The following is a 70404-nucleotide window of genomic DNA, read 5'->3' on the forward strand; positions in this document are numbered from 1 at the left end:
CATGGGACAGCATGGGAAGTCACACTACAGCCTAGAAACATAGATTTTGAACAGTGTGGAACCAAAAGACTAGTTTTACAAGGGGACTTGGGGATTATTTCAGAATAAGAAACTCAGCCTTAGGGTTAAAGAAGAGCAGTACAGTTTGCCCCAAGCTCCACTTGTACAGGCTGGACAAACCACCAACTCACAGGTCATTTATGAGGAAAGTTATGTGCACCAGAGCAAACTGCTGCCTTCTACTGCACTGGAGACTTCAAAAATGAGGGGGTACTACCTGTGATACCTGAGCAGCCAGACTTGTTTTGCTCATTGCAAGATGCAGAGATCCTGGGACTGAACAGAAACTCAGGGAAATAGTGCTGGTAGGAGAAGAAAAAAAAAAAAAAAAACAAAAAGGGAGGTTGCCTGTCATAACCAGTATAACTGAAACATCTAGAACAATTTAAACAAAGTTTAGGGAGTCAGTTTCCAAGGAAAAACAGCTGCCGCAAAGGAGGATAAAGATGAATTTCCAGTGGGAAGACTTTCATCTCTAAAGTACTGAGAAATTCAGCAGTTTGCAGCAGTGGGACACAGGCCAAACAAGCCTGTTATGTCTCCATGCATGGACAGAGAGGTTCCTATCAAAGCATGACTCTGCCATGGCCAAGGCAGAGCTGTGATGTAATCTAAATGCTGCTTTGCAAAAGGTTAATTCATTTAGCCAGTGAAGGTATAAATCTTTCAAGACTTGGGCAAGAGAGACCAAAGAATGGAAGTCAAGAACATGTCTGAAAGCTACTGCAGAACAGCTAGGGAAAGTGTAAGAATTAAATTCTCACTTCACTTTTGTCAAATTGATCACCACCAAATGGCGAGATGGTAATGAGCAGTTTCCTGCCTGGGCTGGCCAAATGAAATAGAACTGCATTGTACTGGTCTTCTACCAAGGGCCAGATGGAAAGAACAGGCAACCAACCAGCCCATCTGCAAAACAGGTCAGATCCCATAGGAGCAGCAGGAAGGTGTTCAGCTGCTCTGTCCACAGCGCTGCAGTACTCAGATAATGTTGCCAACCTCTCTAACACCAGGAAAGAAACATTGGTTCCTCCCTGAAGGTAAGATGACGAGACAAAGTTCCTGGTAGGCACAGAGACACTCACTACGTAAGAGGACAAGGTTGATATGATGCATAAGTTCAGGCTCATGTTCCTCAGGAACACATATTTGGGTAATTACCTGCCCTTACACTGATAGAATTTATATTGCTTTTGAACATCTGCTGCTGACATTGACTACAATGTGACAAAATAAAAGCTGAGCACAGCAGATGATGCTATAATCTGTAATAGACTCACTGATTGTCATAAACCTAACACACCAAATCACAGTTCTCAGCAGTAATTTTCCTAATTCTTTCATGCAGTTCAATGTCCTGCTGTGTACAGCTTTTCAGACATAAAGCCTAAAAGAGCTGCTGCACACATGCACAGTGATTTTTTGATACCCTCACAAGAACACACAGAGAAATCCATGCCAGGAGGAATGATACAACTTGCTGGCCTGAACAGGCCAAACTGAGGGTAAGCAGAGCTAAATGCTGTTCTGGGAAATTAAGTTCTCAGGCCAAATCTGCAGACTTGTTAGCTCAGGCTCATACACAACTGGGGATGGGGGTCAAACAACTCAAATACGAAACCCAGGTTTTAGCCATTTACCAATCATGAGTAACAGATTTAAATTTAACTTTTCACCATATGTCTTGGATACCATAGAATCACAGAATCATGGAACGGTTTGGGTTGGAAAGGATCTTAAAACTCATCTTGTTATACCTCCTGCCAGGTGTATATACTCACCTACAGGTGCCCCTGTAGAAGGGACACCTTCTTCTAGACCAGGTTGCTTCAAAAGCCCTGTCCAACCTGGCCTTGCACACTTTGAGGGATGGAGCAGCCACAGTTTCTCTGGGCACCCTCTGCCAGGGCCTCGCCACTCTCCCATGGAAGCTCTTCTCAGTATTCCAATAACCCTGCCCTCTGACAGTGGGAAGCTATTACCCCTTGTCCAAAGTCCCTCTCCAGCTCCCTTGGAGTCCCCCCAGGTATTGAAAGGCTGCAGTAAGGTCACCCTGGATGCTTCTCTTCCTCAGGCTGATTAATCCCAACTCCCATAGCCTTTTTTTTTTTCTCTAATGAATTAGATTCTATTGTTGGAAAATGATCGGATAAAATTAAAGTGCTTCTCTTTTTTTTTAACAAAACCATTACCTTTTCCCCTTAGTGCCCTATAAATAAAGTATCAAATAATGTTTATCCTTTTTAAATCTGCAGATCTGCAGTCTTACATGCTTCATTCTTGCTGGACATTCTTCAAGAAGAAATACATCACAATAATTTCTGCACAGACTGAATTCCTTCAGATTTTGGATATTAAGTTCAGATTCCTATTATCCAAGACACGGCCATGCTGTTTCAGTGTCCATTTCAGAAGAACGATTGGGAGTGTTTTTCCACCGGACAAGTTAGGTGCTCAGACAAGTATTCCTGGCCTTCACCTTCAGGGTTCCCACGTTCAGGCTGCATTTTGCAGGAGGATGGGGGAAATGATCGGTTCAGGACAAAGGTAAGACAGCCCCTGAGCTCAATCCTTTCACATTTCAAGATGAACCAAAAGCACAGAATCGAAGCAAGAATATTTATGAATTTATATACCCTTTACGTTGATGTTTTTTTTGTAAGTACGGGCACTTTCAGGAGTCACTCCTCGGTGACTTCGCAGAGCCTTCACCAGCGCAGCAGGACCGGCACGCGCCGAAATCCGCGCGGAGCCTCCGTAAGAATTCAGCGGCGGGATCCTTCCATCCAGATGGGTCCTGGAGCCGCTCCCGACGTTCGGGACCGGCGGGCCTCACCCACTCCGACCTGGCATCCAGAAGTCACCGGCACCGCGGCAATCGAGCCCCCCGGCTCCGGCGAGTTCGCCCAGGGTTGGAGGGGTCTCCCGCTCCCAGGCCACCTCACCGCGCAGCCCGGCCCCACTACAGCCGCTCCCCCGCCCTAGGAGGCCGCGGCGGCCGCTCCCGCGGCGCTGAGGCACTCGGCTGCCACCGGCACGGAGCGCGGGGGAAAAAGAGGATCCCGCGAAGGGCCCCGGAGCGGCCACGCGCACCGCACTCACCAACCTCTGCCGCTCCCACCCGGCCGCGCGCGCTCGTCACGCGGCGGCGCAGAGCCCACATTGGCCGCGCCGCGGCACGTGCATCACGTGCCTCTTCTTGGCCAATGGGGGGCAGCCGCGTGTCTCCGCCCCGCGGGGGCAGTTGCAGTGCCGGGTGCGAGCCCAGCGCGGCGGAGACAAAGCGGGCCCGCACCGCACCGCACCGCACCGCACCGCACCGCACCGCACCGCACCGCACCGCACCGCACCGCACCGCACCGCACCGCACCGCACCGCGCCGGCGGGGCGGGGCGCGGCATAACAAAGCGCAGCGCCGACTGCTCACCCGGCGGGGGCCGTGACCGGCAGGGGGCGGGGCGGGGCGGGGCGGGGCGGGGCGGGTTGGGTTTGAGGCGTACACGGCCGCCGGTGCATGCGGCGCGGGCGCAGGCCCGATGGCGGCCACTGCCGCCATGTCCCTGGGCAATTACAGCAGCCTGAACCGGGCCCAGCTTACCTTCGAATACCTGCACACCAACTCGTGAGTACCGGCTGGGGTGAGGCGGGCCCGCGGCACCTGGCCTGCTTGGGGCCCCAGCGCAGTGTGATAGGCCTGGCCGAAGCCACGCGGGCCGGTGGGCCCTGTCCCCGGCCCGGACGCTTCGTGGTCCTTCCGGGGACCGGCTGTTGTACCGCCGGCAGGTCCGCGGGTCACGGAGAGCCGTTGTGTGGGGACAAGAGGCCCCGGGAGGAACGGGGAGGCCCCTTGAGCAACCAAACCCGCATGGCTGGACCTCTGCAGAGCAGTGTATGCACTTTCATGCCGACCACCATCCATCCCTCTGCAGCATCTGGCTTTGTGTGTGACTGAGTGTTTTGCAGGTTTATTTTTAACAGGATTACGATACTCTTTTTCCAGTCAGGTTGTTGCATGTCGCCAATGAATCCCCCAAAATAACACCTCTTGAGAAGAGGCAAAGCCATTATTTAAGATGAGTTTCTTGTGGGCGCATGTCTAGAAAATGAGAAGCACCATCAGGGAGCAGCACTTAAGTGGGGTCAGGCGCCCATCAACACCTGCCTGCTGCTCCTAAGCCTTATAATAGCATGTATAGAAGAGATGGAAGAGCTCGTTCTGCCCAAACTGGAAGAACTCTGTGGAAACACTTGGCATTGCTTCATTTTGATCAGCTGATCATAGGCTTAAGGTTGTCTGGTGATGTTCTGTGGAAGAGTTGACTTACTGTTATCCATCAGTAGAAGAATAAATAAAGTGTAGGTTTATCTTTTTGTTTCCCTTTTCAACACGTGAAGGATCACAGTGGTCTACAGCAGTCTAAAGGAAGCACAGAAGCATGGGCAACTTGGTTTCAAAGGATTTTTGTCTCGTTTTGTTGGTAATGAGATACATCTGCAAAAGCAATGCAAGAGCAGTTAAGACTAATCTCATGTATGCGAAGACCATTACAATCCATTTATATTTAGAATCAGGAAAGTAATGGGCTTTGAACAGGGAAATAAACCTAGTACTGGCTCCAAGTCACATTTGAGTCTGCTCTTTAGTTTGGCTGGTAGCAGTTGTATATGGATTGAACAATCTGGTGCCTGAAGATGGACAATACTGAGCCATGTTGTGGTGCTGTTGTTGATTTGTGAAATTCTCATGTCCAGCTCCAGAAGACAATATTTTTTTATGGATAAGAAGACCATGCAGATGATGGCAGTGCTCTGTCAGCAGCTTGTGTTTGCCTGCAAAGCTCCAGAATTCTGTCCATCTTCATAAGAAGATAAAGCCTGTGCTAAAGACTGAGTTGTTGTTGCTGCTGCTCTCAAGTATATTAAAGCTACTCCATGTTGTCATTGTGCTTATGCTGCTGTCTGCTTGTGGTGTGCTGCATGTGTGCAGTAATACCTGCATTACTGAATTCTTGGAAAGAGCTGGAAGCCAATGCTTGGATAAGACAAAGCTGGAGCTCCTTGTCTGTCATGAGCAAAGAGCCTTTTGAGGTTATGGGAATCAGTGCATAAGTGAAATGCTTCCCGAAGAATGGCAATGGGAGTAATGGAAGTAACTATAAAAACAAAGAAAGTACCAAACTAACCCATAACAAACAACTTCTCCTGCTCCTCCAGTAAAAATAAGCAAAAAAGAAAAAGAGCCAATCTCCAAATCAACCCAAGGCCAGTATAGGGATTTTGATAGAGGAGACTGGTCTCCTGTCTCCTCTGGACTGCTCTCTTGCTGAGGAAGATCATCCCATCTTCAATAAATTCTAGTTCAATGCTGAGTGTGTTCTCATAGTCAAGGAGGTGGAAATTCTTTAAATTACAGTGAAAGACCAACCATCTGGCTGCTAGGGTGCAGAAGAAAACAATGCTTTTTTTCCTCCCCCCTTCCTTTTTAAGACCTTCTTTCAGAAAAGCTTCCATACATCTGACTCAGAGCACTCAGTCTGAAGTGCTTTACAGGAGACAGTTGATCAGGTCCCTGAGGTTGAGGACCTGCAGCAGTTCTTTCCAATAGCAGCTTAATGCTTACATATCTGATGGCACGTGGAGCCAGAGCATCTACAGCATCTACATGAATCGATTCAGTTGCAATATTTGTTAAAAGTAGAAATATCGCTGTGCTTTTCCAAATGCTTTACTTGATGAATAGCAGAGTGGAGACAGACTTTTTAGTAAGATCTATAGTGATGAGACAGAGGGCAATGGCTTTAACCTAAGAGTGTAGATTCACACTAGATAGAAGGAAGATGTTCTTCCCTGTGTGAGTGAGGGAGGCCCTAGCACAGGGTGCCCAGAGAAGCTGTGGCTGCCCCATCGCTCAGAGTGTCCAAGGCCAGGTTGGATGGGGCTTGGAGCAACCTGGCCTTGTGGAAGGTGTTCCTGCCCATGGTTGGAGGTGACCTTTAGATGACCTTTAAAGGTTTTTTTCCAACCCTTATGTTTCTATGCTGAAGTTCTTTTAAATCCTAGAATGAAAATCAGTGTGCATAAGCACATGAAAATTACATGTGTATTGTTTTATGACTTTCCAGCGTCACCTGCTTGCCTTTCCATTGGTTTTCCTTAACAATTAAATGCTGTTACATTAAGATACTTCCAAAGTTATTCATTGAGATGATGCCAAAAATGTAAGAGACCAGCCAATTTGTATTTGCATATTTTGAATATTTATAATAAAATAATTTAATGATTTTCTTAAAAGTTGAGGACCTGTAATTGTCTTCTAGCAGTAGATAGCCTTTAGCTTGCAACTTATGTGTTGTTGTGTAACTAGAATTGTCCTGGTGAATACAGTTGGAGTGGAAGAACATCACTCAAATAGACTTCAAGATGACTAAATGATGGACTTGAGGAAAACTAGTAATAACAGACCAACAATATTTCCCTACCCCCCTGAAATTCCCTCTTCTTCTTGTGCTTTTTGTCTGTTTTGGACCGAAACAGAGTGCATTACTTAGAGAATGGCTGTTGTTCCTGATGCATGTGCCAAAATAAAACATCTTCCCAGATGTGTCCTCCTTCAGAAGAAAAGTGAAGTCTTAAGTCTCTCATTAGTAATTAGGTACTTGTCTGCAGAGGGAAGACCAACTAGGTTCAAGCAAGAGATTCCTGTAGGAACTTCTCACAAAACAAGTTTTTCTTCCCTTGGGACATTACTCCAAGTGATTTTTTTAGAGGTGTTTGAAGTTGGTCGTGTTTTAGAGCCATCTAACTTGAGCTTTTGTCACCTATATATCAATAAATTGCCAGTGTTGGACTCCCCTTTTAGATTCCTTGTTAAGCCTCCAGTTCTGCATGGAGCTGGCTCAAATGGAAGATGCACATTGTGGGATGATCCAGGCCAGTCTTTGTCTACCCAGATGAGCTTTTGACATTATGGTTTTTGATATTACTTTCCTCCCTTCTATATGGTGTTTCACCCATTGTATGGCAGTAATAGTTGTATTTTGGATACTCTGATGCATGTTGTTGCCTCTGATGATGCCTATCTAAAATAAGCTCACCGTGTTTGCAGGTTACTTGCAAGCTCTGATAGGCTTCATTTTGCCAACAGTTTGTCTTGTTTTTTTAAAGTTGTGTTGCAAGTAAAATAATCCCAAACTTTTTTGAGGAGGTGGAGAAATGGTCACTGGTTGATCATGATGGATGTGAAATATTTCAGGCACTTTTGACTGTAAGGCAAGACCACCAATGGGTTTGTTTGAGATTAGCTGATTAAATCAGGCCAAAGCATTTCATCTGACTTAAGTTAGATATTGACAAGTGTGTTCAAATTCACAAATGGAATAGAAGACTTTTATAGTATATATTCATTTCTGTTAGTGATAAATAGCTGGAGTGAATTTCACTGGCTTGTAGCAAGGTTTCCAGCAAGGTTTCCCTTTGCTTGTGTCAGCACAAGAGGTTGCAGTTTTGGGAGATGGTCGAGATCAGTAGTGTTGAGATATGTGGAGATATTTTGTTTTGCCTTTCTTATCATCTGTAGCTATGCTATCAGTTATTTCGTTCCATCATCTTTATTTGGAAATCCTTATTTGTATCTTATTTGCATATTTTCTTTGAAGTATTCCTAAAATTGTGGAATAAAAGGTGCTCATAAAGCATAGTTACTAGTGCTAAAGCATCCATTTGCTTATGGGTTACTTCCTAAATAAACTTCTGTGATGTTGACCTGTGGAACTGAATAGACACTAGTAAACTCAAGAGAACACTTGAAATCTCCAATCATCTTATATATCTGCTCACTTACCTCACTGTGAGGTATTCACAATGGGGAGGTGAATGGTACAAGACTAATACCCATGGGCTGAGATAAGAACATTTCAAATACTGGAGTGAAGAAATATATGATTATAATAACAGGAAAAAGAGAGAGAGGAATAAACCCAAAAAGTCAATTGATGCTCAATACAATTGCTCAGCACCTACTGACCCATGCCCCACCTGTCCCCCAAGAGTGGGGGCCAGCTCCCCCGGTTTGTAGACTGAACAGAACATTCTGTGGTACAGAATATTCCCCTGACCATGCTCCCCTCCAGCTTCTTGTAGAGCTGACTAGCGCAGGACTCTGAAAAGTCCTTGACTTAGGTATGCGTGACTTGGCACCAGACATCGGTGTGTTATCAACATTATTCTCACACTAAATCCAATCACAACTCTAACACCTGCTGAGAAGAAAATTAACTCTATCCCTGCTGAAACCAGGACAACAGGAAATCTTGTTCAAAGGAAGGAACACCAAGATTGTATTTCTGTGGAAGCTTTCTGATTGGGTAGATAGTCTTCCACACACTGTTCCCATTGGTTTTGTCTCTACAGGAGAGTGGAGATATGGAAATCTCTGTTCCCATGGTTTTAGTGGTAACTATAAAGCCTGATGTGTTTTCTTCTAACTGGAGCTGTGTTGATGGGTTCAGTGTGATCACCCTGAAGATGAATATGAAAGCTTGTTTTATGGTTATTAACAATGTGGACAGCTATATATTTTATGTGTGGGAAGTACCTATGTGTCTGTTCTTGGAAGGCTGAAAATATGAAAAAATATCTTTTTGGTCACCCGTTGGCTGTATGTGAGGGTTTTGTGCAAACTGAAACATGTTGATAAAACTGGTTTCTGAGGTCTTGGTCTCTTCATTGAACAACCTAGAGGAGTAACAAATCCCATCAACTGTTTCTCCATGTCTTTGCTATTAACCTTATGGCGGATGTGGCTCATCTATGTTTGAAAAATTGTTAGATTTTGAAGTTAGGTTGCCAGCTTGGGCATGAAGTGGAGATACGGCATTTATGTCAACAGACAATGTATTATAATGATTTTTATTAGCTGCTTATGTTTTCCCCACTGTCTATATTCTTTCAATGTTGAGGCATATAACTAATGGCTTCCAAATGGGAACTGCTTAAAAGAGGTGGCAGTTAAGAGGCTGGAAACTAAACGTATCTCTTGAGATTGTGCTGAAGTCGTAGCTGGGTTCATTATTTTAGTGTTAAGTTGAGAAGGTGATATGGTACAGTGGTGTCAGAAGACTCTTTCTCTGGATTAGTAGCAGTTGTACCTGCTGGATGTTAACCAGGATCTGGAAGCATTTTTCTGTCACAAATAACTTCTGCAATGGGACTGTGTGCAGGGACTGTGCTTGTTCATAATGTTGTTCATGTCTTTTTGCCCAGAGCGGCTGTGGCTACCACATCCCTGGAAGTATTCAAGGCCAGATTGGACAGGGCTTGGAGCAAGGTGTCCCTACCCATGACAGGAGGATTGGAAATAAATTAGCTTTAAGGTCCCTTCCAACTCACACTGTTCTGTGATTCTATGACAATCCTCATCTGGCCATATTTACTTATAGGCAGTATTTAGTTGCTGTGAAAAGACCTGTCATTGTGCTGTATAAGGACTTCCATGAACTGTTGACTAGGTCATAGGCTGGTTCATTGGATCATCATGTTCTCTTACCATATCTGTGTAGCTGCGATATGTTTTAGACCATAGTGAGCTGCAATTTGGTGCAGACTGGCTGCTGCATGGCTGCCTCTGGCAGACAGTAAATAACTCGTTCTTAGTCTGCTGTCAGCCAAACCATAGTATTGTACCCGTTTGACTGGATTTGTTTAAAATATAGTTGAGATTCTCGTTTATTTAAAGGTCTCTCTTTTTTAAGTGTTGGTGTAACTCTGCTGATTTCTGTTTCATTGCAGAACTACCCATGAGTTCTTGTTTGGTGCCCTTGCTGAACTTGTAGATAATGCCAGGTATGTACCTGAGACTGTCTAATTCCCAAGATAACTTTGGTTAAGATTTAATTCACCTACGTATTAGTTGATCTTAAGCAATTTTCACTTCTAGTAGACTTTACAAGGAAATAGAAGACATTGCTGCAATATTAAGTATGAGTATTTCACTTGCTTCTCTTACATTGCCACATCAACCCCTTAAAAAAGTATTCCTGGAAAGACAGGTTTGAATAAATCCTGGAACAACTCGTATTGGAAAGGAAATTGATAGCAGACACAAGACAGATTTGAAGAAAAAACTGCCTTTTTGTGTAAAGAAATTGCTAAAATAAGTCTTACAGGAGCTGTGACTCTTCTGATATCTAAAAATCATAGTATCAAACATGACAATGAAAATCAAATCAGAAGCGGGATGCTGAAAAGTAGAGCAAGAACTGCTGAAGGAATTTTGACACTTCAGGAGATATGGTCTTTGGAAATTGCAGGTGTTGGGTCACCTGTCTCACCTCTGTGTGGGGGAATCCCTGCTATAGCAACCTCCCAAGTCTTGTGTGCTTTTGTCTTGAGCTAGAGGAAGTACTGTCATGAAGCACTATGGAAGTATTTTGGGATTGTTTTCTCTCAAATGTGATTTGTCACAGTGTGTATTTTGTGATGTAAGGAGCTGAAACTGGGGCATTTTTGAGTTGGAAAGCTTCTATTTAGGGAATCAGTTCTGTGTGTGTGTGTGTGCATGCATGTGAGCTGGTGCTGTGTTCAGGGTTGCAACAAGGTAAGGAAAAGTAGGGTCTTTGGGGGTGGTTTTTCCTTCACCTCTTGATTCCCCTCTGGCTGTGGAGAGGTTGTCTTCTGGGAAGAAGTAGCTAGGCTGGGCTGGAGGAACAAAATTGAAACAAAGTGGCTATGGCATTTGTTAAGTGGGGTTTTGTTACAGCTCTATAGCGCCACGTCTCTAGTCGGCAAAGGTTGGTTTGGGAAGAGGGCAGTAGTGCTGTACATGCTGTACTTTCAAATACAGAGGAGGATGCAGTGTGTGAAGGGCCTCACTTCAGTGATCTTGTAATCACAGTTTCCTGTAACAATCTTGAATGTATTGGAATGAAGCTTTATGTGGAGTTAATAAACCTTTTGTAGACAGCTCGACAGAAAAACTATAGGTGTTGTTTGTTTTGTACAGGAGGGAGCTCAGAAGTGTGTACTCATTTGATTCCCAGCCCCAGAATGACTTTTATTAGAATGCCAGTGGTACTTCCTGTCACCAGAACTGTTTGTGTGCTAGCAATGTCTTATGCTGGAGTTTAGGTTCAAATAGACAAAATGTAGGACAATGTTTTCTGTCATTGATGACTATGGGGCCTCTGTGGACTTGATCTGTACAGCCAGTTATTTTGGAAATGCTTATGTACGCCTGGATTTTTAGCTTCGTTTCTGTTTAACGTTTGGATATCAACTGTGGTTTTATTTCTTTGTAGAGATGCAGATGCCACGAGAATAGACATTTATACTGGTAAGTCACACATGCTGCTTCCTTGCATGTCAGCAATTAAGTTAGTAGTTAACTTAGATTTAGGCTGCAAATGTATGTTGTCCTGGATTGAATGAGAGCGAGAGTGCTTATGCCCAATCTTGGGGTCAGTACTGGGCCCTTCCAGACAAGAAAGACGAGAAAGATATTGAGTGGCTGGAGCATGTCCGGAGAAGGGTAAGGGAGCTAAAGGAAGGGCCTGAAGCACAAGTCTGATGAGAAGTGGCTAAGGAAGCTGAGGGGCTCAGCCTGGAGAAAAGGAGGTTTGTGGGGGGCCTTCTTGCTCCTACAACTCCCTGACAGGAGAGTGCAGCCAGGTAGGGGTTGGACTCTTCTCTTGCTGACAGGAACAAGAGAAAACAGCTACAAGTTGTGCCAGGAGAAGTTTAGATTGGATATTAGGGAAAATTTCTTCACTGAAAGTGTAGTCAGACACTGGAACAGGCTGCCCAGGGCAGTGGGGAAGTCACTAGCTACCCATATTAAAAAAATGTGTAGATCTGGTGTTTAGGTGCATGGTTTAGTGAACTCAGCTGTGTTACATTTGTGGTTGGACTTGGTGATCTTAAGGGTCTTTTCCAACCTGAATAATTCTATTGTTCTACCATTTCTTCTGTGCCATAGTGCCTGTTGTCTTTCAAAAAGGAATGCCTTTACAAATATCTTGGGGAAGCAATTAAGTCAACCTTCACCTGAGGTCAGGTGAAGTGAGTTGCTCTTCGTAGTGGATGCTAAAAAACTCCACTGACACAATACAGTTTTGTAGTGCAGTTTTGTAGTGAAGAAGTTCTTAGTCATCCTGTAACAACAATCTGGTGCTCTTTCTTACAGCTTAGCCATATTGCACGTTTAAAAGTCCTATTTGTTGTGTTACTTTTGTTGTTACCACCAATCCCATTTTATGGAACTTTTAACTTCAGCTTATGGGAGCAGTGACTTACTCTTCTCTTGCAGAGCGACGAGAGGACCTACGAGGTGGATTCATGCTATGTTTTTTGGATGATGGAACAGGAATGGATTCAAGTAAGTGACAGAAAGTTACACCTGCATTTGCAAGCTGAGGTTTCATGTTGTGGTTTAAGTTGAATTAACAGCTTAGTTCCATTGAAAAGGACATGTTCCATGCCTGTATACATGTTTCTGCCTCTCCACTTGCTCTTTCACACCATATATACATATCAAACCATTTACCTCTTCCATTGCAGAAAGCTAATCTGGTCAAAAGAAAATTGTTTTGCTGCATTATAGAGTTGGGTCAGCCTGGCTTGAAGTTTCCCTGTACACTGAAGTTGGCCTTGGGGCTGAAGGGAGAATAGTGGAGCAAGAAGGGGAAGAACAAGCACAAGGTTTGATAGCATAAGCCTTTTCCCCATGTGGCTGCCAGATGATCATTGTATCTCCGCTCTAACCAGGTGTGCCGTGGCAGAAGTTAAGGTTCTACTTTGAAAACAGTTTGCCATTGTTTCATCATGGACATTGTGTTTGAGATCAATACAGGACAATATAAAACCTCAGTAATATGAGAATATAGCAAATGTATTTCTGCCTTGTAAGTATTGCTGTAAATTAGTGTTGTATCTGGCAGGAGAAAGCTAAAAGCTTTTCTGCTTTACTTTAGCATCAATGAGCAGCACCGTCAACCCACCTTTGAGTCTTGAGGACTGGTAAGTCATCCTGTGAGGAGTTCCGTGCAAGGCAGAAAAATTAGGTGAAATTGGAAGATAAATTTGTAGAAGACAAAGGAAATGGGTAAATAAACCAACAACTAACATTTTTGCACTGATTCCTCAGTACTTTAAGTTCCTCTTGTGATATTTTCATAGTTCAATCCCAGCTGGCAACTCAGGCCTACACAGCTGCTTACTCCATCTCCACTGGGACGGTGGAGAGAATCAGAAGGGTAAAATGTGAAAACTTAATGGCTTGAAATAAAGACAGTTCAGTAGGGAAAACAAAAGCTATGTATGCAAGCACAGCAAACCAAGGAATTAATTCCCCACTTCCTATGGGCAGGCAAGTGTTCAGCCACCCCCAGGAGAGCAGGCCTCCATCATGTGGAACAGTGACTTGGGAAGGCGAATGCTGTAAGGCCACATGTGCCCCTCTTCCTCCTACTTCTCCCTACTTCCCCAGCTTGTCTGGTGAGCACTACACCAAGTTGCATGAAGCTTGGAGCAACCTGGTCTAGTGGAAGGCTTCCTTGCCCATGGCAGGGGGTGGAACCAGATGGTCTTCAAGGCCTGTTCTAATCCAAACCATTCTGGGATTTTATGATACTGTTTGGTATCCCTTGGGTCAGTTGGGATCAGCCATCCCAGACTTGTCCCCTCCCAACTTCTTGTGCAATCCAGCCTGCTTGCTGGTGGTGCAGTTTGAGAAGCAGAAAAGACATTGATGCTGTGTCAGCTGTGTTAAGCACTTATGAAAACCCTGTGTTAGCAACACTCTTCTCTAAAATACAGTCCCATGTAAGTTAGCATGGAGAGATTGAACTTTGTCCCAGCCCAAACCTATATAGATATGAGCATTTAATTCAATTTAATTTGTGCTTTGATACACAGATTTGTGACTTCTGTGGATATTCTCAACTCAGAGAGAAAGAGAAAGGTTTTTCTAACCAGGCGAGAGCCTGGGAAGCAGTTGGGAAAGAATGTAAATAATTCTCTAATCTATCTTGTTGTTCACATTGTTTATAGATATGTTCTGCCACCGTGCGTCATTCACTGCACACAAATGGTGTGAGATGTTTTTACTCTAAGACCAGTGAAATTAGTCCACACAATGTTCTCTATATATAGAGCGGTACATTTAAAATAAATCAGTTCATTCTCTTTGCCTTCTAACTTGGAGTCTTTTCGTTCCCGTCCTGCTCAACAGCGACAACTTCCATAAAGGAATTTGGTTTGAACTCTAGATACCTTCTGTATATTCTTTGGAATGCAATTAAGGATGCTAAATGGGTCTCCCAAGAGAACTTTTTTGCCACCAGTTTAACTGAAGGAAACAATAAAGCCCCATTGATAAAAAAAAGCTCTGAGATTGAAGTGTGGCCTTCTGATAATCCTTAGGATCAGGGAGAGGAAAATAGAACCTTCTCTGCCTGTGTTGAAAACTGCGTGTTTCTCTGGAAGGTGCCAGATGTTTGTTCTAATGCCACAGAATTTCATGGCAGCTTGTATACAGTTATTGCTTCTGTAGTGCTGGTATTGTGACAAAATGGGATTTAAGTATTGACTGTTGTCTTGGTTTAAAAAGACAATTTAAGGTGGATGCTCTGAAATGAGTTTTGTCCCCTTAGTTTTAACCAATCCCTTTCCACAGGAAATAAATGTGTAAAAATAAGTGAAAAAATGACAGTTTACTAACAAGCAAAACAGCAACAGGCACAAACTAACAGTAAATAGTGACTAGATACAAAACTCTTAAATGTCATGGACTCCCTGGGAACAAAGAGAAACTCAAAATGGCAGAGTGACATCTTTCCCCAAGATGACACTTGCCGTGGGCAACTGTGTGTGGGGAGACAAAGGCAAAATGGCGGCAGCCCTCCCTCTTATCTCTCTGGTGGCAGCAGCTCCATCAGTGTATACAGCTGACATGCTCTGGCAGCTGGTACTCCGTCAAGGACTAGAACCTGTGGAAGAACTTCACCTTCATCTTGGTGGAGGATGGCAGGGCAGCCAGCTCAGACTCTGTGACTTCTTGCATCAGCTTGATGCTGCTGGCAGCTGCAGCAGCTGCAGGGACTGGGGTCTCTTCACTCCTTCTAGTACTATGTACAGCTGCAGACAGATGTTGCAGAATTCACTCTGAAACAGTTTTTGATTGTGACATAGAGTGTCCCATTTTGTAGCAACAGTTGCTACTGTTGTGAGCACAGGAAACCTACCTGAAACAACCTCCTCTGGAGGTCAGAGAGAAACAGAGGAAAAAAAATCCCCACAGCAGAGCCTCTGCCTTGAGCAAAAGCTATGAGAAAAAGGTCTGCCTGAATGCCTCGACTTTAAAGAGCTTGACACTCACCTGCCCCCACCCCAAACCCTGTGGTTCTGATTCTGGCCACACCACTGAGTCTTAAAGAGACTTTCAATTTTGGGCATAGATGGGTATGAAATACAATATTTGGGTTACCCAGGACAGCTATTAAGTGGCTTCTTTTGACTAATCTTTCAGCTAAATGTTGAAAAATTTTATCCTGATAGCCTGAAATGCTCAGTAAAGAAGATTGGCAGATACTGTGTGTTGCAGGGGTTATTTCACAGCGCTATGCATTGTATATAGCAAGTACCATGTAATTCATTCCTTTGACTGTCTTGATGCTTGACCAAGGGCAGCCAGGTGAAAGCTCTGTGCTGCACCAGTTGCCTGTCAGCATGGATGGAAGCAGCTAAGGAGAGTCTTTCATTTAAACTCGCTGCATGGGGCTCTCTGGTTCTGTCCCTGGCTATAGGGATATGAGCTTTAATTTCTCATAATGCAGGGTCTACCAGTTTTAAAGATATCCTGAAGATCTCCTATCTGACTTTAAGAGATGTCAGCAGAAAACTTTTTATTGGACTTTTCTCCCTCCATACAGACTTTGCTTCAACAGAAATAATGGATCTTGGAAGTGTTTTATTTTTGTGCATGATAACTTTTATTAGAAATTGTTTTTATCGTACATAAAGCTGACATGTTAAAAAGAATACCTCCATGACTTGCTGTAGTGCTGTTGGAGCCCATGCTAGCATGGGATCTTCCCAAGTCAACTGGAAGGATGGCTTGGAAGGCTGCATATAGCGCCATCTGGGGATGGTGAGTGAATAAACACAGTTGCATTTGGGCACTTCTGAACTGAGGGAAGAGCTGAAGGGCTCAAGTTAACTTTTCCAGTAACACATTCTTTGTGTTACTCTGTCTTGTTGCTGTTCTCTTTGGTCTTGTTCTGTCTTGGGCAATTCTAGATTTGTCTGGCGGGCTCTGAAAATAGAAGGATATAGTGAGGCAGTTGGTCAGATTTGATTGCTCTGTCTGATGACTTCTGATTAGCAAGCCAAATGACAACTCCTCATTTCTAAAAATTAGGGGTGTTTGTCAAGTGATTCCTGCTACAGTTGCATTCAGTACTCACTGCATTGGCTCTCTTAATGATCACTCTGGGTTGTGTGGTCTCAAGATCAAAATACTCATGCTGAAAACATCTCATGAGTTACCATAAGGTCCAAGGATTCAGTGATGTTCCAGGACAGCTCTTTTCAAAGGAACCATCATGTCCTGCAGAGAGATATCAGAATTATAGAATCTTCTGAGTTGGAAGGGACCCAGAAGGATCATGAAGTCTGTCTCCTTGCCCTGCAGAGGACACCCCAAATTCCCACCCTGTGCCTGAGAGAGTTGTCCAAATGCTCCTGGGGTTCTGTCAGGCTTTGAGACCATGACCACTGCCCTGAGGAGCCTGTTCCAGTGCCGGACCACCCTTTTGGTGAAGAACCTTTTTCTAATTTCCAATATTAGTAAATATATTATTATCCAGTAAATACTCTCTGCCCCCAGTACAGACAATAATAGTACTGGTCCAAAACTTTGGCTCTTTTGTAAGGAACTACATAGGAGTCCATAGAAAACCAAACAATAGATCTCATGCAGCATATCAGATTTCTCATACTATCAGTGAAATCACTACTCAGGCTTGAAATTTTACCTAATGCCTGGCTCTGGAAGATCATTTGTTCCAGCCTTTCCTGAGAAAGGGAAGAGATGATTTAGCACCCTGTCTCCAGTGATGGGGAACTCCACCACATACCTGGGGAGGTTGTTCTAGTGATTGGTTAAATGACTGATTGATCTCTAAAAAATATCTTACTTATTTTAAGAAGAAACCTCTCCCAATGCAACTTTTTTTTATTGCCTCTTTTTCATGTGGCTCCTAGGGAAGGGTAGCCTTTGTAGCTACCCTTCAGGTACTGTAATACTATGATGAGATTCCCCCTGGGCCCCCTCTTCTCAAGGAAGGAAATCTACTTCTTCTCATAGGGCAGTTTCTGCAGCCTTCTGATCATCTCCTTTGCACCCTGTTCAGTCTGTCTGCATCTTTCCTGAATTGAGCAGACAGAACTGGGCACAGTACAGCATGTAGGGCCTGACAAACACAAAGTTGAGTGGGATAATCACATTTCCATCTCTTTGGCAATGTCCCTGTGGATACAGTCCAGGATCCTGGCTGTTGTGGGACACTGCTGGATCATACTCAACTTGTTGTCCACCAGGACCCTTCCAGCAAGGCTGCTTCTCCCAACCTGCAGATTCCAGTCTGTACTGGGCTCTTGGGTTATTTAATCCAGGTGCAGGACTTTACAGTTCCCTTGAACTTCAGACACAATGTTGCTTGCCCACTATTCCAGCTGGTCCAGGTGTCTTAAGAAAGCATTCTTTATGTGCCCAATCGACAAAGCTGGTGAGGATTCAAAAGCACCCCTCTGTCCAGATCCTGTCTGGAGATGTTGAGCAATGTGAGGCACTTCTTACTGACCCCAGTATCAGTCCCTGGGGTCTCTGCTTGTGACAGCCTGCCAGCCGGAGTAAGAACCATTGATGATCACTTCTGAGCATGACCCATGAGCCAGTTCCCTACTTGTTTGGTATACTACTTGCCTGGTCTGTTCCCAGTTTGTCCAGGAACAGGCTGTGTTAAACTGTGTTCAACACTTTCTTGAAGTCCAGCCAAACAACACCCACTACTCTCTCCATATGGACAGAAAGTGCTGCCTTGTAGAAGGTGACCAAATCAGTCAGGTGTGACTTGCCCTTGTAAACCTCTGAAGACTTAGCCCAGTCACCTGCCTTGTCTGGCTTTTGATACTTTTTAAGAGGGCTTATTCTGTTGCTTTTTGAGAGATTGAAGCAAATAGATCAGGTCTTGCTTTTTTTCAACTGAATTTTTGAAGTTTGGAAGCTCAAAACAGCTTTTGTTTTAATGGAAGCAGTTAATTAAGTAGTAGTGTCTTGGTTGTTTTATTAGTATTTTAGTATTTAGTATGTGGCATTTTAGTAGTTGCTTTATTTGTATTTTAAAAACACTGTTTATCCAAGGCTCACAATGGTGAGGAACACTGTTTAACTGGAACTCCAACTCCTACTTTTAGAGTGTGTACACACTTGTGTGTGTGGACAGTGACTCTTGGGGGCCACTTTCAGGAGAGCAGTCTACACAATTCTCAGGAGAAAAATGTCTCTTTAATCTTGTTTGAGGTTAAATCTTTAACCTAAACATTGATATTTCCTCTAAAGTTAACAGGTTTTAAAAATAAATTACAGGAACATATGTCAAAGTGATTTGTCAGTCACTGTCTGTTTCCAGTCATTGCCCCATGTGGGGTTGGTTTCCTGTGTTTGTTACAGTGACAAAGGACCTCACAGCATTTCCCTTGTTCCCCTCTCCTTGGGAAAGTTCAACCTGGCTTTAGGCTAATTTCCCCCAGGTAATGAATTAAATCCTGCCATTTTGAGTGAATTTCTTCAGCTTGTTTTTTCTCTTCTTTGTTTTTGCATAGATCTCCCTCACCTATTTTTCTTGCTGGGGAGTTTGGCTTTTTTAAATCCAGTAACTCTGAGATACAACAAAACAAAAGAGTGTGGCTAAAATAGCCTTAAGTGAAACACCCTCCAGAGCTTATAAAGAGCTGGGAAAAAAAACCTGTGTCTTGATTCTTGGGAGGCTATAAGTATTAAATCTCTCCTAAAGACAGCCCGGAGAGAGGGGCTACCTCACATTCCCCTCTGCTCAGCATCACCTTCATCCCTCTGACCTGAAAGAAGAGTCATAATAGGGTGGTTTCAGACATCCAACATTGAGTGATAAACCTTCTGGTCACCTTTCCTGAGAGGGGAAGTGCTTTGGATAATTACTCTTTATCCTTTTTAGGCTTCTAAAAGTTTCTTAAAAATAGTCACTGAAAAATGCTTGTAGAGCAAAAAGATTCCAATAGTCCTTCTCTTTTTAATATCCCCTATCTACTTTCCTTACCAGGCTTTAAAAATAACATAGTAATAGTAGTTAGAGTAATAATAATTGGATGATGATGATGATCATCATCATCACCGGCATCCTTACCCAGATCTCAAATACAAGACATTCCAGTGTTTTCTTTCTTTGGCTAGAAAATACTACAGTAAGCTGAAGGGAAGACAGAGGTACCCTTATCCAGTCCAAAGCTGTTTCTGGAATAGCTGTGGAGCTCCACTGAGAACAACTGCAGTTGAGGCAGCAAGGTGTTTGCACAGATGTTCTCCTGTATTTGTGTATTTGAATATAATTTCAACTGCAAATGGCATTCTGACACCAGCTCAGTGATGTCATGTCAGACCAATAGTGTTAGTACTGAATATTTTACTGTAAAACTGGTCAGTGCTGATAGGTCTGTGTGAGTCTCCCGCATGCTGAAATCTAGCTTGTCCATGGGCTCAGCCTCCCTGTAGTTGCCTTGTGGGGTGAGTGATGTCTTGTGCTCCCTTATAGCTTGTGTATGCATTTGTTTTTAGCCCTGACATTAAGGCACTTTGTGTTCCTTGTATCTGGAATTAAACTTGCTGGTGACATGATTACTATCTCTTGGGGGAAGGGAAAGGAATAATTCTGTCCTAGTGGTGATGTTAAAAGGCTTTATCCCTTGAACAATAGAAAGGCTGGAACTAAAAATGACAGACCCTCTCAGCTGTAAAGACATTGTGTCCTTTCATTTTGTCCTGTGCTAATGAAATCCTCTGCTAATTGCTGTAGGACCTGCTTATGTTGACTTTCTCCCCAGCTGTCCTGCTGCCAGGGCTCCAGCAATCTCCTGCCAAAGTTAGCTTGTGTCCTACTAGTGCTTTAATTAACCAGAGTGTTCAGTTCAGCACTGTGAAGAAATAGCAGTGTTTATTCTGGATTCCTGACCTTTTTAATAGTCCTGACATATGCTCTAGTGCTCTCAAGTGTGTTGTGTCAGTGGGACATGGGATACAACAGACCCACTGCATCTTAGGGTCTTAATTTATGAGAATTAACAACTGTGGTGGACACAGTAGATAATTTTTGTGGATTTTTTTCTTTTTCAAAAAGAAACATCTTCATGCAGTTCAGATGGGACAGTGAACTAGGCTGAAACCTAAAACTCTTTCTGTCAGCATCATGGCACCTGGACAAATCTTCTGGTAACATCAATGCCCTCAAGCAGCATGTATCTCACAGGGCTCTGTAGTACAGCTTCAGGATGCAGCTTCATCTTGGGCTTCTGGCCTCTTTTCTGGCCTATTTCCAGTGGTGAAGGAGTTATCTTCCTTCTCTATCTAAAAGATGTGTCTGTGTGTGTCTGTACACTGAAATAAGCCTTTTTTGTTCCCTGTCTCTTGTTGCAGATGAAGCTGCCAGTGTTATCCAGTTTGGTAAATCGGCCAAGCGATCACCTGAGTCCACTCAAATCGGGCAGTATGGGAACGGCTTGAAATCGTAGGTACAACAAGAGCCAGCCTCCTGAGGTTGGGGAGGTCATAGTCTAGGTGATCGATGTACTTTTTGCTCAGAGGTGTGTAGCTTTTTTCCCAGGAGAAAAAAAAAAAAAAACCAAACCAGGTGAACTCTAAGATCCTCTGGTTTGGTAGACAGGAGCTCTCTCAACATCTGCTGTAGTTTTCCAGCAGCCAAGAAGGATCTCTACAGCTGACAACAGTGATTTGGCACTATGTTTGCATAAGGCAGAGGGTACAGGTAAGAGCTTGGGGAAAATAATGGAAGAGCTTGGGGAAACAAAATGGTCATCTCCCTGTTACAGCCAGGTAGTAAAATTTGAGCAAAACAGTGCTGCAGCCTTCCAACAGGAAAGTTGTCTGGTGCAAAGCAGATGGACTTAAACCTTTTCTTTTTGTTCTTAAACCAAACCAATGCAGAGAGAAGGGGAATGATGGAAGCAATGTGAGGAAGAGTAGGATTAAGTGCAGAGGAGCACAGGTAGGAAAGGAATCCTACTGGTTGGAGTGGATTTGCTAGGAAAGATAAAGAAGTTTGCTGTGTTTTTGGGAAAGTTACAGGGCTTTGTGACTTATTCCAGCTGTTCTGCTTTGTGCTCACCCACGTGGCTTGATTATATGCATCCTATTGGGAAATCAGTGAGACTCTGTAACCTGGGGGGAAAAAATTAGGGGATCTTGAGACACTGTCGGTTCAGCTGCAGTGCAGGACAGATCCCAGATCCTGATTGTATGCTTCCAGGACAGATCTCTGTCCTTTCTTAACCTTGAGCAAGAGGTGTGCTTTATTACATCTGAGAAATGCTGCCTGAAGCCCCAGCATGCAAAAGGTAGGTTGTGGTATCGCTGTGGTATAGACTTAAGCCAGTCTGAAGAGAAATGCACTGACAAAACACCAATACTTCTTTCGATACAATGTTAATTGTTACCTGTTAAGGTGTTTTGAATCAGCTTGGTAACAGAAGACAGAGAAGAGGCAAAGACACAATTTGGGATAGGAGAGTGGGGAGGAAGAGGGGACTGTCCCTTTTTGTGACAACAAGCTGCTAAGCTGCCTTAGCTGAAGTGTCAGTAAGGCTTTAGTTAGGTTAGGAAATTAATTTTCTGTCTCCAGACTGCTGCACTTGATTCTGGGTACAGTGAAATGAGGAATGTGCTTGCTTTCTCACTGACATTTCTGCTCAGTTATTGCCACATCTCACCTCAGTTGTCTTTTAATTTTTTTTTTTTGTTTAAATTTTCTACATAGTATGAGTCCACAATGGTGTGCACCTTTTAATTGTGACTGGTGTTAAATGTTTTGAAACATTGTGAAAATGCCCAGATTGATATGCCTTCTGAAAGGAATGAGATGTTTAGAGAGAAATGGTAGTTGCTGTTTCAGCCCTTCTGCCTAATTCTGGTTTTGGCATCTCATAACTGAACATAATGAGAAGAAAGCTCAGTAATGTGGCCTGCATTCTGAACAGTGTGGTACATCAGGTGTAACACATAGTTTGACCTCTTCTACAGCGGTTCCATGCGGATTGGGAAGGATTTTATCCTGTTCACAAAGAAAGATAGCACCATGACTTGCCTCCTCTTATCACGGACATTCCATGAGGAAGAAGGCATCGACGAGGTTTGCGTGTACTTCTTGTAATGAACTAATATAGTGAATGCTGCCTCATCTGAACTTGCCCAGCTCTCACATAAAAGTCTGTGTCAGGGCTGGTTTTGACTCTGGTGGGATCAGTGTATGTTTTTCTTTTGGCATTATGCTGTAGGGCTTCTGCAAAGTCAACAATTTTTTTTTCCTTTTGGTTTTAATTCTAATTGAGAAATCTCTCTAGAGGAAAGCAAGTTTGAAGGGCTTGTTTCAGTCACTTAAAGGTGTGCTTATGCTAAGTTCAGGACATGCCCAGACATCTTGAATTTTCCTTTTCCCACAAAATTTGAGTTTGAGAAGTATTTAATTTTACTGCTCTAATTTGATTTTGTGTAGAGAATTAAAGGTGTTCGAAGTTGCTACCCACAGGTCATTAACTGCAGGTGTGTCTTCTTGCAGATATTTTTGATTTTTAATAAAAAGTCAGTGTAGTTCTACCTATGAAAAACTTGTATATTTTAATAGATAACTCAGGCATTGTTGTTCCAGGCAAGGTTGATAATTTAAATTTGTACTGGGATGGTATCTCAGAAAGCATCTTCTGGTATAAGGGAGGGATTGAAGGGAATTGTGCAGAGAAGCTGGGGAGGGGCAGTGCATGCTGGCAGCCAGCCTATGACTGAAGCAGGTTGGGAAGAGTAAAGTAAGTCTAATTCCCACAGCAGCTCTGCCTACTTTTTTTGGCTTGACCACAGTTCTGGAATGGGATTTGTGTCCTTGATGTGCAGCTGCAGTTTATAATTCTATCTATATTTTTACTCTAAATGGCAGAAACTTCCTTGCTAGCATCCTTTAAAAAAACAAAGACTGAGATCAGGATAAATATGAGTGAAGGATATCTGAGTTCAAGAGAGGAATTAAGCCAGAGTGGTTTTTTTTAGTATTATGAAAGTTGCTACATGGGAAGCAGAAAAAAAGCCATTGAGTGTGTGAGTAGCCAGTATTATACATGTGACTTGGGAATGGTTCACTCTGAGACTGGTATTTTAAGAAGGCAACTCAGAGGCTGGCAAAGAAGGTCTGTGAGCATTTGACAGATATGCAAACTACTGAATGAGCTGGAAAGGGCTCTCATGGTGACTTAGGGGGCTGTCAGGAGGAGTAAGTCACTGGACCTGCAGGAGGGGCTGACTGGAGTGGGAGAACCTGAGTCTCTCTCAATACAATGGGATTTGCAGGTCATCATTCCTCTACCCACCTGGAATGCACGGAGCCGTGAACCTGTGACGGACAACATGGAGAAATTTGCTATCGAGACGGAGCTCATTTACAAGTATTCCCCTTTCAAATCAGAACGGGAAGTCATGGACCAGTTCAATAAGATACGTGGTGAGAAAGGTACATGTGGATGGTGCACGTCACAAGTGAGGTATTTGGGGTTTGGTTGGGATTCACCTGGTTGACTTGTTACTTGCTCAGGCACCCTGGTGATCATCTTTAACCTCAAACTAATGGATAATGGAGAGCCAGAGCTGGATGTGACTTCTGACCCTCAAGATATTCAGATGGCAGAAACACCCCCAGAGGGAACGTAAGTGTGACTAGTATAACAGGCCCTGATCAAATTTGGTGTAGGGCTTGGCTATATACTGTGTGCATGGGTATTTTTTTAAGATTCTCTTTTTGTAGTGAATTAGAGAATTTAGAAGATCTGTAGTTTGTTCTTAAGCAGTTTGGGGTTCATATATGCGTCAGCCCCTGGGTGTTGTGGCTGTGTTTGGGGTGAATGCCTGCACTGCTGATCTCAGCTTAGCCAAAGCAGAAGACTCAGTGTCCTGTAGGCACCATAAAAAAAGGAGCCCTAAGCTTCATGTTTCATTTTCTACACCTATCAATGATGTTTTCATCAGAATGAGAGCTGGTTGTGAGTCAGTGCTGCTCCCAAATTGCTGTTCAGTTTTGTGGCAAAACATGAGGTGCTGTGCAGGTCAGCCTCTGTGGGTGGATGGTATGGAAAGCAGGTGGGGTGTATCATCACATCTGTCAGGGAGCAGGGAGCATTTCTCCCTGCAGAGGGGCAAGAAGGATGTGCTTAGAGAGCAGCTGGAAGAGCACAGGCCCCTGTTTAGAGAGAGCTGAGTGTTTGCTGAGTTGATCACCTGTAACCTGAAAACAAAAAACTGAGCTGAAATGAGCTAAATGCTTGATTAAGTCCCAGAGTTCCATGGGCACACCTAGCAAGCTTTACCTTTTTGATGAGATTACATGCTTCTTCCCTGCAGTGCTTGAATTTTCCATAGGCAGTTTCAGACCCTGTAAAGCAGCTCTGTTTATGTATTAGAGTGATGTCACTGAGCAAATTCTTGGGGCCCTCCAAGGGATATCAGCATCTTTAATGCCTGTTTGTAAGGCAGGCGTGATTACCACTGATCATTGCCTCTTCTTTCTGGTGTTGTGGTACCGTGTGTGTCAGTGAGTAGTGCAAGTTCTATGGCAGTGTACTGCTGACTCACTGAAGGGTGGAAATGCTCTGGTAGGTGGGCACACCTTTAGTCTTAAATAGTCCAGTTTATACCTTTGGCCATTATTATCCAGATGTATTCAAACTCCCTCTTCAGGTTGCAGTAACATCAGTATCAGTGTCTTGTAGCAGTAGTTATGATGTACAGCTCAACAAAGAGTCTGGAGAAGCCATAGGTAGAAGAAAAATTAAAGAAAAGCTTTACTTAATGTAGCTTCATGGTAATTAAAACAGAAAGACCTTTTCTTTCACCTGTCTGTTTTGCTAAGGGTATCTCTTGGGCATATTCTGAAGTACATGGCTCTCTTGTAGCAAGCCGGAGCGCCGCTCCTTCCGTGCCTATGCTGCTGTGCTTTATATTGATCCCAGGATGAGGATCTTCATCAATGGACACAAAGTACAAACCAAACGACTCTCATGCTGCCTCTACAAGCCAAGGTAAGTGTTGGATCCAAGATCTGCAGGTGTGTGGCACCATTTGGAGTTAGAGAAAAGGTGTAGTGTTTTGCTCTCCAGGTGTATCCTGCATAATTCCATTTCTAACCCTACTGCCACAGAATCAGACCATAAGAGAATGGCACGTGCTGTTGACATTACGGGAAGAGAGATACATAGTGGAAAATCTAATGCCTTTGAAAATTGCATGAGTCATTGGTGCAATTTGGCTCCCTTTCAGAGCAAACAAAGAAATAAAGATCATGGTTGTATGAAATGCCATATTCACACAAAACTGTTGGGTAACTGTGTTGATGTTTTTGAGCGGAAGAAGGAAATGCATACGGTGAGTGTTAGGATTATTTCCAAAAAGAAACTAGACTGAGTGCTTTGAAACAGTTGTTTTTATATGTAGCTAATCCAGGTTTGAATAGAGGTTGAGAAAAAGCTTTCCCTATATTCCTTTTAAATCTCCTTAAACAAAAAATGTGACAGTGAGCTGGGGTGTGCTGTCAGTTGGCTGAACAGAGACAGGAAAAGGTTACTGGGATGGGAGGGGAAAGGGAAACCTGTATTTCAGTCTGCTTGAGGCAGACTCTCTTTGGTAGCACACAGTCTGCATTCTAGATACCCTGGCATAATTTATTTGAATCAAATAGTAGTAATTTTGTAGAGTATTTGTAGATTTTTTTAGTATAGCATTTTGGGCTCACTCTCAGCATACTAGGCACTGTTAGCAGCCACAGGCCAGGTGTCACGCCACTGACAGTGCCTGAAGAGCTTGACTGGTTTTTAACTTAGGCTTCCTCAGCTCCTTACATGAGACTGTGTGAAATGGTATCAGAAACCTGAGCAAAATAAAAGAATGTTACACCCAGTGCTCCTCATGCTGCCCAGGCCAGTTGTTTCCCTGTGGAAGGCTTACCACTGTAAATCTTGATTTGCTGAGTAGAGAATATCTGGATTTCTGGATTTTTGACTGTATTTTACCTACATGTGAGGGCCTTGTGCTGCTTTTGCTTGTGCTGTAGTCCATCAAAAGTAGTAGGGAGAGAAACCAGAGGAGGACACAGATTTTTGTCTCATCAGAGACAACCTTCTTGCAAGACTCATAGACAGGACGCCATCATTGTGAGTGATGTTGCCAGCATCATGACAATATTAGGTGTCCCAGGTTACCCAGGATGTTCATCTACCTCAGTGTCATCTCTTCAAGTGGTCAGTAGTCTATTCTAAGAAGCCCCAAGCTGATGTGTGCTAGTGGCAGGTGTATCTTGCAGATCTGCCTGTGCCACATCTGAGCAGATTCCTATAGATCTGCTTATAGTGATAGGCCAGTACAAATTCCTGAACATTTTAAAGGCATTTACATTTAAAATCCCTATTCATGCAACAGAGCAGTAAAGACTGTGCAAGGTCTTCCTGCAGAGCACAGTGTAAATCTTCTCAGACTTATGGCAATTATTGTGGCTTTACTGGGCCTCTTTGGAGAGTGTCCATACCGCTCCCTTCTGGCTGGACTTCCCAATGCCAGCTTTGGGCTCCAGAAGCTGTGTGGCCATCAGGACAAGCCATCAAAGCCTTCACTGTGGGTTCTGAGAGCCAGCACAGCTCTTGGGGAAGATACCATGCTGTCCTCTGGGCAGGTTGAGGAAACTCTTTTTCCTCAGGAGAGCTCAAATCTGCCTTGGGTGGCTCTTTCCAAAGGGAAAATCAGTAAATCAGTCCATTCTGAAAGTGGTTACTTTGCTTTTACTGCCATAGGTGTGGGGTTTTTTTACATTTTTCTCCCTGAACCTGCTGAAAAGGGTCACTTAATGCCCTCACTTTCCCTTTAGAGCTGAAGTCAGAGCTCACCATCCTCATTTATCTACTAGGCTTTGAGTGCTCCGCAGGTTAATACTGGGTTAATCCCTTGCATTTGTGCTGGCACTGTTTTGTGTGTGAGTGCATGGGGGAAGGGACCTCCATTATGGTGCTCCTTTGGGGTCAGCTGATGCAGCAGTGATGCTCAGCTCTTTAGGATGGCTGTGTTTCTGGCCCATTAGCCTGGGCCAGGTAAATGTTGAACCTTCCTAGTCAAGCAAAGGGATGGGGAACAGACAGTGGAGGTGCTGCTGCCTTACAGCCTGCTTGTCTGGGACATCTGAAGGGCTCTTTTCTTTCAGAGGGGGCTCCCTCCTGCTGTCAGTCAGGTTGTCTTTATCTCTGAAGGAAAAGCCTGTACAGTGGCTTGTCTGCAGGTTCCAGTGTTGGTGTTAGTGGACAATGAATGGAAATCTGCTGTGGATTTAGGGTATGTAAGTGCCTCTACTGAAGAAAAGGTTTTGCAGCCCTTGCACTTTTTCAGGAATAACAGTGCATTTCCTGAGCAGGACACTTATTTTCTGTTCGTCAGCACCCATGTTTCTGTGGGACAGGCTTCTCCTCACCTTTCTGGAGCTGATAATATCCTGGTGGCAGGGGCTGGCTGGTTTTGTGGGGATCCTTCACCAGCCTTTGCAGTTGTGTTACTACATTCCCAGCTTCCCTGGGAGTGGCCTGTGTGTCCTGCAGGATTGCTTCCATTTCTTCCCTGGTATCTGTTGGAGCTTATTTAGCAATATGGGCTGTGCAGGTAGAAATAGCCAGGCCACATGCAAGGCCTGTGCCTCCGTGAGGACACTCCAAGGCAGTTGGAATGAGTGTCTTGAAGCTCGTGATGGTTCACAGTGCCATCATCTAGGACGCCCCAGAGTTGCTTACAGTGCTTCCTACAGCAAAGGAGTGCTGAATCTATGGTCCCCACCAAGTGCTGCCCTTGCCTGCTGAGCTGGGCATGAGGGGGATAATTCAGCTTCACTCTGCTTCTCAGTCTTTTTATTTTCCCCTTTGAAGTCAGGCAGATGTGGGTGAATTAATGTAGTTATGCCAACATGTTGAAAGCAGCCTGGCTTTCAGAGTGTGCTGTCTTCTGGCCCCAGGTAGCTTTCATCAACCTTACATAGGTTAGAGATGATGCCGCCTGACTCTTTAGCTCCTGACACGATGAAATCACCAACTGTGATTTCTGGAAGTCTTAGCACCTGCCTGCTTTTTCCCCAGGGAGGAAATCCTTATGTTTAGCAAAATATATTTCTGGGAACTGTGCTTGTGGTAATAATTTTCTAGATTTGGGATCAAGGGATTCCTGTTGGTGAGACTATGTCTGATGTCAGCACCAACATCCATGTGTGCTCACCCACAGAAACAAACCTAAACAAAACTTTTCATAAGTACAAGGTTGTTTCTCACAAATCCTGACAGTTTATCTGCCATTTGGGGGGAATTTTATCTCTCATTAGGATCTAAGCATGATTCCAATCAGTTGGTCAGTCAAATGTTACATCCCCATGTGTTTTTACCTCTATGTAAAAACAGCATTTTTAGTGGCTTTTGCTTTAGCTAAATACTGGAAAAGTTAATCCCATCCATTTGGGATGGGATTTTCCTCTTGGTATATCCAAAACCTTGTGTCTTAAGGTGATCTGAGTTCCTGCAGGCTCTGCTTGTCCTAGGTGTCATCTTTCCTTGTGACGTGCTTGGAGGTGATGCACATTCATGAGTTTCTGCCTCACGAACACCAGTCTCTCGCTCTGCAGCAGTCAGTGAATTTGGGTCTGTATTTGGCATGTTAGCATGGCAGGTTAGGAAGGTGAAATAAGCTGCTCCATCTCTAGCACAATGTACAAGGTTATGAGTCAGATACAAAACACACAGAAGTGTCCTGAAACTTGAAGTTCTGATCAAATTGTTGTTTTGCTTTGAGATAGCCCTGTGTGAGATGGACTGATCAGACTGCATATGTGGACAGCTGTTCACAGGAAAGGTTATTTAGCTGTGGTGGGAAGGTTTTGAGAAGCTTTCCATATATATTCACTCTTCCTTTTTACTTCTGAAGAAATTATTTCTCTAAGTCTTGATATTTGCTACAAGAATATGGATATATTTCACCCCCGCTGGATATTGTGGTTGGAGCTACTATTAAAACATCTCTGACTTAAAAAGATTTTGCTTAGCTTCATCCAAAAATGTCCACTTCATGATATGTAAACCTCCTCTATTTATTGAATCTATTGGGAGGAGTAGAGTAGCATGTGGGGACCTTGTTTTCTCATGCAGTGATGAAATTTTGGTTTGACCTTACTGCTGAGTTTGCTGATTAATAAATTTTGATCATCACAGGATGTACAAATACACTTCAAACCGTTTCAAGACCCGTGCAGAGCAAGAGGTGAAGAAAGCAGAGCACATGGCAAGGATAGGTGAGTTGTCAGGGTGTGCATTCATCTGTTGCTAAGGGGAGGACTAAACCCTTGATTGGTGTGACCTGGGGTTGCCTGCCTCTGGGATCACTGGAATTGCTCAGGAACCGAATTATTGCAGCAACTACACATGACACTGACTTACATTCATGCAATGGAAGGAATGTACATTGTTCCCAGAGACCATTTCATCTGAGTAGCGGATGTACAGGATAACCCTTGGAGTCCCAGCAGTTTGCCCCCACTCCCAGCAGAAGCCTGGCTGAGCCCTGTCATCCTGCAGTTCTTCTCTCACCTTTAAGATATTATGAACTTTTGGTTGTGTTTTCGTTCTTCACCTTTCCTATTAAGGCAGTTAAAAAAGTAGATTTTTATTCTGTCACTTAATGTAAAGGGATTGGTCTGGGTGTACAAGGGAGCCCTGGTTTGCTTGGTTTTAACCCTTCCAGGCATACCTTTTGCCCATCTAATCTTCCTTTCCTGTTAAGTCAGGTAATCCTCAGGGAAAACTCAGTTTGTCATAATTGGATATTCAGCATAGAGAAATCACACAAGCATATAAATACGGCATTAAGTTGTATTATAACTGCCTTAAGTCTCCAGAAGTGTAACACAAAAAGCAATGTCCCTCCCTAACCCTTGATGCAAAAATACTGTAGTGAAGGAAGAATCTTGGAAGTTTTAAGTGATTTATATGTGACCTGTATCTTCTGGTAGGTTTCATATAAATCAACTACATAAATCACTTGGAGGCACGTGTCCTCTGTCCCTGTGTCAGAGCTGCTTTAGGCATGTCTGTGTGTGGCTGCAGGTCATATACACAAGTCACGGTGCCACATTCAGCCTGTACAGCATCACAGAGGGCAGTGTGACTGTGACCCTGCCCTAAAGAAAAGCAGCAGAGTGAAATGGTGTGAATTGCCATGTTCCCTGTTCCTCCTTTAGGAAGTACAGCCTGGCAAAATAGACTTGGTAAGATGAAGCTTAAGCAGATTTTATTGTGTGCCTCAATCCTCATAGGTGAATTTATTTTTTCATTGAGTCCTATAGCCAGGGCAGGTCTTAAGCACACACTCCCATTGCTTTTCAAGAAGATGCAAAGAGCAGAATTTAGAGAAGCTTCTTCCCTGAAGCAGTCTATGAGGCTTTCATGGCACTTAAAAGTGAAGTTTAGTACATGGCACTGAAAAATGGTGTCCATTGTTGTCCCAGTGCTGAGAACAGATCCCATTGACACTAAAATGTCACACATTTCCATCACCAAACCAGCCTGATGTTTTTGGGTGTGCAGGGATCACTGAAACTGGATGTGTGTGCCCAGGGGGCCAAGGAGGCCAATGACATCCTGGCCTCTGCTAGAAATAGTGTGGCCTGTAGGACCAGGGAAGTGATTCTTCCCCTCCGCCTGGTACTCATCACTGTTGAGGCCACACCTCAAGTACTGTGTCCAGTTCTGGGCCCCTCATTTCAAGAAGGATGTTGAGGTGTTAAGAGTGAGTCCAGAGATGGGCAATGGAGCTGGTGAAGGGTCTGGAGTGCATGTCCTATGAGGAGAGCTGGGGTGGTTTAGCTTAGAGAGAAGGAGGCTCAGGTAAAACTACCTGAAAGAGGCTGTAGCCAGGTGGGGGTGGGTCTCTGCTCCCAGGCAGATAGTCACAGGATGAGAAGACATAGTCTGAAAGTACACCAGGAGAGGCTTAAGTTGGACATTAGGATTAATTTCTTCACAGAAGGGATCATTAGATATTGGAATGGATTGCCCAGAAAGGTGGTGGAGTCACCGTCCCTGGAGGTATTTAAGGAAGGACTGAATGTGGCACTTAGTGCTGTGGTCCAGTTGACATGGTGGTGTTGGTCACAGGTTGGACTCCATGATCTCAGAGGTTTTTTCCAACCTAATTGATTCTGTGATTCTATAAACTGGCCCAGTGCTTTTGGTGTGCAGGAATCACCAAGCCAACCCAGTGCTTCAGGGAGTGCAGGGGTCACTGAATGGGCCTGGTGCCTCTGGGGTATGGTGCAGAGGATCACAAATGGGACATCATGCTGTTGGGGAAGATGAAATAGCAAGGCCCTATAAATATGATGGCCTGGCAAAAGAATCAGAGAATACAGATATCGAGATGAAAACAAGGTTTGAAATACCAAACCTTAATCACTGAGCATCTCGAAAACAATAATATAGCCAAGCTGAAAGCAATCCCCCCTTCTGATAGATCCTAAGGTCAAATGGAATGTCCTGTCTCACCCCCCAATGTATGGTTCATCCCATACCTGTAACCCTCCCCTGAAGTATCCGATGTCTGTAACCCCATTGGCCCAAGTCCTGTCCCAGCCCACCTTGAAGCCCCCTGATAAGGTGTGGCCGAGGGACCGGACGCTCTCTCTTGGACCCTCCTGCTGGGATGCCCACCTGGCACCCTCTCTCTCTCTCTCTCTCTCCCCCCCCACTCTCCCTGGGCCTACCACGAGTTGCGGCTAGCAACTCCAAGCAGGGCCCTTCATCCTTTACAATAAACCATATGCTCTAAAGACCGGACTTCAGAGATCCTTCGTTACCACCCATCCAAACCGTCCTGGAGTCCAGCAGTCCCCGCAGATGGGGTCACTGAATGGGCCTGGTGCCTCTGGGGTATGGTGCAGAGGATCACAAATGGGACATCATGCCATGATCAATATGATCAAGTGAAGCCAATTTTATTGTACAGAAGCCTATATTTATAATAAGTTCTGCTGTTCACGTGTCTCTAGCTAATACATGATTGGTTAATCCTAGCTGTTTATGCGTCTAAAATTAAATGCTGATTGGATCACCCGATTCTTCACTTGTCCTGCTTTGGTCGTCTGGCCCACCCCAGGTTCTCTTTTTTACTTTCTTGAACTTTGCTGGCAACTTTTGCCGACTCCTCTGACTCTTCTTTTTCCTGTTGTCAAGGATTCACTGACCCCGTTTCTTGAACTGGTTACTTTGTTACCAGAAGGCTGGATTGTGCATCTGCTGAATGTGTCCATTGTCCTGCAAAAAATCCTCAGCACTGGGGGAAAGAGGGTGTTGAGCAAAGGGCTTAGGACACTGTGGTGAAAACTCCCAGCTGACCTCAGACTGTTACTGCAAGATTGGAGCACACATGGAGCCTCCAGGACTAAAATATGCTCGGGGCATTATCCTCAGGGGTCTACGTCTCATTGCTTTACTTGTAGGAAAATACATTTAATCTGTAGCACCAAGCCTTTTTGTTCTCCTGCTGGTAGAAATTATTAATTTCTCATGGTCTCCAGTACTCCAGAGGGATCATCACCCAGGAATGATTTGCAGTTTGCTCTTTTAAACCCAGGAGTACATTGTGACAAATGGTGGGTCTCAGCTGAGCAAACAGCAGTTCCAGAATGCCAGAGATACCTGCCTACAAGGAATGTTTTGGAATCAGTCACACTGAGAGATTGCTGAGTATCTGGATATAGCTTATGAGCTTGTGGAATCAAAACAGGATAACCAAAAAATAGCTGGATGGAGAAGATGTGTGAGCAGCAGTGACATGGTGGCAGTTGGTGGCATGGCTTTGGCATATCTAAAAAGAAATATAGCTCAGGAGTGAAGACATACATATATTTAAGATGAGGAAAAAACACTTTTCATTCCCCAGGAACGAACTTCCTTCCTCATGCAATAAGCTGTAGTATCCAGATTCCTAAGTGAGTGAGTGGACTTAGGAGAAAAGTACCATTCCTGGGCAAGGTGGATGTGAAAGACCATCACTTGCTTTCTGTGTTCTTCTGAACTGAGACTGAGTTCAGAAGAACTGCACTGAGGCACCTTGGCATTGCCATTGCCTCGCTTCTGGAAATCCCCTTCCAAAGTTGGGTAGGCAAACAAATGGAAGAGGTGAGGAGACATGCAGATATCAAGGACTGGAAGCTAACAGCTCTGTGCTGCTCTAGGTATTATTTCAGATTATTTTGGTGTGTCCAGTGATGTGCTTGGCAGTGCCATGGGTACACCATGCCTGTTGTCACCTGGGAGGATGTGTATATGGGTTCCATCTGCTGTGTGCTCACTGTCCTGCATAGGACATGCATCTTTACGCCTTGGGACCTCACCCCTGTAACTGTATCAGTCCCTGTCAGCTGGCTCAGTTGTCACTGCATTAGTGGAGCAGGTTTGACCTGGGTTACCTGCCCTTCTGGGTTACCACTGTTCTCTCCACTAGCCACAGATACGTTTAGCCCACCAGCAACTTCCCTACAAGCTCTGATTGAAGTGGACCAAATATATTAAGCAGCCTCCAGCCTTTTGTTGGCTTGATTTAGCCAGACTGTCTCTTGATGATGGCTAGTCACACAACACAGTCCTTGGTAAGTAGCTGTGAACCCCAGACCATGCTGCTCTAGGAATGAGGTGAACGAAACTCCAATGGGACAATGTGTAGAAAGGAAAAGGGATTTGTGTTGTAGTCATCTAAGTGAACTGACTGGCTATAGACTCCAGTTTCCTTCTGTCTGGCAACCAAGTGCTGCTTTTTGGAGAGATATCGGTAATCCCTAGCTTGTCATCTTCTTGCTTACCTCATCCTATGTGAATCGTAGGCAAGGTCGCTCCTCCACTGGTGTGTTTCCTTGTTTGGAGTGTCTCACAGCCACAGTTTATCTCCCTGTGAGGAGAGCAGGAAGGGAGATGGCTTCTGGGTGTGCTGTTAACCAGGCTGCTGCACCCCCATCTGTGGGGGTGCAGGCATTGTTTGCCTTGGCGTGAGCTACGCCATCCCTCAGCATGCACCCATTGTATTGCCAAATTACAGAATCACAGGATAACTTGTATTGGAAGGGATCTTAAAGCTCATCTGAAGCCTTCTCCAGGCTAAGCACCCCAGCTCTCCTATCCTGTCTCCAGAGCAGAGGTGCTCTAACCCTTGGAGCATCTCCATGGCCTCCTCTAGATGCTCTCCAGCAGCTCCACAGCCTTCCTGTGCTGGGCCCCAGGGCTAGAGGCAGCTATGCAAATGGGGTCTCACCTGGACAGGGCACAGGGGCAGAATCTCCCTCTCCCCTGCTGCGCATGCTGTGGGATCAGCCCAGGGCACGGGAAGTTTCTGAGGGCCAGTGCAAACAGCTGGGACAGGTCCAGCTCTCATCCACCAGCACCCCCAATTCCTTCTTATTCAAGACTGTTCTCAGTCTGTTCTCCTTGCAGAAAATGAGGTTTATTGAATGAATCTTAAGGTGGTATGTGCCTCTCGTCAACATTCCTGTTTGTTTAGGAGAGAGGCAAAAAGGGGAGTTCCTTTTACGTTGTAAGTTTCTTGCATAGGAGGATCACATGCAGGGTAGGTTTTCCAAATGCTGGGTCCCATGTAATGTGTAGATTTGTCTTTTTTCCAGGCAAAATTTAGCAATTATCAGAGATAATAGCGTCTCTGATAGTAGTCCTTTCCCTTAGTCTTTGCAAGAAAATTACCTCTCTGGAACTCATTTTCAAGCCTGAACTTAATCCTGGTTTTGTGAGAACCTTTCTCTGAATCACATTACCAAGCAGAGCAGGCAGGGCCACAGGCATCCTTAGACTTTCCAGTTCCTTGCTGACTTCTTCACAGATTCTTCCTTCAAATGTGCTTTTGCATAGTATATCCCTGCTATTGTGCCACTTTTGACTGTGACCTCTGAGCATGTTTAAGATGCCATGTCAGTCGGACCACCCTCTCAGGTAAAGCTTGATTTTTGTACATTTTTGTGTTCCCTTTGTACCCTTTTACACATCAGTGCAGCAAAGGCTCTCTGGAATTGCTGTCTTTGGGTGAATGCCTGACAATGTCTGTCTGTACCAAATGGCTGACAGCATCCTTGTCCCTGTATGTTTCAGCGGAAGAGAAGGCTCGTGAGGCAGAGAGCAAAGCCCGTGCCCTTGAGCTACGCCTCGGAGGGGATCTCACGCGGGAGTCCAGGGTGAGCCTAGTGCTTTTGGCAGCATGTCGTGTTTTGGGCACCAAGGGATATTCATAACACTGGCGGTGGAGGGATGCTGACTGGGCAGCACCCCGTGGCAGCATGCCGTGTGATGGTTAAGCAGGTGGTGGCTCCAGTCGGCAGTGAACTTCCAGCAACATTTAGGCATCTCCACGGCTTCATCACCACTGGATGCGTTTCACCATCTTCACATGGTGTGCAGCCCAAGTGAGAAGTGTGCTGGCATTCCCCTGCCTACACCCCCACTATATCCTGCGTGGGAAGGTGACCTCCAGACTCCAGGTGCTGTTTGCTGACAGCCTCTGTGGAAGTGGCCCGGGGAACAGAACTAGAGCTACAGGCTTTTTGGCTGTTCCCTGCTGCCTGTGCAGCTGTCTCTGCAGCATTTGGGCAGGGGCTTTTGGAGAGAGCCTCTTTGCTTCCTTCCAGTGGGACTTTGGCTTTGAGAGGGGCAAGGCTGAGCCCTGGTGCCAGGAGTTGGGAGGAGGGCTGGCAGGGACACCAGGAAAGTCAGCAAGTAAAACCAGTTTAAAATCACTGAGCTTCCTATTGGTATGTCATGGAAACAATAGTATCCAGGTGTCCTGGATGTTTCCTTGTGCTCCATTGCCACTGTTTTCAATTTCCTTAATCCTTTTTTTACATGTAGACATTTTCCTCCAAGCAACTGTGTAGATGCTTAAACAACCTAGCATAAGTTTGCCCTACATGTGGAGTCACACTGATTGTCACTGTCTACCAGTTGTGACTTCTTTACATTTAAAACATTTCTCAGCTCTTCCTGAAAGAGCAGAAAATCATAAATTGAGTGAATTTTATTAATTTCCCAGCTTGACTATGCAATGCCTGTTTGCAGGTGACACTGCGTCAGGTCCAGAACTCAGCTATCACCATGCGGCGGGAGGCTGACGTCAAGAAAAGAATTCAAGATGCAAAGCAGCGGTGAGTGCAGGGGCTTCCAAACTCTGGAGTACCTAGGCTGTTTGCTCCAGGTGCTCATATAGCTCTCCTCTTTTGCGTGTATTTTTGGTTCGCCTCAAAGCTTAAATATCCATGGGCGTCTCATATGCTTGGGCTTTTAAACTGAGCAGCTGGGGCGCTATTATGGTTACCTCTGGTATTCTCCTCTTACCTGCTGGAAGACATGAGGGTCTCTGGATTGGGCTTTTTTTCTCTAAATGCTTACCTGGTTTTCACATAAGTTTTTTTTCAGTCTTGCTTTTTCACCTGCAGATAAGATTCAGTCTGATGAACAAATGTTTGCAAATTACAATGAAACAGCTTTTAGGAATTTTAGGGATGCTTTCTAAAAACAGGCTGAGTTTTGGTGTAGTCAGTGCTGTGAAATCCCAAGGCATTCTTCTAGCTTAGTTCTGGTGGCAATTAACTTTGGTTTTTGATGTACTCACAGGAATATTTCACTCTTCATATACATTTGTTTTGCATTTCTCAAATGGAGTGAAAACCAGAAAAAAATGCTCTTAAAACAAATACTGAGTTTGAGGAAGTTGGAGATTTAGATACAGAACATCTCCATTCCCATCTATGTGTGTGCATGCCCATCTACATGGCTGCCTAGGTCAGAGCTATCCCAGACTTGTTGCCAGAGGTAGATCTAATGCATCTTAAGATGCTAAAAAGAAATAAATAAATACAGCTTTAATTTAAAAGTGCTAAAGCTAGGATCTGAATGATACAGAAGCTTGTGAGAGAACCTCTTTCCTTCAGCTTCCACATACTTTTCCATCTACACCTTTGTTCTTTAATTCTTGGGTTTGGTGACATTAGCGTGCAACGAAAAATTTTGTGAATAGTCTTCTGGCCTTCCTGCCCATGGGCAAAATACTTCTTCCTGTTACTAAGCTGACCAGCAAAAAAATGTTCTGGGCAGGTACATGGCTTTCTGTGTGTCCCTGCATTCATCACTAGTGATCAGCAGCAGTTCAGAGGATCATGCTGTTCCGCAGCATTGTACTTCATTCAGAAAACCAAAAAAAAATCCTGAAAGATGTGTATAATAGGATAGCTTCTGTACTAACCAATCCCTGTTGTCTGTTGGAAAATTCTTGAATTACAGAGGATGTCCTAGGACAGTTTTCTGCTGTTTCCCTGATGCTGGGTGCATCAATGAAAGAAGTGCTTTCTGGTTTCCAAAGGCTGTGTAAGATCAGGTTGGATCTGATTCCAGACAATAGGACAGGTACTACATTTCTAGTAATTAAATCCCTGGCTTTTGACCCACCACTTCATTTTCTGTGGTTTGGATGATAATTTTACTTCTTGTCCTCTCTGATAAAAATGAGATGTCCTCTTTGTTTTGTAGGTGAGTACATGCTATTACTTGAAGTATAAGGCTCTACATTCTTTTCCAGAAGTCAGAAAAAGAAAATTAGTCCCTGAGATGGGTGTTTTGCCACACTTGCTCATGCTCTTGAATCATGGTTTTCTACCTCAGTGAGCTGAGACCAAAGGGTCACATTTCAGCTCAGCAGTTGGCAGTGTTCAAAACCCCTCTTGGCAAAGGTTTAGATTTAAAATTACTAAAAACTGCTATTTCAGGTGTTTTCCCAATAATGTACTACAGTCACCTGTTTTAAATGAAGTTGTGTCACAGGGTACCATTGCATTTGTGTGAGGGGAAGATGGCCTTAAACAAAAAATGAATATAAATTTTATTTATTTTGGGATTTATTTTGCAAAGTTTCACTATTGAGATAGATTCAGATCTCATATTTGCAGGTGATCATTGTGTAGAGTTCATGCATGCATGGCTCAGGTCTTCCTAATATTTGATATTAGTAGACAGTCAACAGAACATTTTAAAGAATTCCACTATCTTCAGCTAACCATTTAAGCAGAAGTCAAATTCCTCATTAAGATAAAGTACATAACTGCAAAGGACTTGATGGGGGCAGGTGGGCAATATAAAGCAGGTCAAAATTGAGAGGGGTGGGTAGAACCATGGTATAGGCTCTGCTTTGCAGTAGTTACTGGTTTGGACCTCACATTTGAGGATACCTTCATCCTGAGACTAAGGATCCTTCTTACGAAAAATCTTCAGCATGGGTATCAGGAAAGCTGTGGAACCTGATTAATTTAGTATGTTGAAGAGCAGGACTTGTTTGTGAGACACAGGGATTTTGTTTGATTTATAGCACAGAGAGATCAAAATCTGAAGGCTTTTGGCCTTAATGGATATAGAATTCCTGGTAACCAAATATTCAGATTGAGAAATCCCTATGGGTTCACAAACGTACTCGAGGCCAACTTTTGTTGGAGTCATCTGCTGCATAGATAGAGAAATCATGCAAATTGATATCCTGACATTCCAGAAAAAATAGCTCTGCTTGGGCTGCATATTGTATCCTTCAGCTTTTGAACTTAAGGAGCAGCTTTGTGAAATTTGGAATTAAGAAAACTTTCTAGAATCAGAATATCAAGACTGTAGTTTTGTATTGAAATCTGAATTTCCATGCTTTATCTAGAAAGGGATATGTAGCTGGAAAATACAAACCAAAATAGCATGGGAAAGGACCAGGCTGGATGCAACAGCGCTCTCATAAAACTAATTCACTGAATAAAAACATCTGAAGTAAAAACCAGAATCTGTTCTGAAGGAGAAAACATATTCAAATGAAAAATTATCTGTCCAGCCTAAATTAGTATCTGTATTGCAAAGGTTTTGTATTTTGTTCAGATTCGGTTGTAATGCTCTTTCAGTAAATGTTTTGTATTTTTCAGAAGTAGCAGTTTACTGGATTAATTTAATGCTCAAGGGTGTCAGATTTCCATACCCTCTCTCTAACACCAGAAAATAGTATGCTTTATTTTCAGCATCCCTAGAGGCTCTGTTTTGTCCCCTACAGGGCGCTGAAGGAACCCAAGGAGCTGAATTTTATCTTTGGGGTGAACATTGAGCAGCGCGACCTGGATGGCATGTTCATTTATAACTGCAGTCGGCTGATCAAGATGTATGAGAAGGTGGGCCCACAGCTGGAAGGTGGCATGTGAGTCCTGCAGATTTTTCTGCAATCTTTTTGCTTAAGCTTGGCATATTTCTGTGTCTGACTTAGGCTGTACAATAACCATGTTTTGCATTAACCATTCTTCATGAGCCTGAGGCCTGCTCATTTTGTCAGCCTTCAGTTTGCATTCTGACAAATAAATTATATTTAGTAGTGCCTACTATTGCCCTGGTTTCTTGATAGAGAGTTCTTTACACAAATTTTAGTCATCCCTGCAGCAGTATGAGGTGCTTGGCATTTGGTGCTGATGAGTGCTGGTAGTACTAGTGCCTCATTCTAGAGACAGGCAAAATAGGTCTTGACAGCAAGTACAAATATCTGAGCCCATCTTACATTTTGCATGACAGTTCAGGTTTCCAGCTTGTCAGTTTAATCTGTGTCCCTCTGTGTCACTCTGTATCCCTCTTCCAGGGCATGTGGAGGAGTGGTAGGTGTGGTGGATGTGCCCTATTTGGTTCTGGAGCCAACCCATAATAAACAAGACTTTGCTGATGCCAAGGAGTATCGACATTTGCTGAAGGCCATGGGAGAGCATTTGGCTCAGTATTGGAAAGATGTTGCAATAGGTAATGAAGCTTCATAATTACCAGGGTCTGGAAGGAGAAATTTGGGTGGCTGGAGGACAGCCAAGAGTGCAGATGGTGATTTTGTGATAATGGCTCCATATTGAGCAGGATGTGGTTTGTTTTCCAGCCCAGAGAGGTATCATCAAGTTCTGGGATGAATTTGGTTATTTATCAGCAAACTGGAACCAGCCTCCGTCTAGTGAACTGCGCTACAAGCGTAGGAGAGCCATGGAGATCCCCACCACAATTCAGTGCGGTGCGTCTAATGCGACTGCTTCTCTCTGGGGAAGGGGAGGGACACTCCTGGCTGCAGATGGGGACAGTTAAATGCATAGGAGATTTGGGATGCACTATAATTATCCTTTCCTAGGGCCTGTCTCCTCTGCAGTTTGCCTTTGCACTCAGTGGTATTCTGTGACATCCTGGTATAAGGCTCCTTTCCAGCACAGTTCACTAACTGATCTTCAGGTGCCCTGACAGTAACTGTGTTGAGAGCAGGCTTAGAAATGTCATACAAACTGGAACTCACCAAAGGCGCCCATCCCAGCACCAGAATAAGATCTGAAACATCCTCACAGGCAATGGGAAGTGGCCAAGTAATTTGTACCCTGATGCACTGGCCTGCTCTATGTCAGCACAGAGGGAACCTTTTACAATTACCTTGGAATTTAATGCAAGTTCTCTTCTGTGCACCTCTAAACAGCTCTGGCTAAGCTCTTGTTAGAGTAATAGGAAGCTGCACACCATCACTTTGTCACCTGGTAGAGGGACACCAAACTCCCTTATTTTCTCCCTGGGACTTGAGGATGTGGTTGTAGGAAGGAATGTAAGGCCTCTCTTGTGAAATTATTTGTTAGGCTCTTCTGCCTTGATGGTTGTCTCAGTCTTTTCAAGGTTCTTCTGAAGGAGGAGGGGCTTTGCTCTCCTCCTTGTCTTCCCTTGTTGATATCCTTCCAGAGCCTGATCTAAGGACGTTTGGATTTTCTTGGCAGAACTTGATTTTATGAAGCTATTGGTTTCCTGGTAGGCTAGCAATACTCTGGAAGACAAATTTGTGTTCCTGGTTCATCAAAAATTTAATAGATTTTTTTTTAAGGGGATACGTCTGTGATTTGTGTTACTTTGGTATCATTAAGAGACAGCCTGACTGCTGGGCTGAGCTGTGATGTCTGGACTGGCTGTTCAATTCAGTTTGTATATGTCATAGTTGCAGCAGGAGTGTGAGGTCCTCTGGTATTGGTCGAAGGCAGGCTTCATTGCATTCTTGTCAGGGTTGTCTTTGAGGGTTTCATTCAAGCGTTTTGTGAGCACGAAGAAATAATTGACTCAATGTATTCTGTTACTGTCTCACTTTTTTTTTGGCCACTAGTCTTACTGTTGTTGGATACACTTTGGTGTGGTGCTTAAATGGCCTATGGAAAAAAAACAGGCTATGGGAAAAAATGATGTGTCTCAGGCTGTGTATTTCTGACTTGCAAAGTGTCTGTCTGACAGATGTCTGTCTGAAGTGGCGGACTCTCCCATTCCAGCTGAGCTCGGTGGAGAAAAACTACCCTGACAGCTGGGTGTGCTCCATGAACCCTGATCCTGAACAAGACAGGTAAGAATCAGTTAATATTAAGACTTTTCTGCAAGATGCTTTATCTGCACATTTGGAGCTGTTTTCTGGTCATCTGTTCTTTGAAAACAGTTGGAGGGATTCTGTACCTTTAAGTTATGCTCACAATCTGTGAAAAGGCAGCAAGGGCAATTGTATAGGGAGCTGAATACTGGGTGGGTGTTTGCAATGTGCAGATTGCAGAGGACATCCTCAGTAAGTGACAGGTGACACCAAACTGGGAGGAGCAGCTGACAAACCAGGCAGTCACAGATCCCTCCAGAGGGACCTGCAGGTTGGAGAAATGGGCCAGCAGAAACCTATCCTGACATTCAGCCAGGAAAACGCAAAGTCCTGTCCTTGGGGAGGACAGCCCCAGCACTGGTGTGTGCTGTCCATCCTAGAGCTGATCAGCCTCAGGGCATTCTCATCAGTGTATACAAACATATAAAGGCAAGTGGCAAAGAGGTCAGAGCCTGGCTCTTCCCAGTGGTGCCCAGTGGCAGGACCAGACACCAGGGGCACAAACTGGAATGCTGAAGGGTCCCTCTGCACATCAGAAATACTTTTTTCCCTGTGAGGGTGACCAAATCCTGGTCCAGGTTTCTCAGGGAGATTTTGCTGTCTCCATCCTTGGAGATATTCCAGGACGTGGTCCTGGGCTCCTGGTGCTGGCTGGCCCTGCCTGAGCAGGGTGGAACCAGGTAGACCCCAGAGCTGCCTCTAGCCTATCAACCTGTGGTGAAATTTGAATCATTGGTTGTTTTTTTGCACTGGCACTGGAAATACTAATTAGGTTTAGATGATATTAATTTTGCCATGGGCAGGATAGATGGCAATTGGAAAACTGTCATGGTGCAGTCTGGGAGTTAGGTGAGTTCAGGGGAGCTTTGCAGTTGTCTTTATTGCTCCTACTGCTCCCACCCATCAGACACCAAATTGCAGCAATTCCACTTGGTTGGGATGAGCCCAGGAGGGACGTTTTGCATGCTTGAGGAAGCAGCACAATGGTTCACTTTAGAGCGATGTGTGTTACAGTTACAAAATGTAGATAGAATCTAGTCATTTATTTGAGTGAGGAAAATGATTGCTCTAGACTGCTTCTCTGTTCTTGTCTGTATTGTGTAAGGAAGGGAAGCTGCTCCTCTGTAATTCAGATCCCTTGGCTCAGGGCTTAAAGACAAAGGGGATGAATCCAGGCAGTAACTTTTGATTGGAATAAAACATTTAACATCTGTGGCCGAAAATTGTACAGGATATTGATGCTATTTTGAAGTATTGACTTTCTGGCTTCTTCCTTTTGGTACATCCCTGTGGAAGAATACCTGTGCTGACTTCCATGTTTGCTCCATGTGTATGTAGAGTTCCTGCTGTAGAGCTCTGAGGAGTGTGGCAGTGCTGAGGATGTTCCTGGACAAAATTCTGGGGCAGGGCTGAGCCTGGAACCTAAGGGGCTGGCACATTCCCAGCCCTTCAGGTGGAAGGAGTAGCGAGGTTTGGAAGATGTTGCTTGTAGACACACACAAACACAGACAAGTTATGTATGTACACACATCCAGCCCTACACAGATAGCACAGGTAGGCATGTGCAGCACACCCACAGACCACAGCAGCAGCTTCATCCTTTTCCCTCTTGGCTCGTCAGGATGAAGGACCACTAGTGGAAATACTCATGTCCATACCTGGCCTCCAGATCCTGTGCCTCTGGTTACTTCCACTGGGATAGATGGGCCCTGAGACCTGCAGTCCCAGGGGGGAGGTGTACAGACATCCTTCTGTGGTTACACATAGCACACACACACTCCAGACCTCCCAGTGTCTCACACTGGGGATCTCTCTGTCTTGATTGGATCGGGATCCTTGCTCTTCCCCAGGTTCTTTCTGCCTAGAGACACCCACAGTTCCGCCTACACCCCTATACCCATCTCCATCAGCTCGGCAGGACTCAGTGGTGTGTCCAGTAATCAGCTCCTGCGGGTCACCCTTAGACATCCCCTCCCCTGCTCCCAGGTAGCCTCCTGGTTGGCTCCTTTGGCCTGACGTTCCTGTGGCTCATGTTCATTCACTTGCTTGTAGTCACAGCAGCTGGTGGCACTCAGGCACATGGGTATTGTAAAAATGCAGTGACCCTGGAAAGGGAAGAAATAATGATGTCTGGTTCCAGATCACAAGGCTGAAGGATAGCTTTATTAAAACTATATTATATTACATTAATATACTATCTAAAGAGATACTATACTATTCTACATACTTACTTCTTACCTAACTACCAAAACTTGTGACTTCTCTGCTGAGAGTCTGAGCCACAGCTGGATCCAATTGGTCATTGAACCCAAACAACCTTCACCAGAATCCAACCAAGCAATCACTTCAGGTAAACAATCTCCATACCACATTCCACATGGGGAAAACAAAGGAGCAGAGATAAAGATTGTTTTCTCTTCTCTCTGTGCTTCTCCTGAGAGACAGAATTATGTCTCTCTGTCCAGAGAATGTGAATGCCACACATGGGTCACTGGGACCGGTGGTCCCACTCCAGCTGCTGTCACTTGTACCCCAGTACACAGGTGCGCATGTGGAACAGAGTGCTTGCCTAGGAAAGGGGGAGACGTGGAGGTTAGTGCACAGAGGTGTACTGACCAGCCAAAGGTTTATGTACAACTGGCCCTTGTTATAGTCTATCTTTCCCATATTTATTCTTCCCAAATAATCTCAGTCCTTTCCTTTACTTGCTTTTGTTTCCTCATGTTGGTCCAAAAGATGTTTCAGAGGGCTGCCCCCACTGACCAGACACCGGGGTTGAGGTGGCTGTAGGACAGTCTTGGCAGGACCCCAAAAGGGGTTTCTATTCCTCTGAACAGATTTGCATTCCACAATTCCAAAAAGCCCAGTTCACATCCCCCTAGCTGCCTTTGGGCCTCTGGGCTTGTGGAAATGTATCCTAGATGGGCTGGTAGATTCTGGGATGGCAGTTCCTGGGATGGCCTGAGGGTAGCCATGGAAGGATATTATTCAGGTCCCATCACCTGCCATTATATTCCTGCACTTCTGTCTGCAGATGGGGTCTTCATTGTATCACCTAGCAGCAACTTGATTTCCTGATGAAAGAATTTAGATTTTTTTATTTGCAATACCTTGAAAATTGGGGGTGGGTGGCTGCTTTTCATGTGAGAACATGCTGAGGTGTTGTTTAGAGTCTGAGTACCTCCGCACTGCATGCTGTGCCATCCTACATCCCCCATGCAGGAAGCTGGGAAAGGGCAGGTGGGGCACTTGGCACTGGTGAGCCAAACTTCTGGTCATTTTAGCTTCAAAAGGGATCTCAGGAGTCTTACTCTGGGAAAAGAAATAACTCCAGGACATCTTTTGATTAAGTAGGCTTACACGTGCTTTCCAGCAGCGAGTGCAGTTGTGTCCTTTATATGAAGCAGAAGTTTCTCCAGCACTCCTTTGGCTTTTGGCTGGGACAGATTCCAAGTGCTGCACTGGTGGGTCCTTGTGCAGAGTTTGGACACCTTCATATCTGTGTCCTGACCATTACAGGTATCTGTAGTGTCTGAAGGATGACAGGATTTGAGAAGCACATGGGTGGCATCCTCAAGCTTGTGTACTGTGAGGCTTTGTGCAGGGTCTCATCCAGCCAAATTGGAAATGAAGCAATGTCAGAGCAATGTCAGGTGTTGAGACTCTCTGGCATCAGAGATCATATGATAGATTTGGCTGCCTCTGCACAGTGTCTACTATTGGCACTGAGCTGTTCCCCACCCTTCTGATTTGTCCACCTACACTTCAGTGGCTGCTCGTGGCATGGTGTTCTGGTTTGAAAGCAAAATCAGTGAGAGACTCCAAGTCAGAAATACAAGTCAGAAATACAATTTATTGGGAAAAGGGAAAAAAAAAAAAAAAAGACAAAAAATACACGCAATGATACAAAAGGAAGACCACTGGCAAAGTCAGAATACAACCTGACACCCGCTTTGGCCAGTGTGCTGGTAGCAGTCCAAATTGGAGTGGCTGCAGTCCTCTTGGAGTGGCAGATGTGGTTGCTGTGTCTTCTCGGAAACCTGTGGAAAGGCTGCTTTTCTGTCTAGAAATGCCTGGATTTATCCAGGTGGGAATGCCTAGCTTCTCCCCCTGGGTGGAGCATCTCACAATGGGCTGATGTTATTTTGAGTCACAAGGTGTGTTCTTAATCACCTGTTAAACAGAACTGGCTCCTGGAGAGTGTTATCTCTGAGTCATGTGGCAAGACATTGATGGGCCCATTAACAGGAGATAAGAAAAACTGTCCAGATGCAACTGCTACTCGGATGGTAATAGGAAACATCTTGGTGCTCAGTCTTGGACATTATCCACCCCTTTTCCTATTTCCATCTGCATCATGATGAAACCTTACACATAGTCCTCACTTAAAACTAAGTTTCCTTGTGGTACACAACGGGTTTTCCCATCCTTCTGCATTACCCACCAAGTATAACCGGGTCCTTGAGCAAAAACAATCCCATGGATGGGTTTGTCTTTGCCTGGGGTGGGATTAATCCAAACAGTCTTTCCTAAAATACCTTTCATATGTACCACAGGGACTTTATCTCCATCCACTGTGTGCAAGGGTTCAGATTGGGCAGGACCAGCTCGATTGATGGACCCTCGGGTGTTGACCATCCAGGTAGCTTTTGCTAAGTTCAATTCCCAATTCCTGAAGTTTCCCCCACCGAGTGCCTTCAGGGTGGTCTTAAGCAGTCCATTGCATCGTTCAACTTTCCCGGCAGCTGGTGCATGATAGGGGATATGATATATCCACTCAATGCCATGTTCTCTGGCCCAGGTGTTGATAAGGCTGTTCTTGAAATGGGTCCCATTGTCCGACTCAATTCTCTCAGGGGTGCCATGTCTCCACAAGACCTGCTTTTCTAGGCCTAAGATGGTGTTCCGGGCAGTGGCATGAGGCACAGGGTAGGTTTCCAACCATCCTGTGGTTGCTTCCACCATGGTCAGTACATAGCGCTTGCCTTGGCGGGTTTGGGGAAGCATGATATAGTCAATTTGCCAGGCGGTTCCCCATACCTGTATTTCAGCCATCGCCCACCGTACCACAGAGGCTTCATCCACTTGGCCTGTTTGATTGCAGCGCAGGTCTCGCAGTCGTGTATGACATGTGAGATGTTGTCCATAGTAAGGTCCACCCCTCGGTCACGGGCCCATCGGTATGTTGCGTTTCTCCCCTGATGACCAGAAGCATCATGGGCCCAACGAGCTAGGAATAATTCTCCCTTATACTGCCAATCTAGGTCTACTTGTGATATTTTCACCTTGGCAGCTCGGTCTACCTGTTCGTTGTTGTGATGCTCTTCAGTAGCCCGACTCTTGGGTATGTGTGCATCCACGTGTCGGATCTTCACGGTCAGCTTCTCTACTCGGGTGGCAATGTCCTGCCAGATCTCGGCGGCCCAGATAGGTTTCCCTCTGCGCTGCCAGTTGGCCTTTTTCCAGCGACTCAGCCATCCCTACAGAGCACTAGCTACCATCCATGAGTCGGTGTAGAGATAGAGCCTCGGCCACTTCTCTCGCTCAGCAATATCCAAAGCCAGCTGGACAGCTTTAAGCTCTGCAAGCTGACTCGATCCACCTTGTCCTTCAGTAGCTTGTGCCACTTGTCGTGTGGGGCTCTGCACTGCAGCTTTCCATTTCCGACTAGTGCCTATGATTCGGCAGGAACCATCCGTAAAAAGGGCATATTGTCTTTCAGTTTCCAGTAGCTCATTATATGGTGGGGCCTCCTCGGCATGTGCCACTTGCTCCTCTTCTTCAGAAGACAATCCAAAAGTCTCCCCCTCAGGCCAGTTTGTTGTAATTTCCAGAATCCCAGGGCGATTCGGATTTCCAATACGGGCGCGCTGAGTGATGAGGGCAATCCATTTACTCCATATGGTGTCTGTGGCATGATGTGTGGAAGGAACCTTTCCTTTAAACATCCACCCCAGCACTGGTAGCCGGGGTGCCAGAGCAGCTGCGTTTCGGTGCCAATTACTTCTGAGGCAGCTTGAACTCCTTCATAGGCAGCCAAGATTTCCTTCTCTGTGGGAGTGTAGTTTGCTTCAGAGCCTTTGTAGCTCCGGCTCCAGAATCCCAGTGGTCGACCCCGAGTCTCCCCAGGCACTTTCTGCCAAAGGCTCCAGGACAAACCATTGTTCCCGGCTGCAGAGTAGAGCACGTTCTTTACCTCTGGTCCTGTCCTGTCCCCAGCTTCTTGGGGCTTTGAGTGTTCTTTAGTGAGAGCAGGGTTCGCCCTTTACTAGTAAGACTCACATCTGCAGGTTACCAGCTTAGTTCCAGTGCAGAGTGAGATCTGCTGGATCTCTTGTGTTGTAAAAGGGCTATCTGCTGCTTTCCTGGCTCAAATCATTCTTCCATGACTTTACCTCAGCAGTGCTGATTGTTGTCTGTCTTTCCATGACTCTGTGTGGTGATAGGAGATGAGCCTGGGCTAAGTCCCCTCTTCTCCTCTGGCAATGCTCCTGAGGGCCAGCTGCTCATCCAGCACTTCAAAAGGGATGCCAGTCCATTTGAGAGAGTACTTCCTATCTCTGTTTTCCTTCTCTCTGAAGGACTCTTACAGGATTCTGCACCTGAGAGGACCTGGGAGAGTAGGATGCTCACCACTGTTATAGGCCATAGGCTGAACAGCTACAGGAAAGCAAAGGACAAGGCAAATAGCTACAGGATATTGCAAAGGACACTGTCTGGCCTTGAATGGCAAGGCAGAAGGCATCTGAGACTGGAAGGCTTGTGATAACGTCTTAGTCATGGGTTTCTGGTACTGTGAAGGGAAAGAAGTCTGTAGAAAGAAGAACTGATATGAAGAAATAAGCTGATAGGAAGGAAAATTGCTGAAAAAGTCTGGAGTACAGATACAGTACAGAAGCTGTCACAACTGTCACAGTTCCTGGGCCCTGAATTGGTGATTCCCAGCATAAATGCCTTTTTATTAGCAACTATGCTTTTGATCCTTAATTCATATCTGTTTTCCAAGATGAAAACCACTGCTTTTGAGATTGTGGCTACTGCAGAAAGGCAAGTGGCTTTCCTGCTGCATTTGGAATGGGATGTTGGGATAATCCTGCATGAGATTATACAGGGTCTGCTGTCCTTCCTGAGGTTGTCTTGCATTCCCTCCATGCTAGATGTGAGGCTGCAGAGCAGAAGCAGAAGTTACCACTGGGAACTCTAAAAAAAGACTTGAAATCAAATGAGGAAAAGCAGAAACAACTGACAGAGAAAATACGCCAGCAGCAGAAAAAGCTGGAAGCTCTGCAGGTGAGTCTGGAGGTCTCCAGCTAAGCAGAGCAGGTGTGATGGATTTCCTTGTGCAAAGGGCTGCTGCTGAGTCTGAAACCCCCTATGCTCCTTCATGGGACTGGGGCTGTTCTAATAACAGAAATGGACTATCTCAGCTTGCATTTAATTTTCTGTTGGGAAAATGGAAATGGACAGCTGAAGGGATGTCTCTTGAAGGACACAAAACACACCATTTAATTGTTGGTTTTAGCCTGGAAAACTGCTGGGATGGGTTCAGGCAGCCCCTGGTAGCTTGTAAACATTAACTTTCTGAATTTTTTTTGTTTGTTTTTGTTTTGTTTTGTTTTGTTTTTTGGTAGAAAACCACTCCAATTCTATCTCAGGCTGACTTAAAGAAACTGCCTCTGGAAGTGACCACACGGCCTTCAAGGGAGGTAAATGGGATTCTGCTGTAGGCTTTTTACTCTTTTGTGCTTCCTTAGCTGTTCTGAACAGCAGTTCCCCACTCTTCTACCCTTCCTCTCTCTCTACACTCCTTTGTTTCAGCACACCCGAACTCAGCGCCCACGATCTCCTCCTTTGCCTAGTGTAATCAAGAATGCTCCCAGCAGGCCACCAGGATCTTCACCTCCTCACAAATCCTGCACTCAGCTGAAAAAGAGCTCTTCAGATCGTCCAAATACCAGCTCCCCCAAGCTAGCCAGCATGCTTTTTGAGGAGGAGGCCAGCACTTCCAGGACACACCATCACACTGTGACAGCTGGGAAGTCTAACAGCACTTTAAAAACTCTTGCTAAACCAGGTACAAGCATGAAGTCACCCTCTGGCCTGCAGAGCCCCAAAAGCTCACGTGAGACACCCAATCCAAAAGTAGCCAAGGTGCCAACAGTAAGGAAATCTGCCTCTGGCAGATGTTTACAGGTAAGAGTCAATGGGATGAAACCCTCAACTCCTCACCCACTGTCCTGTAAGCCTGTCTGTTCTGTCTTGTGATATGTGCACTGTGGGCACTGCTCAGGACAAGAGAAATTCTACTTTACTCTTTGGTTAGGGTGCCATTTACACCCAAGAGAAGACTGGTCTCATCTCTTTCCTGTTAGACCAGATTGTTTCCCCAGGGGAAAAAAAGTGTGTAGAGTGGTGGGGTGAGTGTTTGCATGATGATGTAGTACCTCTAAAACCTTCCAGAAAAGCTCAATAACTACCAAATTAAATACTGGGTGTTGGGTGGGGGTTTGTTGGTTTTTTTTTGGTTTTTTTTTTGTTTTTTTGGTTTTTTTTTGTTTTGTTTTGTTTTGTTTTTGGTTTTTTTTTTTTTTTTTGTTTGTTTTTTTTTTTAACTTGGCTGCAAGAAGGTTTTGTTTGGAAGCAGGCTGGAATCAATAGCTAGAGCTTTTTTGCTTCCTTCAGGCCTCCAACACTCGAAAGAGGGCCTTGAACATTCCAGAGGATGGGTCTGAGGAGGAGGGTGAGCCCAAAAAGGAGAGGACAAAACGAGGAAAATTTTTGGCAGTGAAAGAAGAGAAGGATTCCAGTGAGGTGGTGGTGGAGGTAAGAGTGTGCTGGTTTCCCCAGCAGAAGGTATTTGTCAGGTGTTTATCATCTTGATGGGAGGCAACTAATGTGAGCTCTCTCTGCTCCCAGCTCACAGACAGTGCTGGAGAGGAAGAGTTGTTGGAACTGAAAAAAGCACAGAAAGGTGAGAAACGGGTCCTTGGGCTGCCACCAGTATCTGACATAGAAAAGAACTGTTGTACCAGCTAAACGTGTGATTTCATGAATGAGATTTTTAAATAAAAAATAGTGTAAATTTGAATTACAAACCCCAAGATTACTCTAACTTGCATGAAACATTTTGGCTGAGAACCGTTTGATTAGACCAGTGGCAACTGTGGCGTGGAAAGGTTTGTGATCAATGGTTGTATCATGTTGTCAGGGATGGGGCTGGGCTGCAGGGTGTAGCTGATGGCATGTTTACCCATCCTGAGTGGATCATGCAGGCATGCCAGCTGGAAAATGCTCAGGACTGTATCCAGATCTGCTGCACTCCTGTGAAAGAAGAAGGACTGGGAGACCTCAGGAAAGGTGATAGCTGGGGTGGTAGTGCACAATCTGCCAGAGCAGGGCATCTTTTCAGCATGCTTCCAGAGAGCTGTCTGGAAAGTGGCCCACTAGGAACATGTGGCAAATTGTCCTAGAGCCCATCATAAGACTGTAAAGCCAATGTCAAACAGCTTGGAGTACAAGAGAAACCTTCTGTCTGGAATTGCCAGCTCATTTCCATGCATCTTCATGTTTCTCAGCAGGAGCTGACCTGTGTGCCCATTGTGTTTTGATAGTGTCTGTACTGTTTGAGGGCACTGTCACAGGTTCAGGTGTGCTCCCTGCTGAGGTGCCTGAATCTCTAGAGCTCCTGTAGAATGTGCTTTTCAGCAGCTGAATGTTTACAAACACCTTTGCTTCCCCCTCACAGATAAGGGGCTGCATGTGGAAGTGCGTGTGAACAAGGAATGGTTCACAGGCCGTGTCACGGCTGTGGAAAGGGTCAGGCATGTAATCCGGTGGAAGGTGAAGTTTGATTATGTCCCTACAGACACCACACCAAGGGATCGCTGGTAACTATCTCGAGCTACTGGATTTTGGAGGCCTGGGGTTTTTTTGGGAGGAAGGGCCTGTTTTATTGCCATAGATGCTGAAGACAAATATGCTGCTATCATGTCAGGAAACATGTGAGATCAGGACTGTCCATGGCTTCATAAGGAATGGGCATGACAGATTCCATCAGTCTGTCACTCTGAGGCCTGCCCTGGAGGCAGCTGATGTGTGTCTAGAGGTCTGTGTGACACTTGGGTACAGGTTCTGATGAAACTATTAACCGTGTTTCAGGTATGTCCAATGTAAAAAAAAGATTCCTGACATTCCCTTAATACTTTTTCTCAGGGTAGAGAAGGGCAGTGAGGATGTAAGGCTTATGAAGCCTCCCTCTCCTGAATACCAGGCTCCAGACACACAGCAGGAAGAGGAGCTGGTCATGGCTGAACCTTCTACCTCGGATTGCGTCAGAATCGAGCCTGACACCACTGGTCCCAGCAGCAGCCAAGAAACAGTTGACTTGCTAGTCCAGATCCTTCGGTGGGTTCACCGCAGATCCTGTGAGCTCTTCAGTCTGGTTGCTTCAGTCCGTTAAACTCTCAACTCTGGCTTTGTATTTTGTTTTCCTGCACAGGAATTGTTTGCGATACTTCTTGCCTCCAAGTTTTCCAATCTCCAAGAATGAGCTGAGTTCCATGAACTCAGAAGGGTTGTTGGCATTTCCCTTGGTGAGTTCAGTACTTCTAGAAAAGTAAGTTTAAGTGTTTTCCCCACAAATATTCCATTCTTACGGCAAATGTGCGTCTTGCTAATGCAGGAGTGCACTCTTGAAAAGATACATTGGATCCTTGGCAGACTAACATAGCTGAGGAAGAGAATGAGAGCTCTGAGAGATGCCTTGATTCTTGTAAGAGTTGTCTGAGGATTTTTCTAATTACCATGCATGTGTGTGGGAATGCTGTTGGCTGCTACTATCTTAAATTCTTAACCATTGTTGTTAAACTTCTAAAAAAGAGAGACCAGGTTACAGGTTTGTAGGAGAAGGAGGTAGACATATCTGTTTGTTTTGCTCCCAGCCTTATAACTTACCTAGAGACAATCTTAAAAATTATAAATAACAAATAATTGTCCCCAGATTTACAGAATATTCTGAGTTGAAAGGAAGCCACAAGGATCATTGAGTCCAACTCTTAGATAAATGGCCCATACAGGCCATTTATAGGCCATTTACTTTAGTGTGAGAGGACATGGAAGCCAGCCCCTTCCCACTTCCCCAGGAGAGCAGGTTGACTGCCAGTAAGTCAGCTGTACACCTTAAGACTTTTGACCTCTGTTTATTTGAGCACAGGACAGGTGGGACTGAGCTTCCACCAGCAGCCTGGTACTGGGAGGACCAGTGCTGGCTGGAATGCAGGGCAAGGGAACTGGCCTCTCTTACTTTTTCCTTCTCCAACATACCACCAAGAGAGACCTTTCCAAAGAGGCACATGTAAAAAGCCACCTGCAGATGACCACATGACCAAAGCCAGTTCTGTTTTGCACTCCCAGACTCGCAGTGTGTGTATTGGCGGTCTCTCTCTTGCCTCCTCCCCTTCTGTTAACTCAGGCATCTGCTGGCATTTGCTGGAGTTACCATTCCTGCTTCTTCCATAGGACACCTTGGTTGTGTCTCGGGTTTTTGGTGAGTGTAGCTGTCCCTACCTTGCAGTGAGAGGCTGTGTTGTCTGGGTGATCTCTAGCAAGGATACTCACAGTTTACAGGGGATGTCAGGCCTGCAGCATACCTGTGGGTTCATGCTTTTTAAAGTACACTGCACCCTTAATCTAAATTCAAGCAGCTTTGGGGGCAGTTCTGGTATTGGAAGAATGTGAAAAGCTGTGTGAATTCTGTGCTGGCTGGTGTTGGCAAATCAGATGTAAATACAAGTGTGGGCAGTGTGTGCAGGGGCACACTGCAGGGAAGATTTGATCATGGGGGTCAGGAGTTTGGATCTTCTACAGTCTGTGAGTGCTCATGTTTTTGTGATGCTTGACGCTTTCTCTTAATGTGACATCTGTTGTGTTTTGTCTACTACAGAAAGAATATTTTAAGCAGTATGAGGTGGGTCTGCAGAACCTGTGCAATTCATATCAGACACGTGCCGATGCCCGGGCCAAAGCCTGTGAGGAAAACCTCCGGAACTTAGAAAGGAAGCTGAGGGAAACAGAGGAGAAACTGCAGAAGTTGAGGACTAATATCATGGCCCTTCTGCAGAAAGTGCAGGAGGTGGGTGAGGAGTAGCAGCAAACCATGAGCTGTCTCAGAGTAGCCACCTGGCTCATCCCCTCCAGGCATTACAAGTGTTTCAGTCAAGCATCTCACTGAGCTCCAGCTTCCTCAGTTAGGAACAGCTTAAGGTGTCACTGCCCACTCTTGGGATCCAGGTCCTGGGAGTCTGATGTGGGTTAATTCTCACAAAATGATTTCTCACGGTGTGTATGTAATGCACAGGTTCTGTTTGTTCTCTGCTGTGAGGCTGCTTGAGAATTTCCCCAAGCATAGGCAGTGTTCATCAGGGAATTTTTGCCACATTCTTGGGCAGATTCTGAACTCCACATACAGAAATGCAAATCTTTAAACAAACAATATAAAAAAGTATTGTGGTGAAATTGATATATTAGTTATACTATGAAATTAAAATATATAAAATATATAATTAAAGCATTTAAATAAACTAAACTAAAAGACTACTTTAATAAAATCAGGATCAACCTGGAAAGGCTACTGAAAGCATTTGGAAGCAGTTTCTCCCTGTTAGGAAAATGTGTTAAATCTAAAAGAACCCCAACCAAACCTGCCTCGACCAAAATCAGCACAGTAAATCCATCACTTGAGTGAATTGTTTGAGCATAAGGTGCTCTGATGGGCTTCCTGTGTTGTCTTTCAGATGCTGACAGGGAAAGCCAGGGGTGCTGTCACTGCAGCTGTTAGCAATTGGAGGGTGCTGGAGGTTGGGGCATAGAGGTTGAGTAGGCCAGATGTAACAGAAGGTGCTCAGCTGCTCTGGCTCCTCTTTTCTTGCGCTGTTCCTCAATATTCACTTCTCACTGGTATTCCTTGTTGCTTTGGTTTCAGGACATTGATATTAATACAGATGATGAACTGGATGCATATATTGAGGACTTGATCATGAAAGGAGACTGAGGAGCTCCAGTACAAGTCCTGGAGAAGTGCAGAAGAGCTGGCTGCTGCAAAGGGAGATGTGGATCTCTGTGCAGGTGGACTGGGGCAGCTGATGAGGAGAGAGTTTTTTTAGACAGTGTTCATGTTGGTGTACAACTTGTTCCTTTGACTGTACATGAGAAGCATTTGTGCTGTTGGCAGGAAAATTTATAACTTTGTAGTTCTCCAAAACTCTTCTTTTTGTTTATAAATATTTATTTTTAAAAGAAATGGGAACTGTGCCTGATACAATGGGTGTTTTTAGTGATGTAGAAGTGTGAGTACCCCTTTTGCAACTCAAGTATATTCATATGCTAAACCTGGGAGCTCGGACCACCCTGCTTAGCTTACTGGTTCTCCAGCAAGAACCTGGCAGCAATTAAAAAAATAAGCCTTGAGTTGTGGCAGAGGGGGTCAGGATTTTTTTGTGGAAGATACTGAACTTGAGGTAGAGAAAGCCAAGCCATGAATTGGAGCTATAGAAGATGTCCTTGTATGAGTGTGAGTAGAGGGGATGGAACCTTGGTGGAACTCGGAAATTTGGCACTGGCACCTGCAGTGAGCTTCCTGAACAGGAGGTTGCTGCAAGTGGGTAAAACTGTCTCCATGGTAATAGCTAAGAGGCTGAGGGTCCTTCTAGAAGAGGATCAACTTCTGGACTGCTCACAGTGGGCTGTGAACATCAGAGGAATAATGCTGGCATTCGAGTTCTCTGCTTGCAGTCACTTTATCACTCAGTTCTGCTGCTGTTTCTTTGAGACATAATTAGAGCATCAGAAGAACTCTTCGTCCACCTGGCAATAAAGTGACCCCTGTTCTATTGTCACTCCCTCAGTGTTGCTTTGTTCAATTTGCTCTACCAGGTAATTTTATTATTAGAGACTTCTAATTATTAGAGAGAGGCTATTTGGAGCCTTTGGAGCCCTACACCGCTGATTGGCATCTGGCCCTGTGCCTGCAGCAAGGAAGACATCTGTCCCTTATCCTTCAGCTGCAGCCAGCTCCTGGTAAGCCACTTGTGGCCAAGGGGACTCAGTCAGAGTATGTCAGCTGGCCAGCAGCTTCTCAGGCCTGATTGAGGACAAAGTGTCTGTGGACACATGTTCAGAAACTGGAGTCCCCTGCAAGCCAGATGGTTGTAAATACCGTGTAAAGCAAGAGGTACCCTCAGGGAGGTCAGGTGGAATGGACCCTTGGGGTTGACACCTGGATGTGTAATAGATGTTTTGCAGCAAACTCTTCCGAATTAAATATCTGTTGCACCAAAAGTCTTTGGCACCAATTGTTTATAGTCCTGAAGAACTCCCAAGTTTCTACACACCACAGAAGAGGGGAAAGGCTTTTGCTTATTACCTGAATTCCAGGCGCTTGGCACAGCACACAGTGAGACTGACTGCTTCCATCCAGAATCTGGGCCTGACATTCCACAATAAATAAAGGTAAGGAGTATTCCCCTATCCTCATACACCTCCCTGCACAGAGGGGCAGCGTTCCTTAAGCAAAGGAAAAGGCTCCACCAGTCTCCATTTCCTCACACATACTGGAGGTTTTTTAGTTGTGATGATACACTGCAGTTTCTGATGAAAATAATCTGGAGAAGATGCATTTTTTATTATGGTGAAAGAAGTCTTTGTCCTTCCCAAAAGACAGCAGACATTCTAAAGAAGGAGATTTTGTTACATTGCATTTCAGAGCTGCTGCTGCACACAGGCTTTAATTTCTGACACTCAGAGGGCACCAGTATGGGGCTAACTGTTCTTACATACTTCTTGAGCTTTGTGGCACAGTTTGATTCCCTACTTCTCTCATGTTAGGAAAGTGCAATTATTTTGAGGGTTGGTTTTTTCCCCTCTGTTCTGTGCAACTTCTCATTTCCAATTTTAACTCTTGTTTTTAATGCATTTAATTTTTTTTTTCTTCTACCAAGGTTTTTTGCTAGGAAGAGCAAGCCAAGAACTTTTAAGTGCCAGTAAAAGAAGTTTTTCATTCTCAAACCCTTTTGGGCAATGCTCTGCAGGTGCTTTTTTCTTTTTCTTGATTTTGTTTCTGTAAATTTGTTAAGCAAGTCTGTGTGTAATACCAGGTTTTAGTAAAACCTCTAAAACCCATAGGCTCCAGAATACCTCCAGAGGGGATCCAAACTCCTGGCTTCTCCAAGTGGGGTATACTCCAAAACTTTATCAAGTGGTTCAGGGCATTTTGCTGTGAGCTCTTATAATCAGGGGTAGAGACTGCCTCACAGCTCTGCACCACACACCACTCCCATGGGTGTTCTTCCCCTGTATCACAAAGGGATGTCTCTGTCAAATCGTGAGGGTCATTCTAGCTGCCATCAAGAACCTGTCCTCTGCCTGTAACCCTGTTGTGACACCTCCGTCCTGCATTTAAGCCTCTTGATGCTTCAGATTTTCCCCTAAGTCTTCCTCTTCACTTCCAGCTGTTTCTTACAGCAGAAATACTAAGGACATGAGTTTCATTTTGCACAATATTCCCCTTCCCCTCTCTATGGCCAGCTTAATCCCTTCTTTATGCATTCCATATTTGAAATTTCTCCCAGAGCTGTCAGCTGGGTACTTCATGCCAGCACACTTCTTCTGGTGAGGCTGCATTTTTCCTTCAAGCTCTCTGCCACATTCCCTTTGCATCTGCTTCCGAGAGCAGCAGGAACAGCAGATGGCGGATGTTCTTGCCTGCGGGAAAGTAAAGACAGTGTGGCAGCGAGGGTCACTCTGGGAGAAACCAAGTGAGTCCGGGAAATTTGCCAATTCTTGATGGTTGCTGTGGACTAAAATGCTGTGGAAATGGAGAGGATGTCCTGCGTGCACAGCTTTGCAGAGGTGTAAAGAAACACTGATCTGGTTTGGATGGAGAATGCTGAGGAGTGTGTGCGTGTAGTTTTGGAGGTGTTCATTGTCCCTAAGAGTTCCTCAGTGGCCAGAGTTGCTTCTTAGCAATGAAATGAGGAGGACTGTGTGGTTCCTGTCTTTTCGGAGCACTTCTTGAAACACTTTTTGTGTCTCAACCAGAGCTTTCACCTTTTCTTGGTTTGAAAGACAGGTGTCTGCCAAGGAAGGTAGGAACATCCCTTGGAATGGAGACTATTACCCCCTTCCCTCTGAGTTATTTTAATTTTGAAATTAAGGGGCTTTCAGGCAAAGATATGGGAAAAGGAGCAGCCGTTCTTTACTAGTATGTATAGCAAGGCAAACAAACAACAGCTCTGGCATTAACAACAGACAGCCCCAGAGACCCAGTCCCAGCTTTCTCGGCCGCAGCCATTTCCCTTTTGGTGCAGTTCTGGGCACAGCCGGCAGGGGCGCTGCTGGCTCCGGGCCAGGCAGGGCTGGTGCGATGATTCCCCCGCGGCTGCAGGGGGCGCTGTGGTGCGAGTTTGGTCATCTCTCTCCTGTTGTAATGGTGGACACGCTGGCGGAAGGGATGGAAAAAGGGCTTGCTCCACAAATCTCAAGGGACAGCCGATCCCAGTGCCCCAACAGGAACCTTGGAAGTGGCATGCTGAAACAGCAGGAACGCGCTCACTTGGGATAGCAAGCGAGGCAGCAGAAACTCAACAGCTGTAGCAGGAGCTGCAGGGTGTCCTGGCCGGCAGGGGGTGTGGGGTTACAGTCTTGCGAAAAAACCCTGGAGCAGTAGCAGAGGCACAGCAGGGGCTGAGCAGCAGCAGACTGGCTCCCAAACTGGGCCGGGAGAGGCTCCCTTGGAGGGGGAAGGGGCTCAGGGATCCCAGGGTTTCCCCTGAGGCACCTCAGCAGATGGTGAAGGGTGCTGTGTTTGCTGAGGAAGGGTGCTAATAAGGTCCCAGTGCAATGGCCGCTCTTATGAGCAGAGCTCCACTCAAAGGTAAGAGGCAGCAGAGTGGGTAATGAGAAACTGGAGAGTGGGTTCTACTCCGAGAAACCCTCTCGGAGTAGAGGGTAAGAGAAGTGCAGCCAGGTACCCTCCTCCCCTAAGCTTGGCAACTTTTTTTATCTTTCTTAAGTACCAATCATTATATTTTCTTAGAGACAGATGGGACAAAATTCCATGAGAGAAAGAAAGAAAAGGAAAAAACACCAAACCCAAACACTCCCCTATTAAAGACGCAAGCAATTGCCATCACACAGAGCAGCTCCTGTGAGTACCGGTGTCAGTTTGGAGACAAATTCTGGGAGAAAAACGCTCTAAAATTAGTCTTTTTCTTTAAAGAGAGAGGGCTTCAATAACTCCCCTTTCTTCTGCCAATGAGAAAAATGGATACTGATATAAAATTTCAATAGCCAAACTGAATTGTATTTTTATATCTTTTTTTTTTTAAAGAAAGCAAGCAAGCAGCACTGGGTGGCTGGGGAGTCACTGCTCCACTAATGGCACACACCACTACAAGTTCACCAGAGTATATATACTGCTTTTAAGCCTACAAAGCATTTTCCAGTGTGCTTGTGTTAGTCCAAATCAGCAAATATCAATAAGCTGGGATCAGCAATTTCATAATCTTTCCAGGTGATAGTTGGCTTCCTGTCCTGCTTGTGGTTGTCTGGAGGGAGGCCTTTCACCGGTGTCTGCTACATAATTTTTGTCTGGTACTAGTGCCTCAAGCTTTTTATTATACATAAGCATTTAGTTGCTCTGTTGTAATATCCCTTAGCTTTACCAAAACTTCCTCTATTTTATTCTAAGCATCAGTTGTTTTTGCCACCTCATCTCTATACTCTACTATACTTCTTCTATTTTCTTGTTCGGTGCTTTATTTGGCTATTCGGTCAGAAAATTTCAAAACCGTTCTTTGTAGTTATCCCAGGGAACGTATCCACTTTCGACTGATTCCATTGCCAGTTGACACGAATCACAAAAACATTTTTCACAATACCTGGGGGTGAAAGTGAAAAAAAAAGAAATTTTTTATTAACAGTAGAAAAAAACCAATAAGGGTGCCCACAAAGCACAGGAGGAAAAAAAAGAAAAGGAAAAGGAAAAAAAAAAAGTTTAAATCCTTCAGCACACCCCCACCTTGCTGCATGGCCAAGGCAAAGATTGCAACCACCCTTCTTTGTCTATGGGGACGGGAGGAGAAAAGAGTTCACAGCTGTTGGATTTCTGGCATGGGTCTTCTTGCAGCAGCCAAAGTTGGTGGATTTAAATGTCCTTTCTCGTGTCGGTTCAGCTCCTTCGAGGTCTCAGGTTTGGGGTGGTCCTGCTGGCTCCCAGGAGAGCTGAAGCAAGGAAAAAAAAAAAAAAAAAGCCAAACCAGTTCACAGAAAAATAAACAAATTGCCGAGACGATTCCTGGTACAGCCTCCAGACTAGGGGAAGAGAAGGTGTCATGGGTTGGCGCTGGCGCGGTGCCAGTGCACCCATGAAAATATATCTTTTAACTTCACAAGAAAACTCACTTGGCTGTGAGTGCACGCCCAGGGGAGCTCTCTAGGGGTGGAGTGTCATAGGTTGACAAGGAAGTGAGTTTTCTCCTGAAGTTATAGCCAAACCAATCAGTGGTCCAATTTGAATATTGACACCTGGTGTAACCACTGAAGACATGGACACACCTCTCAGAACACAGGGGTTAAGAGCACAGAATGCCCAGGGGAACTTTCTCTTTAGTTCCACTCAGTGAAGAGTTCAGACCTCCACTGGCCTAGCCACAAGCTGGGCGGGGGAGGGGAAGCCATGCGGCCTAGGAGAGGTAGGCCAGGAGCCCTGGACAGGGAAAGGGGGTGAAGGGAATGGAACCGGGCTGGCCCCTGCAGGACGGAGGGGTGGAGAAACACTGAGATGTCCCGGGCAGCCCTCCCAGAGAGAGGGAGCGCTTGGGCCACCTTGAAATTTGGTATCATGTGCCAGCATACTGCCAGCAGAGGAGAAAGAGAAGGAGGGGGAGGAAGGTGCCCAGCCATGGGAGTCCTGTGCAGGCTGCTGTGAGATTTCAGGCGTCCTGGGGGCAGCAGAGCCCGAGACTTTAACCCTTTCTTGGACCAAAAAACTTTGCAAAACAACTAATCCTCCTTGATCTGAAAGAGAAGGGAGACAGCCTGGGGCCTGAGATGTCAGAAGAAGATGGGAAAGAATCCTAGGTGGGAAGAGATGATGGAGTAGCCTTTGGCTGGACTTTTTCTAGTATAGCCATAGACTGAACAATTTTCCTGTGATACAGAGACTGCATTTAGGGGGATGCAATGGCTTGAGCCAAGAGAGCGACCTGCTTCAGTGACTGCCAGTGCAGGAGTGAGAGTGACCTGCTGGGGTGATGTCATGTGCAAGAGTGAAGTGAACACAGAAAGATGAGGAGGGTGTGGTGGTGTCCTCTGTCTTTAGGGAAGAAGATCTCTGTTCTCAAGACCCTCGGCCCCAGGGGAGGAGAAAATGGGGGGGACTGTTGTCCCAAAATGAGAAATTGTTGTTTTTTGGTACTTGGCAAAGCATCCTTAAAAGGAACCCTATAAGCAGTTTTGGTCCATGGATGGTGGCGAGAGCACTGTGACCTGGAAGGAGGATGTCACGATGGCAGATTTTCTCCGGGCAGTGCCATGTGTGACATGGAAACATAAGAGGTTTCAACTGTGTTTTCTGTGGGAGACTATGGTACAAGAGGGACTCCTCTCTCCCTTGATGAACTGAGAATTGATTATCTGAGAGGTGGTAACTTGATTGAGAATCCAAGGTTTTGTCTCACTGTGCTTTGGTGGAAATAGGGTAGGAGGAGGAGAAATGTTTTGGAAGGTTTTCATTCTGTTTTCCTGTGTGTTCCTTTTTTACAGTGTAGGTTAATAAAGTTTTTTCTTTATTTCTAAGCTTGAGCCTGCTCTGCTCTGTTTCTGGTCACATCTCACAGCAGCCATTTGAGAAAAATACATTTTCATGGGTGCACTGGCACTGCACCAGCACCAACCCATGACAGAAGGGAAAAACCCTTTTGCTGGGGGGCGGGGGGGTGTGGGGTGTGGAAACAACAATCCAACAAAAGGAACAATGTAGCGTCCTGGTCCACACTGTCAGGAGAACCCAGGGAGAGAGCTTGAACAGAGCCCCCACAGGAACCCAAGGCTCCCCACCCCACCTCTGGATCCATATTAAAGCTGCAGCACTCATTTTCTGGACATAAAGCAGACGATTAGGGAATAAAGCATCATCATAAAATCACCCAAAGACAGTACCAAATTCCCCAAAAGACAAGACGCGTTGGAGGAAGGCACAATGAGTGAGGTTGCCTTGTGTGCTAGTCACTTGCCTTTTTCTGTCTTTCCTCTGAACACTCCTTACCAGGTGATTCCCTGTAGAAATGAATGGTGACTAATCAGACTAGTGATCAGATGCAAGGCTCTGGGCAGAAAGAAAGTTGGCCAGAGTTAGAGAAAAGCAGCTTCTTGCATGTGAGCAAAAAGAAATAGCCCTTTTCCAGAGCTGTGTGTGGAGGGGTGAAGGAGAATGGCCACCTCTGCTGTGTGCTTGGATTATAGGTGAGAGCTGGGTCTTTTGGGTGCAGAAGAATACTTTGTGAAAAGCCTTTCTTCAGCCACAAGAAGCTTTTCTTGTCCATCGGCATCTGATTTCTTTGCAGGCCTTAGTGAGGGAGTAACTCGACCACAAAGGGTCCTGTTTCCCCTGCAGAAGCTTTGTGTAGCCTGGCAGCAACCAGCCAGTGTCAGGGTGGGGGGAGCTCCAGAACTTGGACAACACCTGCTTCATAAGCTTTGTCTTGCAGCATTTGATATACACTCTGTCACTGGCCAGTGCCACTTGCTCTCCTAGAGGCAGAGCTGGTCCTATGAGTCCTTGCTCGGTCAGCTCTGAGGGATGGAAAACCAGCAGTGACTCTAGGAAGATAGCTTCTAGAGAAAAAGTGAGACCTATCTTTGGGTGTTATGTTCAGAAAAGGTTTGGCAGAGCATAGGGAGCATGTTGTTTGATTTCATAAACTCATGGAATCCCAGTTTGGAATGGACCTCAAGGATCCAGCACCAGCCTTTCCTGGCAAAAGCACAATCTAGACAAGACTGGTCCAGCACCCAGTCCAGCTGAATCTCAAAAGCATCCAATGTTAAGGAATCCACTACTTCCCTGGGGTGATTATTCCAGTGGCTGATTGTTCTCATTGTGGAAAATTTTCCTCTGCTTCCTCCCCAGGAGTAACTTGCATGCATAAACGTGCCATGCTCAAAGTTTCAGGGAAGGTCATTCCTAGCTTCCTGTGACTGATGAAGTGCATTTGAAAGGATGTTGTCATTTGGATTTCCCGCTGTTGCCAGAAAGATGCTAAAATGGGGGACATGGGCATCCTGGATCCTCAGCATTGCTTCGCACCTTGTTTCTGTAGTGCCCTGCCACTGTGCTAAGTGACATGGTTAGTCACTGGTGAATGATGAAGAGGGGGGGAAAAACCCGAACCAAACCACCTCTGAAAAGACACATCAGGTGGCACCATACAAAATCAATCAGAAAATGGTGTGGGATTCTATTAAAAGATGGAATTTTACGGAGGAAAAAAAATCATTCCTTGTTTGTTAAGGAACGATTTTCAACATTTTACAACAAGTAAAACCGTATAAAAGAAAGACCTTGTAAAACATAGTTCAGGCCTTGCTATTCTAAGTAAGCTAGCCTGTTAAGTTCCCATAAGAAAATAATTATAAGAATGAGAATCAGTTTGCATAACAATCTATTCTTGCAAGAAAACAGTTTGTACATACAAAAATAAGAAGTCCATCCCGTGAGAATCCGTGAAGAAAGAATGTAAAAACATCTAGAAAGAAAAAAGTTTGATGGACATGTACACCAGCCATTACCAACCAATGAACTGTTCACTGGATTGCTGGCCAACTAAATTCAAACACAATGCCTTCTGATACCACATAAAAATGAGCTGTGTGCAATAAAAATTCGGCTATTCTGCACAAAGAAAGAGGTGTCTTGTCTGTATCAATTGCAACAAACCCCTTGATATTTTGGCTGTGATTCTAGTTCTAGATGCAATAAGCCTTGATCGTCACAAAGCCACCGACAACCAGACTGGAGAACACAGAGATGTGTTGGTGCCTTTTCTGCCCAGGAGAGGGAAAGGCCAGGACCTTTCTGCCCTCACACCTTTTGTGTGGGATCAATCCCTGCACGTGTTCAAATTTTGGAGGTAGTATCTGAATTTGGGAGGTGGGCTCATGAAGGAGAAGGACAGTGCCTTCCAAATTGTTTGAAACCCCTTTTTGGGATCAGGTTGGTAGGGAAATTTTGAAACAGGGAGACCCCTCCCTCTCAAAATTTACCTATTTGTCCCTCCAAATTCGTGATATTATTAAAAATAACTATGAAGCACCACCACAGCCATCGCTAGATAGATCAATCCCCAACTGTGACCCCAGTTCTACAAATCCTATTCCTCTTTCCTTTCCCTCTACCCCAAAACCGGGAATTCTTAGACGAGCATCCCGGCTAAGCCTGCAGGATTCTTCTGGCTCCTTTAAAAATTCCCGGGACCCCTGTCAGAACAGTGCAGGCCACACTGCTCTGAATCCTTCCCCTATCCCTATATCCCCACTCTGTTCAGCCCCATCCAATGTTAGTTTTAATTTTCCTGACCCTGTTTCTCAAAAAATTCCTTCCCCTCGGAGGCACAAAATGGCAGCCGCCATGTGGTGGCTCCAGCCATGTGCTCTCTTCACCATGTGGCACAAGATGGCGGCGGCCAACATACAGGCTTCTCCCAACATACAGGCTCCTTCTTCCCACAATCCTTTTCGCGTTCCTTCCCGAAACCTCTTCCGGTCTCCAAACCCTCCCCCCGATCCCTCCTCCCCTAATGAATCATGCATGTCCTTGCCCTTCGACTCCACCCCTTGGGGGAGTTCGTCACCAGCCACTCCCCTGGTGCTGACTCAGCTCCCTCCACCCCCTCCCCCGATCCCCGCAACCTCTCTCCCGGTTCCCACGGTCCGGGCTCTGGGTGGGGGGGGGGGGGGGTGGGGGGTGGGAGCCGTGACCCGCCTCATTCCCTGCCTACCTTCACCGCTAAGCTAAGCCTAGCAGGAGAGTCAGGCAAGGGAGCTTGGCCGGAGTTCGAGTGTAAGGCTCGGCAGGACGTTCGACCTTACCTCGGCAGGGAGACCAAGCTTCCTAAGCCTAGTAAGAAGGTTAGGCAAAAGGCCAAGTAAGAGTTTGGGCTGGACTTAGCAGGGGTACAAGCCTAGAAAGTCCATCAAGAAGTTCAAAACTTAGGCCAAAGAGCAAAAGAACAGAAAACAATAGATGAGAGTGTGACTAGTGATTGTCCTGGCCAAGAGACAATGTAAAGTGCCAAGAGGGTAGGACCAAGAGTGGGAATTTAGTTAAAAGAGATTAAGTTTAGTCAAGTGATTCAGAATGCTAAGTTGGGAGGGGCCAGATGACCTTTAGCTGCCTGACAGTATATTCCATTTTAGATAGAAGCACCATTTAAGGTATATATTTTTTTGGTTTTGAGGCCTGAAAATGGGAAGAGGTTATAGTAAAGGAGCAAATCCTTCCAAAGCAAAGAGAATTCCCCCTAACAGCCCCTTGGGGCAACTGTTAGACCAATGGGATTCTCGGGAGACCACAAAGGGTCTAGACAAGAGTAAGATGATACATTACAGTATAGAAGTATGGCCGAAGTTAGAATTACAGGGAGAGTGGCCACGGTATGGAACCCGAGATCAGTGGATGTGTAATCAGTTAAACCAACACAAAACAAAACAAAACAAAAACAAACAAACAAACAAACAAAACAAACCCAAAAACCAAAAAAAAAAAACAAAAAAAGTGCAAGAGGACCTTGATATAGAACAACTATCTTATGCAGCTTGCTGGCTGGAGAATTCTATAAATAATGAGACTGAGAATATGCAAGTTACAAAGAAATAGAGAGGAAGACAAAGAGAATAGAGAGGGGGAGACTAGAAAAATAAAGGAAGGGGACCCCCTCGATTACCTGCCCCCTTCTGCTCCTGTTACTTCTCCAACAGTTTCCGCAGTTGGTCCTTCAGCCCCTCCTATTGAGTCCCTGATTTCTTTCCCCCGTTTTCCCACCTCTGTTCCATCGTCCCTTCCCCTAGTTTCCTCAACCATCTCCCCAACTCCCTCTTCTCCTTCTCCAGCTGGAGTTTCCTTGCCTCCTCCCACTTGGGAGCTGAGGCCACCCTTGCCCAGTGTTGGTTCACCACCTGGCATGCCCCCTGGCCTCCAGGGTCTGTCTCCACTACTATTTCCCTGCCTGGTGTCTTAGAAAAAGGGCCGTATTGTAGCACCCAATCCAAAGCACCAAGGGTGGAGGGGCTCTTTCCCCTTAGAGGGATTCCTATGGGTAGAGCAGCTGGGGGAATTAGGTTTGTGGATGCACCTTTGGCAGCTTCCGAAGTGCGGGGATTTGGGAAAGAGCTAAGAAATTTAGTGGAAGACCCCGTTGGAATATCTAGCCAGTTGGACTGATTTCTAGGGCTGAGTATTTGTACCTGGGGAGACCTGAGCTATTCTAAGCATTCTGTTCTCTCCAAGAGAGGTCCAGATGATCCGAGCGGCAGGGGTGAAGATATGGGAAAGAGAGGGTGGACTGGGGCCCCAAGGGAACCAGGGGATGCCCTTGGTGGACCCCAACTGGAGTCCCAGCCAGCAAGAAGGTAGGCAAAACATGGGAGACTATAGGGCCCTCATGATAAGAGGGATCAAAGAGTATCCCTAGGGGAAGCAACACAAAATTGGCCTTTGATGGTACTCAGGAGAAGGATGAGACCCCGGCAATTTGGCTTAACCGACTAAAACGAAATTTCCAGTTGTATTCAAATATAGACCCAGATAGCCCAGAGGGTCAAGTCCTCTTAAAGGTCTAGTTTGTCACCAAATCCTGGCCCGATATTAGACAAAAACTAGAAAAGATAGAGGACTGGCAAGAAAAGAACATGAATGAGTTGCTCAAAGAAGCCCTAAGAATGTATTTAAGCGGGAAAGATAAAAAAAAAAAGCCAATAGCCTACCTCTCAAAACTACTAGACCCAGTAGCCAGAGGATGGCCAACTTGCCTGCAAGTAATCACAGCAGCTATCCTGATAAAAGAAGCCCAAAAGTTGATCCTGCAAGGGAAAACTAAAGTACAGACATTTACTAGTGATCGTGGATCACCTCACTCACTGGGTGGAGGCTTTCCCAACCAAAAAGGAAACTGCGCAGGAAGTTGCAAGAATAATCTTAGAAAACATACCACGATATGGGCTAGTCAATAACATTGACTTGGACCGAGGTCCACGTCAATAACGTTGACTTGGACCGAGGTCCACATTTTGTCGCTCAAACTTTACATCAAGTAACAAAAGCCCTGGGGATAAGGTGGAGGTTGCACACCCCATGGCATCCTCAAAGCTCTAGAAGAGTGGAAAGGATGAATAGAACTCTTAAAAATGTGTTAAATAAATTAATTGAAGAAACAAAGATGAATTGGCTCAGGTGTTTACCTCTCATTCTCTTGTGCATCAGAACCAGACCTCGGTCCGACATAGGGGTCCTCTCCCTATGAAATAATGTTTGGACTCCCTTTTTTTTAATCACCCCTTTCAGTACAGCAGATTATCTGAAAGGGGAGGCAGCAACTCAGAAATATTTAGAGGTCATAGGAAAATCCCTAGAAGGCCTCCGAAAGAAGGGGTATCTCTCCGAAACTTCCCCTCTGGACGCCAATGCCCACAACATCAGTCCTGGGGATAGGGTGTTGATAAAGTCCTGGAACACTACCACTCCATTAACCCCCAAATTCGAAGGACCTTTCCAGGTGCTACTCACCACACACACTGTGGTGCGGACCCAAGAAAAAGGCTGGACCCACGTCACCAGAGTCAAAGGACCAGTGCCAACCCCAGACGCCAGACCAGACCCAACAGTGTCACCCGCCTCTTCTTGTGCATGGACAGTAATTAAGAAACCAGAGGACTTAAAATTAACTTTAAAGAAGACTTGCTAGAGGCTGATATACAGTAAGGTGTTAATAACTGTTTCTGAGTTAAAGTACCATAGAAAAGGTTTAAGTACTTGGTAATTGTTTAATAAGACTAAGTGTTCTTTAGCCAAAGGAGTTAACTGAAAAAAAAATTTAATTAGAATATTATTAAGTCTTACTTGGTTTCTAAAGAACACGAGAATTACCATCAGACATGAGTAAAAGCATACAAATGCCAAAAGAAGTGAGCCCTCAAAAGCCAAAGACGGAGGGATTTGTAATTAACAGTTTCCACGTGTTCCCCAGAGATGCGGGCAGGGCCTTCCTAGTTCCCATGGCAACACTAAAAAAACTACTAACTCTAGCTAAGTACTGATATTGAAATGCTAATTAGCTAATTGCTCTGTTTGTTTTCTCTAAACTACCTGGAGATAACTGGCCTCCCACCCCTCCACACTGCCATTCTGGGACTAACATGCAAATAAAAACCCCTTAGAATCATGGGAGTATTTTTAGGAGATAAAAAGGACTATAAATCAAAAACTGAACACAGTAGAGGAGTCTAGACAAATGCCCTAGCTGAGGAAGAGGGAAACACATCCCCTGATTGACTTTTACCCGTTGCCATCATCTAAGAAAGAATAGACTAGGTTAGGCTGTGAGAAGCAGGGAGACAGAAGCAGAGAGAGAGAGAGAGCCCTGATGCTGCCACCACAGGAGGAGTGGGGACAGCTGTTGTTCTGGACTTCAGCAACAGACTCTACACACCACGCCTTCTCACCCTCTGGCCACCAGTGTGCCACAAGGAAAGAAGAAAGGACAGCTGCCGCTGCGCTGGACTTCAGTGACAGACTCTGCACGCCTCCTTCCTTTCGGCCGCCTGGGAAAGCTACAACTGCGGGGGTGAGCTCTGCATCGAGCCCCCTGCCCAGCTGATCTTTTTAATAAAGAGCTGAACATTAATAATAAAGGCATTAGCCCTGTTCATTTCACTGACCTCAACATTTCCAAACTTTGCAGGATTTCTCCAAAACTACAGATGTCAGACACTAGGAACCTCTGTGACCTTAAAGCCCCAAACCCCAGCTCTAAGTAGATCCCCAGAGCCCGGGGAAATGACTTCTTTTTCCCATGGAAAACGGCCTCTCTTTGCAGCCACTCGCACTGGCCCACAGTGGCATCCTGACCTCAATATTTGCAAACATTGCAGGATTTCTCCAAAACTGTCTCCTGCAGTGCTGCCAGTGCCCCCTCCAGTGCTCCCAAGTGTGCCTCGCTGCTCTCCAGCGCCCCCCCCTTCCAGTGTTTCCCAGTCTCTCCACTTGGATGGTGGCACTTCACTGGGCAGTGACATCCCAGCAGGCATCAATGGTCCCGTGGGTGATCATTGCTCCCCAGGCACCTCTCCCTCTTGGTTCCATACCACCTGTGCCAGGAAATGCACTCTGGAGATCTCTCAGATGTCTGGATTCTCCTGTCAGGTACCAGGGGAAGTTGGGGGGCTTGGGGGGCTGGCACAGGTCCCACATGAGGACCAGGGCTTGTGAAGGAGCCTCACCTGCCTGTTCCTCCTGAAGAGCAGGTACCTGCAAACATGGCACCCACCTTGGGCTATTCTGCTGCTCAGTCCCACCCTGAGCAGGAGGCAAAGAGGCAAACCCACCTCCTCACCCTCCTGAAGAGCCCATGTCCCCCCACAAGGCCCCCCTCCTTGTCCCAGCCCCCGTGGTCCCAGCCGTTACACAGCTTCATCACCAGGCCTAGGCCACTCAGTCCAGGTGGGAACAGAGGTATTTATTTTGTATCCACAGGTGGACCTCAGCAGGTGAGCAGCCTCCCAGCCCCATCACCAGCAGCCTCTGCTGCAGCCACAGCTCCAGCCCCAACCCTTCATGCGCTGGACCAGCACTTGGAGCTGAGGTGAGAGGGAGAGAGAGAAAGAGAGGTGTCCGATCAAACAGGCAGGCAGAAGGCAGAGAATTTCTGCAAGATTGGCTCAGGCCACCTGGGATCAGATCACGTCAAGGCGTCCATGGAGATGCCTCTGGTGATTTCCCAACCCGTGAGAAGGTCCCTGGTGCACCTGAGGCAAAGCCAGGTTGGTCTGAGACTTTGGGTGTCCCATACCGATGTCCCACTCAGGACAAGGTGTTGTGGGGTAGGACTCTGCCAGGGAAGGACATGCTCTCAGGTTTGGGAAGGGGACGGCCTGCCATCAAGGTCCCTCTGTCGTCAGCCAGGACTTTTCTGTCCTACATGGGAAGCCGATGCTGAGTGTCCAGGTAGGTGCCAGGGGAGTCTAGACCTAGCACCACTTCTGTCCCCCGGGGCTGCCTCAGCGGAGGAACGTGGGAAATTTCATTCCTGTGGAGTTACCTGCAGAACTGCCTCTGCTGCTCCTGCCGCCCCTGCCGCCGCCGGTTGTTCTCAGCCAAAAACATGAAGATGTTCCTCTGTGTCTGATGTGGCTCCAGCCCATGGAGCACCTGGATGGCTCGTGGGGTAAGGTGTCTGCAACAACAGGGAATCATC

The 70404-nt window shown here is 45.4% G+C and overlaps 2 protein-coding genes across 15 annotated transcripts in view; one reads left to right on the forward strand and one right to left on the reverse strand.

Moving 5' to 3' along the window:
- Window positions 1-3556: 3556 nt before the first annotated feature.
- On the forward strand, window positions 3557-55776 carry MORC2 (MORC family CW-type zinc finger 2). 8 transcript variants are annotated; one of them, XM_053959841.1, is made up of 26 exons: window positions 3557-3682; window positions 9847-9900; window positions 11355-11389; window positions 12362-12430; window positions 20780-20870; window positions 22400-22508; window positions 23714-23873; window positions 23955-24066; window positions 25309-25434; window positions 29635-29714; window positions 35569-35651; window positions 36529-36614; window positions 39539-39679; window positions 40109-40263; window positions 40391-40519; window positions 41758-41863; window positions 49042-49174; window positions 49516-49590; window positions 49703-50077; window positions 50567-50707; window positions 50801-50855; window positions 51630-51771; window positions 52097-52288; window positions 52383-52476; window positions 53826-54014; window positions 54864-55776. In XM_053959841.1, exons 1-26 carry the CDS (start codon window positions 3597-3599, stop codon window positions 54930-54932), a joined length of 3087 nt encoding a protein of 1028 aa, XP_053815816.1. In that variant the 5' UTR covers window positions 3557-3596; the 3' UTR covers window positions 54933-55776. The 8 variants fall into 8 exon arrangements, with proteins under 8 accessions (XP_053815816.1, XP_053815818.1, XP_053815817.1 ...); XM_053959843.1 differs by lacking the exon at window positions 53826-54014; XM_053959842.1 differs by lacking the exon at window positions 54864-55776 and having other exon boundaries at window positions 52383-52499; window positions 53826-54013.
- Window positions 55777-59636: 3860 nt separating this feature from the next.
- LOC128797376 (coiled-coil domain-containing protein 81-like) overlaps window positions 59637-70404 on the reverse strand; it is a 15234-nt gene continuing 4466 nt past the window's right edge. For 4 of the 7 annotated variants that reach the window (XM_053959852.1, XM_053959855.1, XM_053959851.1 and 1 more), the window contains exons 11-13: window positions 70249-70383; window positions 59958-60160; window positions 59637-59817 (exon numbers count right to left, since the gene is read on the reverse strand). In XM_053959852.1, coding sequence (XP_053815827.1) covers window positions 60028-60160; window positions 70249-70383 — 268 coding nt within the window. In that variant the 3' untranslated portion in view covers window positions 59637-59817; window positions 59958-60027. The other 3 variants (XM_053959850.1, XM_053959854.1, XM_053959853.1) reach the window with 3 other exon arrangements.

The sequence above is a fragment of the Vidua chalybeata genome, chromosome 18 (genome assembly GCF_026979565.1).
Source record: "Vidua chalybeata isolate OUT-0048 chromosome 18, bVidCha1 merged haplotype, whole genome shotgun sequence".
Lineage (NCBI taxonomy): Eukaryota > Metazoa > Chordata > Aves > Passeriformes > Viduidae > Vidua > Vidua chalybeata.

Excerpts from the sequence above, each read along its gene's own strand:
- MORC2 (XM_053959841.1), top strand. The coding sequence starts at position 3,597 with ATGGCGGCCACTGCCGCCATGTCCCTGGGCAATTACAGCAGCCTGAAC. Across the intron at positions 50,078-50,566 it reads CCTCTGGCAGATGTTTACAG|GCCTCCAACACTCGAAAGAG; the intron begins GTAAGAGTCAAT and ends TGCTTCCTTCAG. Across the intron at positions 52,289-52,382 it reads TTGCTAGTCCAGATCCTTCG|GAATTGTTTGCGATACTTCT; the intron begins GTGGGTTCACCG and ends TTTCCTGCACAG.